A 72089-nucleotide genomic window follows, 5' to 3' on the forward strand; every position below is an offset into this window, starting at 1 on the left:
CTGTTCACGCATCATGAATGACCCAATTTTAACTTGTAATAACATTGAGACAAATGCCACTAGGTAACTGAAACAGCACTAGATGTAATCAGCATGGTCTAGCCCTAGGTTCCGTGCTGAGTAGCTGGGCATTGGACTGTGGTCGCCTGCTGATGTGTCTAGGAAATGCTGGCAGCTACACTTCCCTCCACACACTTCCAATGAATTGTCAAAAGTCGCAACTTATTTGAGAGTCAGTGCACCATTACTGAGGGAAATCTATGAGACTATAGGCCCTCTGAATTGCAAGTGAGGTGGACATTACTGATTTCCAGGCTTTTCCAAACTGGTTAATCATATTCAGAAAATTGTATTGGAAAGAGAGCCACAAAATTACAAAGGCTACCTCAAGTAAATGTGTAGAGGAGATGTCATTAATATGTACTACTAAAGACAAATTGATAGCTTCTTGTTATCCCCTTACAAAGGCAATCAGGAACTGTGTGCAAACTGCACAGTATCATTTTTTTAGTCGATGAATGTATTGCAAAAGTCTTGATTGACATGGCAAAATATGTAAAAAGGGAGAACAATCTTCTTACCAGTTTCATTGCTCTCATTGTATTCTTGGCCTGGACATAACGACACCTCTGTCTTTAGTACCTGGACAAAAAGACAATATAGTTCAGATTCTACCTGGAATTAATGGTCTGATTCAGGCCCTAAACAACGAAATTTTTCAATAGTGTGGAGGATTTTTCGGAAACCTGTTGAACAATACACTCAAGATAGGTATTTGTGTTTTCAGGTTTATCAGTGTAACACTGTTAAAATCCAGCCATTTGTGCAGTGTCAGTTTGCATCAAGTTTTACGAATTTGATCAAGTATACGTAGTACGCATTACAATATGCAGAACAACGGCCATGACCATTTCTTACTCCATTCCAAGTCTGTCTAACTAAAACTATTAAATATTGTTAAGTGCCTGATTGCATTAATGTTTCTTTTATCAGGTGTACCTTGTGTATGAAAAATATTTTGTTTCCATCATACAGTACACAGATTGCAAATTTCAATTTTTGTGAGGTCTACAGAGAATAGACGAGGAATTGTTTCATTGCTAGTAAAATAAACATTATTCAAAAACTGTGATACAGAAGTTGTTATAAAATATTTCAAGTTAACAAATTAAAGCCCCAACTCCTGGAAGTCATCTGTAATGTAAGGTAATACGCTACTTTAATTTTGTTTTCTCTGCCAGACAGATTTGTAACAATTACGTTTCCAACAGGTCAACTGCCAGTATGAACTGCAAGTTACTTAAATAATTAACAATTTGAGCCAGTTTTGATATGGTTTAAATGCTTAAAATTTGCGTGTGCGCACTTTGGGCTTCCCTCTATGCAGCGCTACATTGTTTTGTGATGGCTGTGTCTGCTGGATCACGCTTGAGAAGGTATGCACAAACTGCTGTTACAAGCGGTTCTTCTTGTAGCACAACTGAGTAACTTCATTTTGTTTTAGAATGCTTTGATGCACCTTAGCAGCTAAAATTTTGACAGTACACTTCTTTCGGTGTATTCTTCCTGTGAAAAATATTTCAGGGTGGGTTTCAGCAAGCTGTTAGTTACGTGAGTCATGAACGTTTTGACAACCAGACAGGCATACATAATTTCCGTCCCAAACAGAGAGGCACCTTACACATTTTACTCACTTAAATAAATCATTATTATACCATAGCCTACTTTTTCAAACAGAGAGGAATAAATCTAGTTAGAAGTAATGTGATTATCTCCAGTTTCATAGATGCGTGTTACTGCAGCATATTTAAGTCTGTCAAGAGACCTGCTCTGCATCATTGATTGACAACACAGATAGTTTAAGGGTGATCCTGAGAAGTCAGCACAAGTTCTTAATATTATACTAGAAACACCATCACAGCCAGTTGAATAACAACTGTTTACTGAGTTGGTAAATTTTGTAATTTCCTTTTGGATTGCGTGTTTGAAACTTGGTGGTGCATAAGTAAATTTAATGCATACATGATGGTTGTTTATTAGTGCAATACTCCTCCCACTTTGGGAAAGTGAATCACTGAATTCAGTGACCAGTTATTTGTAAAAGTCACAATTTCTGTCAGAGCTATTTTCTGAGAACTCAGTTTCATTTAGATCACTTTTTTTCTTATTTAATAATGTTAAAAAGTCTGTTCTTTGAGTGTTTTATTTATTAGGCATAGTACATAAACTTTGCTTTTTTGGTAACAGACTCGAGGATTTTACAATACTGCTGGAGTGTCCTCACTGGGTGACTATGGGAGGATGCAGACTGACTCAGACAGAATTCACATTTGGTGTGATGAATGGCAGCTTGTTCTAAATGTAAGTTATCGCAAATGAGCAGGAAAAACAATATTGAAATCTTTGAATATAGTATTAGTTATGTGTTGCTTGACAAAGACACATCAATTAAATCTCTACGCACAGTGCTGCAAATCGATATGAAATGGAATGGGCACATAAGGACAACAGCAGGGAAGGCCAATTGTAGACATCGGTTCATTGAGAGAACTTTAGCAAAGTGTAGCTCATTTGCAAAGGAGACTGTATATGGACCACTAGTCAAACTCATTCCTGAGCACTACTCCAGTGTTTGGAATCCTCACCAAGTCAGGTTAAAGGGAAACATTGAAGCAATTCAGAAGTGTGCTGCTAAATTTGTTACTGGTGAGTTTGATTAACTTGTAAGTATCGTGGAGATGCTTTATGATCTCCTGGGACATTCTGTTCACGAAAAGTTGTTGAGGAAATTTAGGGAACTAGCATTTGCAGCTTTCTGCAGAATAATTCTACTGTCTGGATTTTGTGTAAGAACCACAAAGACAACAAAATGTAGACCTTGTATGGGGGCATATAGATATTCATATTTTTCTCATTCAGTTCATGAGGGGAACAAGAAAGGAAATGACTAGCAGTGGTACAAGGTACCCTTCATCATGCACCATACGGTGGCTTGCAGAGTATGTATGTGTATGAGTATTTAGATGTAATGGAGTTTCAGTTCTTCACTATAATTTATTTTCTGAATTATGTAGCTCTTTTTCTTCTTAGCACCAACTTCAAACCAGAAGGCCATAGGCAATTCTATGGATGCTGCCATGAACCACAAGCTGTGTTTTTAACCTGTCTGTCAGATTAGTGGTCTTTACCATTTCAGCCAGCAGATAAAAAAAAAAAAAAAAAAAACTGAAGGCAGCCTCAGAACTTACAGAACACACGTAATTTATGTGAATGTGAACCACAATTTGTAGTTGGGAGTACCTAGTGCATTAAATAGCTGCCAGCAGAGCCATCTCCACATCACAGAAGAGACTCCACAACAAGTGTACCATGTCCGCAATGACTTCATTCCAGGCCTACCTAGTACTTTCCTGAGGAGCTTAATCAAATGTCTAATATCGGAATTCCATGTAATAAGCAACCCATCCTCTTGCACAGTTTTGCACATTGCAGAAAAGTTGGCTGCAGTCTCAACAGGTAAGGTGTGTCTTACTGGCTCAGTAGCAGTTTTAGCAATGGGAAACATCTCATATCTGTTAGTAAATTACATGGGGCAGCAGTATGACCGTACCCATGTATGCACTCTTAACTAGAGATATTCATCTCTGTGTCCATAATTAATCTTTAGGTGAACAAAACCAGGCATATCAAGCTCATTGGAAGGTGCAATGGTATCAGGCTTCAAGAGCAACATCCTGGGCAGCAGTCTGAAGATCAACAATATACTTTCTAGTTATTTGCAGACTATGGCTAATTCTCCCTGGCTTCATTCTCATCAAGAAAAATACCTGGACATATTTCACCATTGGTTAAGCCTAATTAAGCACATGAAAGGATTTAAAGCAGTGTGAACTTAGTCTTAAAAAAAAAAAAAAAGGCTAAAAGTGGCTGGCTGCCAGAATCATGTGACACTAGCACTCACAAAGTATGTAAACTGCTATTGCTGACTGCTGCTCTATGGATGGAACATTACTGACTTGTAATGATCACAAATTCAGACTGAAACAGGTGACAGTGGTACTTATAGTGGCAGGAAACAACACTATACAGTCAGCTCACATGACACACATCTGCAAAATACATGTACACTGCAACAAAAAATAATAAACACTATTGAATACAGAACAATACACAGTTACTGTTCTCTTTGACACACAAGTGTACATTAAAATGACTAAACTACAAACTGTATACAGATTAAATACTGCTGCTAGACTTCTTTTGATATTTCTATACACTGTTACCACGAGGTATTTGTATGGTATGTTTACATGTTATTCATTGGTAGAACATTTAAAAACTGCATGCACTTCTTTGCACTATGCTTATATTTTGTAAGCACTGGACTGGATATTACTAGAACTTTACCAAGACATGGTTTTGGTTTCCGTGCAGGTAACTTTATTCCCGGTAGAATTTATATTTGAACACAGCATAGTTCTGGTCTTTGTTTGTTTACTTTACCAAGTGCACTGTGGTGTGAATGGGAATTTGGATTGAGGACGGAGGTGTGCTAGGGTAGTACATGCAGTTGTACAAAGTCTCTGTGTCAGGGTGGTGTAGTAGTTAGTGCATCTACCTAGTGAGCAGGAGACCCTGGTTCGAATCCCAGCCTTGGCACAAATTTTCATTTGTTGCTTCAGTCTGCATATATACATCATTGATGTTGGTCTTGAAAAGGTCTCTGGAAATAATATAATTTATGTCACTATTCCATCTTGTAATTTCCATTGTCTGAAGGTATATCTACTGTCATCATGTCACAATGATGCAAAGCTAATGTTGGCATTTGTTCTCTCTTGTTTGCTTTTGATTTTCTTTTATTTTTTAAGCTGCGTGTATTTTCTATGATAGTATTTACCATATTTCTTGATAAAGCAAACTGTAAAGACAGTTAAAGGGTAATTAACTTGGTAAAATGACTGTATACAATCACAGTGCTTGTTACATCATCATGTAAGTAAGAGAGTGATCACAGAAAATGTCTTCATTGACAGGCATGACAGCTTGCTACAAATGCCATTACAGTTATTGGTGACAATGGAAAAGCACGCCATCTGCCCTGAAGAAGGAAAAGATGGACTAGCAACATACTGATTAAAGGTTTTTTATTAGCTCTGCAATAACCTCACCATTTTCATTGTACAGTGTTACACATGAAAATGTGATGTATGTAGGCACCCCCTCCAAGAACCATGCATCTTGGCTTGCATGCCTCGTCTGCACAGATAGTCATACTATAGGTGCACCTATATCAGAGCAGTTCTGGAAAGGCCAGACTAACATATGGTTCCTGAATGAGGGCAGAAGCGTTTTCAATAGTGCCAGAGGCAACTGTCTGGATGATTGACTGATGTAGCCGTGTAACTTCATGTGTGCCCATTCTATGTCAGTACTGCAAAATGCTGAAAGCAAGGGGAAACTATAACCATTTTTACTCAAGGTATGAATTAAAAAATGCCTTCAGTTACAATTTTTTGTGTTTTATTCAGTACATGATGCATTTCAGACCCTGTGGGCCCATCTTCAGGTGTAATTCGTCTTAATACATGATTTATTTGTTCTCTTAAATGAGATGAAATGCGTATTCCACATAATCCAAGAAAAGTGTTTTAATGTTTTAGTAACAGTATAAGTTTTTTCCTTCAGCGTTTTCAAGCATATCACTTCATTCAAGAGGCACATTCGCAAGCACATATTTGTAAATGTGCTTGTGAATGATATGCTTGTAAACAATGGAGGAACAAACTTATACTGTTACTGAAACGTTAAAAACGCTTTTCTTGGATTATGCATTTCATCTCATTCAAGAGAACAAATAAATCATGTAGGATGTTTTGGTTGTTTTCTATAGACTTGGTGACTATGCTGAAAAACAGTGTCCTGTATCTGCATTGTGGAGCATTCTATACAAGTTACTTGGCCTGCTATAAAAATGTGTGACTTGCTTTTTGAAGTCTCCTTATATTTCACAAGGGCATGCAGCTCAACTGTACTGGTTTAATGATGATAACATCCTCTTAGCTAAAATATCCCTGGTGTAAAACAGTCCGTCATTCAGATGTCTGAGGTGGGAGCCTACTCAGGAGGATGTTGTTATCAAGAAAACCAAGAGTGAAATATTACTTTCCCTTAAATGGATGGATATGTTAGAGAAATGGATAGGATGAAATTAGATACCATGCAAATTTGTGAGGTGTGGTGCCATGAAGAACAGTAGTTGTGTTCAGGTGAGCACAGGGGTAAAAATACAAAATCAAATGGGGCAATACAGGAATAGCTCCAACAATGAAAAAGGAAATAGGAATGCAGGTAACCTACTACGAACACCTTATTGTAGCCAAGATAGATACATAACCATAACCAAGTCTGCAGATGAAGAGATTGAAACAATATATGATGAGGTAACAGAAATTACTTATGTAGTTATGGGAGGGTGGCTCATGGATGGGAGTGAAGCAGTGGTTTCATGGGATAGCAATGCAACATGGCACTGGCACTGAGTTTGTGCAGTGCACAATTAGGATGATGTGGAAGAATAGAATGGGAGGAGATCACAGGATAGAGGAAGGGGAGACTGCAGGGATTAAGATGGAGGTGAGTGTAGAACAAGAGTTTACCATGGACTGAGGCCAGGAGGATTACAGAAACAAAGGAAGTGTTGCAAGTGTAGTTCAGAGAATCTGGTGTTGGAGGGGAAGGAGCCAGATTGCACAGGTTGTGAAGCAGTCACTGAAATTGAGCCTGTTGTGCTTGAAAATGCATTCCACCACTGGGTGGTTACCTCTTTCCTCACCCATAGCTTGACAGTGGTCATTCATTCAGGTGTGCATAAGTTTCAGCAGAGCTGGTTTATGACAGAATTTCAATGATAAAATGAACAAATATAAAAGTAAAGCAGACAAAATGAAATACAGACATTTACAAAAAGAGATTGACAGAAACAGCAAAATGGTACAGCAAGGAAAGCTCCACATTCTGGCCGCCAATCAGGACTGACTGATCATCGTGTCAGCCACTGCTCCTCAACTGGGCACATGAAGTTGAGTACACCACATTCCAGTCGTCCACCCAGGAAAATTCCCTTGCAGTGCCAGCAATTGAACCCATGTCCTCTGCGTAGCAGCCTGGCAAGCTGACCACTGAGGTAAATAGTTGGACAAGTGGAAAGGGATAGACAACAAATGCGGTGTTGTAGAAATATACATAATTGGGAGAAAGATAAGATGTTACATTTACCAGGACTTGAAAAATCTTTGGAGAGAAAAGAAAAGCAGCTGTATGAATGTCAAGAACTCAGATGATAAGCCAGTACTAACTAAAGAAGAGAACTCTGAAAGGTGGTAGAAATATATATGGAAAAGCTATAGAAAGGAAACAAACTTGAAGACAGTATTAAAGGGAGGGAAAAGGAAGTAGATGAAGATGAGTTGGTGGATGCTATATTACCAGTGCAATTCAATACAGCACTGAAAGATTTAAGCTGAAACAAAGACACTGGGGTAGAAGGCATCCCCTACGATCCCTGGGAGATGCATCCCCCGGCTTCAAGAAGAATGTAATAATTCTAATTTCAAAGAAGCCAAGTACTGACAGATGTGAATGTTACAGAACTATCAGTTTAAAAAGTAATGGCTGCAAAATACTGACACTAATTACTTACTTAGGAATGAAAAACTTGTTAGAAGCCGACCTTGGGGAAGTCAGTTTGAGTTCTGGAGAAATGCGGGAAAATGTGAGGCAATACTCATCGTATGACTTACCTAAGAAGTGTAGCGGCACAACTGTGGGCAAACCGATGCACTCACAGCGACACAACTTCCACACTGACTCAGATGGTGTGACTGTAACGTACACCTGGTCGAACAATGTGTTCTCCCACTCTCCCTACCCACCACAGCCCAATTCCCGTTACTTTTAGGTCCTCCCCTCACAAGCAGTCTCCTTTATACTCTTTACTAAAATTCTCCCAATGAACTGAAGTTGACCATTTGCCTTCCCTACCACAGTTCTCACATGCTCGTTCCATCTCATATTGCTTTGCAAAGTTATGCCCAGATATTTAAATGACTTGACTGTGTCAAACAGACACTAATAATACTTATCCAAACATTACAGGTTTATTCCTCCTCCTCATCTGCATTAACTTACATTTTTCCACATTTTGGGCTAGCTGCAGTTCATCACACCAACTGGAAATTTTGTCCAAGTTGGTCTTGTATCTTCCTACAGTCATTCAACTTCGACACCTTACCATACAGCACGGCATCACCAGCAAACAACCGCAGATTGCTACCCACCCTGTCCGCCAAATCATGTATGTAGAGAACAACAGCAGTCCTATCACACTTCCCTGGGGCACTCCTGACGATACCCTTGTCTCCTATGAACATTCACTGTTGAGGACAACATACTGTGTTCTATTACTTAAGAAGTCTTTGAGTCACTCACATATCTGTGAACTTACTCCGTAGGCTTGTACCTTCATTAACAGCCTGCAATGGGGCACCTTGTCAGATACTTTCTGGAAATCTAGAAATATGGAATCTGCCTGTAGCCCTTCATCCGTAGTTTGCAGGATATCATGCGAGGAAAGTGCAAGCTGAGTTTCCCGTGAGTGATGCCTTCTAAAACCATGCTGATTTGTGGACCTAAGCTTCTCAGTCTCAAGAAATTTTATATTCAAATTGAAAGTATGTTCAAGGATTCTGCAGCAAACAGAAGTCAGGGATATTGGTCTGTGATTCTGTGGGTCCATTCTTTTACCCTTTTTATATAATGGAGTCACCTCCACTTTTTTCCAGTTGCTTGGGACTTTGTGCTGAGCGAGATATTCGCAGTAAATGCAAGCTAGGTAAGGAGCCAACTGGGAGCAATAAGTAATGGAAATAAAGGAGAAATTTGGTGAGGGAATTAAGGTTCAGGGAGAAGATATTATTAGAGAGAGAGGGGGAGAGAGAGAGAGAGAGGGGGGGGGGGAGGCAGGCTTCGTGATGGTATTATAACTGTGGAAGAGGTGCAAAGTACTTTAAAAATCTGTTGACTGGAATGGATAGTGCCTTGAAAGGAGGTTGAAAGATGGACATTAACAAAAGTAAAACTAGGGTAATAGAATGGAGTTGAATTAAATCAGGTATTGCCTAGGGAATTATGATTAGGAAATGACATACTAAAAGCAGTAAATGAATTTTCATTATTTGAACAGCAAAATGACAGCTGATGATGGAATTTAAGAGGATATAAAATGCAGACTGATAATAGGAAGAGATGAATTTCTAAAAAAAGAGAAGATAGTTTATATCAAATATATATTTAAATGTTACGAAGTCTTTTCCTAAGTGTAGCCTCTATGGATGTGAAACATGGACAAGAAGAAGAGAATAGATATTTCTGAAATACATTAGTAAAGAGGAATGCTTAAGATTAGGAATGCTTAATTAATGGATAATTAATTATGAGGTACTGAAATGATACCAGGACAAAAGTAATTTATGGCATGTGAAGAAAAGAAGGAATCTTTTGCTAGGACACATCCTGTGGCATCAAGGAATTGTCAATTTGGCAATGAGAGAGAGAGAGAGAGAGAGAGAGAGAGAGAGAGAGAGAGAGAGAGAGTGTGTGTGTGTGTGTGTGTGTGTGTGTGGGGGGGGGGGGGGGTTGCGCGCGCGAGAACATATGTTAGCAACAAAAAATATTGTTGTTGAAAGGGTGCAATAAGTTAAAATTTTTCAAAAAAATTAAGTATTGGAATGTAAGTTGCTAGAAGTTTATTTAGGTAAGAAGTGGATTCACATATATCACAGTGTGATTAAATAGTAGCAGACTAGTGTCTAAGGAGTATTGTCAAACATGTACTGCATGATATTGCTTCACTTATCTGAATACCGGGGCATACTGCTGATGTATATTGTTATCAACGGTGACACAAATAACATAGCAATCAGTGATGCGCTGCTGAATTTGTCTAACACACACACACACACACACACACACACACACACACACACACTTGCATGCTCATGTAGAATACAGCTGCTTTGTTAAGGAAATGTGCCATGTATAACATGTAATTGGTATCAACTGCCCAGAATCCTGCCTGTGTAAAACACAGAAAAAAATCATCAAAGAACTTAGAATTTTTTTTTACTTTAGCACATAGATATAAATAAAAAATGTTTTTCTCAGAGTATTCAATAACAAAAAAAATATTTAATCTGGGATTTTGAAATTATATAGAAATATTACAAAATTGTATTCAATGAACCAGGTTTGTGGAAAAACATAAAGCACTGAATTTCCTCCCGGTCAAGTCAAGTTCACAAGTGTTACAAATTGCACTTGAAAAATCAAACATAATTGAGGTGTGCTACTATCAACAAGCAGCTCACACAGAAAACTGCAGCAATAACAGTGTAATTCCTGAGATATAACATTAGGTGACAATGTCAAAGTTCGTCACACAATGTCTTCATGTATCAAATACATGATGGTGATATAAGTAGTAGCAAATACACACAACTTTGTTATTTACAATATTGGCACCTTTACATACAACTTTTCTAGAATTTATACTTCTGTCTCTCTGTCACATACATACTTATTTCATAATATCTTAAGAGACTTTTCACAACCTTGTAGCCATTATATAATGCTCATGAAAGCAATATACTGAAGTTGTCAAAGTGTACTATCTGAAGAAGCTCTCTTACTGAAGACAGAGAAGTCAAATTCTGGCATTTCTAAAGGTGCAAGAACAGGCAACTCACGGGGTGAGGAATTCGCATCACCCTCAAGGTCTCCACAGGGAGAGAACACAAAAGGAGAACTTCCACCTGCAGATCCTGCAGTCACTGTGTGATGGCAGTCTGAGGTACCATTAGTTTCACTGATTATACCTGTTCCAGGCGGAGCATTTTCACGAGCAGCTGCTTCATCTTCCAATCTCTGCACCTGGAGTAAAAAAGTAACAGAATTAAACAGCAATGAAACATGTGTTTCAAACTTTTGCTTTAACACTGGACAGGGCAGGGTGTCCCATGCATCATACTGTGCGACTTTGAATAAGAAACTGATAACAATATCCTTGTGCCCCCCCCCCTTTTTTTACTAATACATAATGTTAATACCATCACGAAATACACATGAGAAATCACAATGGCACCTCCAAAATGTAACATAATACTCCTGGACTACTGACCAGCTGCTCTTTCACATACATATTTGTTGTTGTTGTTGTTGTTGTTGTTGTGGTGGTGGTCTTCAGTCCTGAGACTGGTTTGATGCAGCTCTCCATGCTACCCTATCCTGTGCAAGCTTCTTCATCTCCCAGTACTTACTGCAACCTACATCCTTCTGAACCTGCTTAGTGTATTCATCTCTTGGTCTCCCTCTACGATTTTCACCCTCCACATCTAATTCCCTCGGCATCACCCGACTTAATTCGACTACATTACATTATCCTCATTTTGCTTTTGTTGGTGTTATCCTCATATCCTCCTTTCAAGACACTGTCCATTCCGCTCAACTGCTCTTCCAAGTCTTTTGCTGTCTCTGACAGAATTACAATGTCATCGGCGAACCTCAAAGTTTTTATTTCTACTCCATGTATTTTAATACTTACTCCAAATTTTTCTTCTGTTTCCTTTACTGCTTGCTCAATATACAGATTGAATAACATCAGGGAGAGGCTACAACCCTGTCTCACTCCCTTTCCAACCACTGCTTCCCTTTCATGCCCCTCAACTCTTATAACTGCTGGTTGGTTGGTTGTTTTGGGGAAGGAGACCAGACAGCGTGGTCATAGGTCTCATCGGATTAGGGAAGGATGGGGAGGGAAGAAGGCCGTGCCCTTTCAGGGGAACCATCCCGGCATTTGCCTGGAGTGATTTAGGGAAATGACGGAAAACCTAAATCAGGATGGCCGGACACGGGATTGAACCGTCGTCCTCCCGAATGCGAGTCCAGTGTCTAACCACTGCGCCACCTCGCTCAGTCTTATAACTGCCATCTGGTTTCTGTACAAATTGTAAATAGCCTTTCACTCCCTGTATTTTGCCCTAACCACCTATAGAATTTGAAAGAGAGTATTCCAGTCAACATTGTCAAAAGCTTTCTCTAAGTCTACAAATGCTAGAAACGTAGGTTTGCCTTTCCTTAATCTTTCTTCTAAGATAAGTCGTAAGGTCAGTATTGCCTCACGTGTTCCAATATTTCTACGGAATCCAAACTGATGTTCCCCGAGTTTGGCTTCTACCAGTTTTTCCATTCGTGTTAGTATTTTGCAGCTGTGACTTATTAAACTGATAGTTCGGTAATTTTCACATCTGTCAACACCTGCTTTCTTTGGGATTGGGATTATTATATTCTTCTTGAAGTCTGAGGGTATTTCGCCTGTCTCATACATCTTGCTCACCAGATGGTAGAGTTTTGTCAGAACTGGCTCTCCCAAGGCTGTTAGTAGTTCTAATGGAATGTTGTCTACTCTGGGTCTTGTTTCGACTCAGATCTTTCAGTGCTCTGTCAAACTCAGAACTGGGTTTCCATCTGAGCTCTTGATATTCATACAAGTGGTTCTCTTTTCTCCAAAGGTCTCTTTAATTTTCCTGTAGGCTGTATCTATCTTACCCCTAGTGAGATAAGCCTCTACATCCTTACATTTGTCCTCTAGCCATCCCTGCTTCGCCATTTTGCACTTCCTGTCGATTTCATTTTTGGGATGTTTGTATTCCTTTTTCCTGCTTCATTTACTGCATTTTTATATTTTCTCCTTTCATCAATTAAATTCAATATTTCTTCTGTTACCCAAGAATTTCTACTAGCCTTCGTCTTTTTACCTACTTGATCCTCTGCTGCCTTCACTACTTCATCCCTCAGAGCTACCCATTCTTCTTCTACTGTATTTCTTTCCCCCATTCCTGTCAACTGTTCTCTTACGCTCTCCCTGAAACTCTGTACAACTTCTGGTTTAGTCAGTTTATCCAGGTCCCATCTCCTTAAATTCCCACCTTTTTGCAGTTTCTTCAGTTTTAATCTACAGTTCATAACCAATAGATTGTGGTCAGAGTCCACATTTGCCCCTGGAAATGTCTTACAATTTAAAACGTGGTTCCTAAATCTCTGTCTTACCATTATATAATATATCTGATACCTTCTAGTATCTCCAGGATTCTTCCATGTATACAACCTTCTTTTATGATTCTTGAACCAAGTGTTAGCTATGATTAAGTTATGCTCTGTGCAAAATTCTACCAGGCGGCTTCCTCTTTCATTTTTTACCCCCAATCCATATTCACCTACTATGTTTTCTTCTGTCCCTTTTCCTACTCTCGTATTCCAGTCACCCATGACTATTAAATTTTAGTCTCCCTTCACTACCTGAATAATTTCTTTTATCTCATCATACATTTCATCAATTTCTTCATACATATTACCGTTGTAAAACTTACATTTGCAGATTATGAGAGAAAATTATTTAACAAAGCTCATTTCTCTGCAAAGGAGTTTAGCTGTGGGAAAGTGTAAAATCAGAAGCAAACAGAATATTTTTGTTTTAGAAGCTACAATGTGCAGCATAGCTTACAAAATGCATGAATAATTAAACCCAACTGACACTACTTCATTCGTCAGTTGATCACTGTACCATTATGAACAACTTGTGTAAGATAGTAAATTCCATTATTAGTACTATCACAAGTTTTCTTCATTTATTGCACATTAATAATAAAAATTAAATAACATTTTTAGTGCAGTATCCACTGGAAGTGGCATAAAGATCACATACTGGATCTCTCTGAGGCACTAGTTTCTGTGGAGTGTGTTGTCAACTTGTGGGTGATGCACCATTGAAATGAAAACAACAGCATAAAAATTAACACATTCAATGCATTTTTACTCTCTAATTTTTTGTGAGACATACAAAAAAGTTGTATCACTAAATTTGCTTCACACACTGGCAAAGAAAACACCAAAGAAGTCAATGCCCATAGCTTGGAAATTAATGAAGTTGAAAGAATGTATTGGTGTTTGTTTCATGACCTGCCAGTCATTACTTACCTAAATAACAAGAGATTACAAATATCTTTAATAAGTTAGCAGTAGTTAAGCACTTCACCACATATACTGGTAATTCATTCTTCTGCTACACACACAAAACACTAAACTCAGCAGAGGAACAATATGCTCACCACAGATTGCAGGCGCTCTGTTTCACGCACACTGGCATCTAGTTGAGTGATGAGCTGCATTACAAGGGCCCTCAATTGACTGTTAAGTGTTTGAAGTTCCTCAATCACTGTTTGTTCATCCTTAGGTCGTTTGCTGCCCTCTATGACAGCAGCTACTGGCTGTGCACATGTTTCTTGTGAGTCATCAGCATCACTTCCTCCATCACCATGACGTACAAGCAACTGCAAGAGTGAGTCTGCTTCTTCCATTGTTCTGTAATGATGATAAGGCTTTAATATGCAGTGTTCAATACCCCAATAACTTACATATAAAATAATTAAATCTGTAGTTTTTTCAAATTTCTCAGCATGATTAGCTCCACATATGTACTCTAAAGAAACAGTAGTTTTTGTTTTGATTTCCAAAAAGCAGAGCATTACTGAACAGTTAAAAATTAATCCTGTATCATTTAGAATTATAATCAATTAACATTCACTATATGAAGATGATTCCTAATCTGACTGTAGCAGAGACAATGTAAACTCTCAAATAAGTAACACACACAATTCTTTGCCCGTCCAGTACTGGAAGCAGAGATCTAAACGTATAATGAATTCCACTAGGAAGATAGTTTATGCAAAACAGAACAACTACTCCATGCAGTTGAAATTAGGTCATTACAGTTTTACTTCTGGTTATAGTCAGTTCAATAGTCTGCAAAATGATTCTATTATATAATCACAAACAACAAATCAATAATTTGCATCTACGGTTGTGCTACTGGAAACCAAATAATATAAATGGACTTTTAATGTGGCGGATTCCAGAGTATGAAGATGGTACAAAAATAGATTGTACATCATATTCATTTACAAGCTTATAACACAGGCTTTACTCTTGACAATAAATTAAGCCATTTAAACTGGAGAATAATTTTTGCAGTAGGAATGTAATCTGTCTACTTTTCATTTTAATGGGTGTTTGTTTTTATGACACTATCATTCAAGAATTTTGTAATAACATTTTAGAAAATGTACATAAACCAAAAATCTTAAATACACCAGATTCGCTGATAATAATCGGGACCTTCTGCATATGTTAGTATATAAATATTTTCCAGCTACCTAAAATAATACAATTTTATTAAAACAAAATCTCTTAAGCATGCAAATTTCAACTTGTGCTCCCTTTACTCACTTGTAAATGGCTAACTGAAGATTATTCTTTCCCTCCTCTTGTTGCAGAGAAGATAGATTTTCATCTTTCACAAACTTAAAGGACATCTTCTTCTTATTTTCAAGAGCTCTCTTAAATGTTTCAAACTGATCCTTCTTCAACCTGCATTAAATTGAATTGAGTCAAGCCTTCACAATACCATAAGAGGTTAGGAATAAGAAAGGACTGCATATCATACTTTTAAATTCGGTTTGAGCCAAATCTTGTGTTATTTTAATCTTCCATAAATCAAACCTTACTGCCCTGCATCAAATTCAACATTTTTTTTCATTTTCTTTACTTTGTTAATATTCTGGACCTTACTAAAGCAAAACTGATATAGATTAGTGTTTTACTGTCATAAAGATGACAGTGCCATAAACAATAATATAAAACATGTGATGTGTAGTGCTATTTTTCAAACTATCATATGGAACATTTCTGAATATATAGATATATATATACAGAGAACCAATGCATAATTTTTTTGCATGCCAGCATTTTTATGCTTGGTACTGCTCATTTATGACAGAATTATATGATGTTCAAATGTTTTCCAATATTTGCCAAAAATTATACACTGTAATTATACACGTTTACTTATTTGCAGATGATATTCTGTAGTCATATGTGCACCATATATCGCAGCATCAACAGAATTGCAAGGTGGAATTTAAACATCTATAACAGTACAGATTAGTGCTCACTCAGTAAGGGAGCCCCAGCCATCAAAAGGGCTGGAAGGCAACCACCAAACAACAAAATAAACAGGTACATGATTTGCTGCTCAGCATAATGCAGCTAGAACCTGTCTTTCACCTGACTCTAACCTCACACTCCTTTAAACACCCTGCCTGCCCCCACAGCAGCTTCACACCTCTCTTGGTACTCTCTTACTTTTTGCTAGCTTACTTGTGTTTTACATTACTTCTCTCTTTCTCTCTTCAGTCTACATCTTGGTCTTGCAACTTTGTTTCAGCATCCCTTTTCAAGATATGTTATAAGCCAAGACTTGAACCACAACAATTCATATCTGGTTTGAAACCCATTGTGATTGTTGTGCTTTTTTCAGAAAAAGGCACTACCATTGCCAGGCAGAATTGCCAACTTTCCTCTCATCCTCACTAATACTTACATTTAGTCAGTATTGGTGTAAATGGTACATAACTGAAGGTAGACTCATTTCTTAGTAGGCAACAGACAGCCTAATAACATGCAAATTAATTAGTGAAGGTCTGGTTTACACATTTTTAATGTGTCTAATTCTTTTTTCCACTCTTTTGTGTACCTTCATAGCTCTTCAGGAACATTCTTCTCCCACATTAAAGACTTTGTCCCTTTCTGGCACACAGTTTTAACCTACTGAAAAGTTTCAGATCAGTGCGCACTCCTCTGCAGAGTGAAAATACATTCTGAATTCATTTATGAGCATCAAGGACTGGAGTGGATCAAGCAGTGAACCTACAGGAGATAATGTTTAATATTTCCTCACTCTGAATTTAGCCTTATTTCTGTGGTGTAAATATTAACAATCTTTACTTTCAGTTATTAAGATATGACTCCATTCCTGCATGGAGAATACATTTGACACAATACCACTACAGTTTTCCTAATGCACAGCTGAGTGGTAATGTGGTAGACTATGGATCCAGAAGTCAGTGGTTGGATCCAGAGCCGGTCTTAGAATTTTTGGGTGTCGCTTAACACTTCTTTTACCTCTGGCATGTCTATTAATGTGAAAAATGCCAAGACACACTGCTTCACAGCCTATGCTCCACTGTAGGTTCCCCTATAACTGGCTGGGTAAACAGTGCAAAGGCCACATGTAGACAAAGGCATTGCACCTCCAATAGGCCTTCTGTGAAAGCAGAATGGTATTCAAACCAACCTGTGGTTTCATGACAGCAGTAGAATTTTACCATCCACACAACTGAAGAACCTGACAAGATCACAAAAAATACCACTTTCTAATTTTTCTTGTATAATTGTACAAGAAGTTTCTGAGATCATATGCTGCTTTTTCTGTAGCAGCATCCAACCTGAGCCATCATCAAACAGTTATTCTGAGAATGGTGGTTCAGTATTCTATTGTGCAAAATATTTTCTCAAAAATTTCTGGGAATATGGAAAGGAGGAAGATAGGTGTATAATTAAGATCACTTGCTTAACTCTTCTTTTATAAATGGGTGTTACTACTGATACTTTTGTATAACTCTGCCCCCCAACTTTAACCATTCCTTCTGAAACATCTCATCTACCAGTGCCTAACATTTCCTCATATCTCGAATGGCTTTAGACCACTCACCTGACATTATTTCTCGATTGTCATTAGTTTTATTATCAACTATCTGTTTCTAATTTAGCTTGAATTACAAAAAAAATTAAAGAAATCTTGGAGTATCCTCCATGTTTTAGGTTACTATACCATCTGCCATCTATTCTCTACCCAATACAGTTTGTTTTGTTTTCTTTATTCTTTTTTATTTTAATTTGTTGTTATTATAAAAGTTTCACATTGCCTTGAAGATATTCCTAATAGTTTTGTGCACTGTGGCATATTCTATTATGTTTATCATTTACTTGAAACTCTTACCTTCTCTTTCACAGTTGCTTTATTCCTACTGAGAGTTTCTTTTGCTTTCTACTTTCTTCATAATTACAATATCTCTCATTGTCTGCATAAGTATCATTTTTAAATCATTTCCATTTGTGTTTATATCTACATAAATTAATTTTCTGCGCTGCTGAACTTGGTGCTTACTTTACTTTGGTATATTTCCATACACTTAAATAAATTTTTATAATCAACATTCTGATTTCCTGCCTCATGAGTCTTTATAGCTTTTTTTCTATTTTTATTTCACGTCTTGCATGTATATGATCACTTAAACCTCAAAATGGTTTGGGATGCTCACATCCTATACATCATCTTTATTATTTGATAAAATATAGAAAATTTCATTTTTCAGTGCATTTCATTCTTGCCAATTCCATATTCTATTTTTTCCCCCTTCTTCTGGAAGACTGTGTTAGGAAGAAACACCATTCACTTCCTGGGATTTTTTTTTTTTTTTTACAGGGAATATTTCTGCTGTTTTCTTTCTTTTCTGTTTGATGTGGAAACTGACATCCTGGGGAGCATAGGAAGGATGACCGAAGTGATGCTGAGAATATTGAAGAAGAAAAATGTAGTTTGAGTAGACAAGTTTGTTTGTGGTACCATATATAAGTGATACTTCATGCTATTTTATATATATTTTACTTCTCAGTGTTTCTATATTACAGAAAAAACCTGTGCAGCTTTTTGTATATTTTTCTTACATTCATGACTCTTTTATGCTTATTACTGATACTTTTCTGTTTAAAAAATAATCCTTTAGTACATAATATTTTGTTTCATATTTTTTCTGTTTATGACACATTTTTACACATTTTGCATATTTTATTTAAAAATGTAATATTGTTATAATATGAGCCATGGAAAACTAAAATTATTGCTTCTACAACTGCTATTAAAACCACCACTGTCACTGACATCATTTGAATTACATTTTTGTAGGGAGGACTTGCTATCATTTATCAGTTTCTGCAAATCGTCTTATATTCTGTCTTCCTCATCAACATATGAACTTGTTAGTATACGGATATGAATGACTTTCACACAATATCTTTTATTTATTTGTAAAATATATCTTATTATTCTGTCTGAGAGTCCTTCAATATATAAATTTTCTTGTTTACGATAAAGCTGACACCTGAATTCCATCCCTGTTCTCTCCATGTGTAGTAAGACATACATCCAAATTTTTATTCTATTGTTCTTCATTTCTCCTCCCACTTTAGATAGCCGTTATATACCCCAATTGGTCTTATTTTGCTCCTCTCTCAATTTCAGAACCACAGATCCATAAGTTCTCTTGTTTCTTGTCATTAAATAAAAAGTGTAGATGCACTGGGATTTCTAAGGTTCTTGTTACTGCCTGTTTACTCAAATGTCACGTAGCTGTGTGGAGGGGCACAGGCAGCTGGATATACCCCATGGCTTAAAACCATTACCTGCGTTTCCTCAGTGAATTCCTCTCTATAGTCTTTCACCAATACCAGAGTACTGGTGTCCCAGCAACTCATGAAAGAGGCCATCCAACAATACTACTCAAGGTTCACCAGAATTTCATGACCAGAAGAGGGTGGCAAGGCTAATTCATTCACAAATCATGTTTTTTAACAACAGTGTTAAATACTGGCAGAGCTACTCTCAAAGCAGTCTCAGCCAAAGTCGAAGTGTTTCTAAATCTCAAAGCCTGGGACCAACAAGGCCAGTTTGTGTGCTAATCACATGTCAGTGGGAACTTCAGGTGTCCAGTCAATATTGCCATTAAATAATCAGCCTTCATGTCACTTCTGATATATTTAGTCCAGAGGGTAATTCACTTTGACTATCCACAATGTCAGTAGTATTTCTGACAAATGACCCATCTACTTCTTTTCTGCTGATGTGTCATCAAAATTGTTACCTTATGCATACCAACAGCAGTAGGGCTCAATCATTTGGTTCAGACATTGTGATCTACTCTCATTGGCTCCCTTAATCCTCAGTAAGACCTGAATATGTCCTCCCCCCCCCCCCCCCCCCACCCCATTCTTAGTGCACACACTTTTTACAACTAAAGGTAAAAAAATCTGCTTGTTCTACATCACAGATACAGCCATCATAGTTAAGATAGGGAATTCATATTTTTTAATGTAGGAAAAAAAGAATCAGTACAGGAATTATAAGAAAATAACCATTAATCAGGGGTTTTCACATATTGCTTCTAAATTCTTGGTTTTATGTATATTGTGGGTGAGCAAAAAAAAAAAAAAAAAACAAAAAAAAACTGTGATACAAAAAGTATACCTTATTATTTCTTGCTGTCTCACATGATAATCATGCTGTAAATGTAGTGATTCAAGAGCTCTAGTTACACTAGTAAGCTTCATTGCTTCTTTCAACATTGATGCAGCATTTTGGTGGCACTGCACAGCTTCATCAAACCGTTTGTATCGGAGATGTGTGTCAGCTTTGCGGTGCTGCTGATGAGCCTGGGGGAAAAATGGTATCATAATATATCAAAATATTTGTCATGTGTATAGCCTATGAAGTAAATAACAAACAAATTAACCAATAATTTCAAATACTTTTTTCATAAATGTGGTTTTGAGTCAGTTGAAGATCTGCACAAGATAAGGTAATTGTGTTGTAAAGGCGTGGGTGCTGTATGCCTGTGATTGAGCGAAAATGTTTCCTTCTTTCTTTCTTTTTTTCCAAATATGTCAACTGACAACATGATATTTAGAAAAGTTTATGAAAATATCAGTTTTTTCGAGTCAGGAGTTTTAGATAAATTATATGATGAAGAAAAACATTTTTTTCCCATTGAAGATAAAAAGTGACTGAAATGGTTAAGATTCAGAAGGAAGCTGTATGAATTGTGAAAGACATTCATATCTTGTAGAGTACTTTTCAAGGAACTTAAAATCTTAACACATCCAGCTTTGTACATTTGGGAAAACATCTGCTTCCTAAAGTCGCTTGGGAAATCAAAATACTGAAAACCCACACTCATAATTATGAACTGAAAACAAGAACGATTTTCTTAGGAAGTTGAGCACCACAGGCTTGTATCAGAAAAATGTACAGCGTCAATAATACCTTTTTTGCATGACACGAATTAACAGACTTCGAAAAGGAAAGGTAGTTGGAGCTAGGCACATGGGACATTCCATTTCGGATTGTTAGGGAATTCAATACTCCAAGATCCACAGTGTCAAAAGTGTGCTGAGAATACTAAATTTAAGGCATCACCTATCACCACTGACAACGCAGTGCCTGACACATTCATTTAACGACCGAGAGCAGCAGCGCTTGCGTAGGGTTGTCAGTGCTATCAGGCAAGCAATGCTGTGTGAAATAACCCCAGAAATCAATATGGGATGTATGATGAACATATTTGTTATGACAGTGCAGTGAAATTTGGTGTTAATGGGCTATGGCAACAGACGACCGATGTGATTGCCTTTGCTAACATGACATTGCCTGCAGAGCCTCTCCGGGGCTTGTGACAGTGTTTGTTGGATCCTAGATGACTGGAAAACCATGGCCTGGTCAGATGAGTTCCAATTTCACTTGGTAAGAGCTGATGGTAGGGTTCGTATGTCGTGCAGACCCCATGGTGCTATGGACTCAAATGGTCAAGAAGGTATTGTGGAGGCTGGAGGTGGCTCCACAACGATGTGGGCTATGTGTGATGGAATGGATCAAGGTCCTCTGATCCAACTGAACCAATCATTGACTGGAAATGGTTATGTTCGGCCACTTGGAGACCATTTGCCATCATTTGTGGACTTACATGTTCCCAAACAATGGAATTATTATGGAAAAATACTGCAATGGCAAGAATTTCCCAGTTATGGATGACTATAGACTAAGCCTGGCTCAGTATTTCTGCAGGGGCTTCCATCAGCTTGTTGAGTGCATGCCACATTGAATTGGTCACTACACTTGTCAAAAGGAGGTCCAAAATGATATTAGCATGTATCCCACGACCAATAAAAAGTTTAACTAGTAATGAAGTCCAGTTTAAGAGACTTTACTGGTGGCCAAATTCCTTCTACTCCCAAGAAAAATTTCTTAGTGGAACCAATTGATATTGAATATATGTTATAAATATCAAATAACATGAGTGTTACATAAACTATATCTGCACATCAATGTAGTAATGTAATGAATGTAAATTAATGTTGAAACTGATTCTGGTGATGTATGGCTACAATAGCCTAAGAATTATCAAGTGTCCTTCACTGTACTGAATATTTACTCTCTTTGTGACATGTCCACTACTGCCCCATAAATGAAAATATGATTAACATTTGTTTTAACATTTTCTACATCCATGAGGAGGATTTCACTTGGGATGTGGAGAAGGGACATTAGCAAAGCTCTTTTTTTTTTTTTTAACACTTTTTATTAGGTTGCTTTCTCGTCTGTATGTTCAAACAAATTTTGAAATTAATTTTAAACCAATCATGATGAGCTAAAGACTTGAAATTTTAAACAAGACTCGGAACTGGATGACAAAGTATCTCCTCATCTGCTTGATCCACCTAGCACCTGTAGAGGGGGTATGAAAGGATTGGTGACACCTGGTATCATGGTAGCCGTGCAGTAACAGTGTGTCACACGGCTGGCATCAGAATACATTCCAGCTGGTGTGCGAGCAGATGGGCATCGCTGACTGGGGGTGGGGTGGGGGGTGGAAGCAGGGATGGATAGTGAGAGGAGGGAGGCAAGATGGACATTGGGGGGGGGGGGGGGGGAGATTGGAAGAGAGACGGGGAGGAGGAGGGGGGGGGAGGAGGAGGAGGAGGGGAGAGGGTCAGAGAGAGGGAAAGATGTGTGCAATGTATGTGATATATGTATACACGTGCAAAGGCACGTGTAAAATCTAGTATGTATATAAATAATTATTTAAGTAAAAAAAATTAATACACCACATTTTTAAAATAGATTAAAATGTATAAAATAATTATTCAGTAAGATACATTTTTAAAAATTGGACTAAAAAGTGTAAAACAATTTATTCTAGCCCTATACAGATTTCTAGCTCCATAGAGATAGTCATGAAAATTTGTGATAGTGAATTTTTAATAGCTACGAAAGTATTTGAGAGATTTATAACAAAAAACATGCGACAGATGCAATAAATAATTCATGCATGACTAGTTAGCCTATTACATATTGCATGCACGCCACATTTTTTGTTATAAATCTTACATGCATTTTCATAGCTTTCAAAAATCCATAGTCACAAATTTTCAGGACAATCTTTTTAGCCTGGTTTAAAAATATGTTAAATTTTTATTTTTATTTAAATAAGTTTTTATGTGCATGTTTCTGTTTTATGACATGTTCTACAGTCTTGCTATGGAACAAAAAGTATATCTAATCTAGTATGTCTTTACAAATTTTCCACTCAGAACATACATATTCACACACTTTCACTCAGTTCAACATCACATTACTGATAACACAATGATGAGATCCTGGCTCAATCCTAGCTACCATGAAAATATAATGCAAGCCTTAGACCAGATGCTGAAGTAGTCTCTCCAGCAACAGTTTATGTGATAAGTTACAAGTATGATAAGTACATGATGATAATGTCTCATGGGTTGTACAGTGGCACATAATTACTTACTAAATGCATTGTATTATTCCATAACTTTATGTATATATTAACTCTTTTATACTTTACAAATATTTTAAGGTTTTCTTTTTGTATGAACTCACTGTTGATTTATGACAGTAAAATGTGACAGTTAATTTTCCTTCTTTATTCTGCACATTAAATCTGGCAAAGCCTATCAATTACATGTTTTTATGAATGCAAAATAAATAAATACAAAAGAAACTTGCTGTAACATTGACTCTACCACTCTGCATACAACTTGAACATCAAATCCAAGCAACAGCATTGTAGCTTTGCATTGTGTACTTGAAAGGGGAAAAATATATGGGAGATTGCATAGAGCCTGGTCAAATGTAAATAACAGACTGATGGTCCTAATGAGATCAGGATAAATAAATATCACCACCGCGATATAAAGACATACTCCCATTGTAAGTAAATTTTTATCTACAGCCTCAGTTATTAGCTTACCAAACAACAATGGCATTAACGACATTTCAGTGATGATCTGTGAAAATAAATATTACATCCATCGACTTCGTAACTGCGCCATACAAATTAAGAAACAGCTGTTATCTAGAGACTGATGATAATCGCAACTTATGAGCTCAAACATATGTCGTCACGCAGCACAAAGAAGGCGAACAGCATTGGATACAACTGAAACCTCGGGTATTATATTTACTAAAAAGATATTTCTGTCGATATTAAGTTTCATTCATATACTGACCACGTTTAACGCAGAAGATTCCATTGCGTCTTGTTCTACAATACGAAGAGGGAGCTCATAAAGGGTGTTTTCCCGTAGCTTCAAATAAAAAGTAATAAATCAGCCTTCGGCTATGAGATGTCATTTCTCAAGGCACAATTAAAAAAAAAAAAAATGTATATCAGATGTAAACATAACACCTAGCAGATGTCAGATTTCGTTCTTCACTTGTTTCTCGGTGCAAGGAGCACAGAGCTGCAGTGGAACCAATAGTTCCCTTGTCATCACAAAGAGTAATCAATTTTTGCAGAGTTGCAGACATGACATGCGGAATGCTCTTTACTTGCGTGCGGAAAAAAAAACCTTGCTTAATGTTCCGAACCAACAATGTCTGTAATAAAAGATTGAGGTTTCGAACAGTTTTTATGACTCAGACCTTCGGATTTACTGAATTTACAAATTACCTGTAAGTCACGAGATACTGGGTTAGTGTTCGCCATTTCAGAAAGTGAAGGATTGACGTGACTGCGCGTTTCGCACTTATCTTGATTTCTTAAATTTTGATATCAAGGGGGAAACTGCACTTGTCTTACTGTTAGACGTTTTCTTTCGGAAATCAGCAGTAGGAGAGGAGTTATTCCATAGGCAATGGGTTTGATCCAGCCACATTCGCGGCTTGTAGAGTTTAATATTTTTTTTCTGTGTACTGTAAGATGTAATGTATTATCTACTGAATAGAAAACAGGAAAAGAAATTACATTTCGCCGACACGAATGTTGCCTGAGACTGCACATTCTTCAATGGATAAAGACGTACAAGGCAAGCGTATGTAACCTTGCGGATTTATGAAGCAAAAAGTATATCTTATCTAAACAGTCTTGATACTAGCTCGAAAAGATAAACGAAGCCACCGAAAACTTAAATCTAGATAAAAATTTGACCCAGTTGCCCCATAAATGATCAACGCCTTAACCATTGTGCCTCAAGAGGTGTAGTCAGGTGTTCCTGGTTTCCATTGGAATAGGCTAGTAGCCGTGGATTACTGGTTTCAGAAAGGTTGTGTTTGAAAAACAAATCACATATCTTGGGAAAACAAAAGCTGTAGAGAGAGTAATGTAGGATTAAAGGGAGAAGACGTATCAATTTTGGCAACACATACCGGTTGTAGGAAGCAACGTGTGTGCAGTAGAAAGAATTTTGTAGTAATTTACAATGAGTGGCCCAGGACAGGGGACTAGTGCAGCAGGGGATACAACCCGTCGGCTTTGGACATTGACGTCACAAGTCGCCAATCGCGAAGCGATTCTTCTTAGTGTTGTAGCTCCCTTCAGTGGCTGATAAGTGTTTTTTGGCTTTTTTAAAAAAAAATCTCACGAGATAGAATAAACAGATCCACTTTATTAAGCAATCAGTAAAAAAAACGAAACTGAAACATAACAGCAAAAGCGAAAATGGTAAACTGCTATCTGGCGACTTGTGACGTCATTGTCCAAAGCCGACGGGTTGTATCCCCTGCTGCACTAGACCCCAGGACAGCTTGAGTAGCTGGTGCACAGGTGCAGAAGTGTGTTTGTAGTGCACTCTGTAGGCAAGAGTGCCAGGGATCATCCCATTGCTTTTCAGTATGCTCCAAGCTCAGTATATACCATATTGAGTACATTAGTGTCGGCTAACTAACAGACACAAGGTGAAATGTTTGACATTTGAAACACATTATTTGCAAGCAAATTAGAAAGCTGCCTAAGAATTTTGGTTTTATATACCTCGTGTATATTCACCAAATATATAAGGTTGGTTTGTTAAGTTCTATTAAAAAGAAAAAAAAAGTTTATTTCAAAAATAACTCATCTCACTTCTCAAGACAATCTCATCTGAGGAATACACACTTGGTCCAGTAATCCTCCAACTTTTTCATCCCATTGGAAAAATAGGTTCTATTGAACTCGTCAAAATACTTGTTGACTGCAACTATCACTTCCTTATTTGACAAAAATTTCTTCCCAGCAAGCTTTCAAGTTAGGGAACAAGAGGTAGTCCCTTGTGCTATGTCTGGTAAACAGGGTGGATGAGGAACCAATTCAAAGCCTAGTTCATGCACTTTCACCATAGTTATCGCTGATGCTAGGGATGGTGCATTATCCTTGTGAAAGAGCACTTCTTTTGAATGACAGCCTTGGTCTTTCTTTCAATCAACACAAGTTTCAAACAGTTCAACAACAAAGCAGAATATGGTCCAGTTATGGTTTTGCCTTTTTTTCCCAAATAATCTGTGAGGATTATTCTTGGGAGTCCCAAAAAACTGTGACCATCACCTTACCAGCTGAAAGAATGGTCTTTGCCTTCGTTGGTGCACTTTCACCAGCCTTTGTCCATTGTTTTGACTCTGGTGTGTAATAATGAATTGAAGTTTCATCAGTAGTCACAAATGGGTGCAAAAAGTCTTGCGGATTGTGATTAAACATTGCCAGACAGTGTGTTCAAAAGTTGTACGGGATGCACTTTTGGTTGACTGTGAACAATCATGCCATCCACCTTATACACAGTTTCTTCATAGGCAATTCTCCATGCAGGATATTATGCACTCGCTCAGTTGAGATGTCTACAGTTTTACCACTCTTATGAATTCTTATTCGGTTGTCTTGCCTTACCATATCATACATTTTGTCAGTGGTTACCTTTGTGGTGACCTCAGTTGGACAGCTGGAGTGTGCTTCGTCTTTGGTGCTTGCCAAACCATGTTTAAATTCATTAATTAAAAAGTAAATGACCAGACAAAGTTTAAATTAATTAATTAAAAAGTAAATGACTACAAATAACCAAATAGGTTGGGTAACTACAGTGAAAAAGCTTGTTATAATGTGAAGGACAATCAAACAATTTAAAATCAGAGATGATAAAACAGTTTATATTAAAACTGAGTTATAGTCCAAATCTGCAATAGCTGTGTATTGTGTCTTGAAAGCAAAAGTAAACGGTCTTGAATGATGGTGCAGAGTCTGTGTGAAGTTCAGCCAGTTCTATTTTGATTTGTGCAACAATCCAAACCTTCAAATGAAACTGTTTGGTAACAGCTCAAAGCTCAGTTTTTTCCGTTTTCAATTCCAGCTGACACACTAACCAATTCAGATTGCTGCCAATAATGAACTGTGCACTGTACATATACGATTCTTGGGATAATCAAACTTACCAACTGTGAAGGCACAACAAAAATGTTCCATTCTTTCACGGAAATTTACCAGACTTATCAAACCACCCTTGTCTATACCAGACAAGATACCTCTGAGTGGATAGAAATTTAACAAATAATTTCTGCAGGAAACTATTTGATGAAGATGAGAATTATTTTTCAAAAAGGTCTTAGAGTTGCACAAATAACACATTTGAGAAGTGAGTGTGTTGTGGGAGATGATTTAACCCATTAAGTACCATTTTTTTCTTCAATCTGCATTTATTTTTGTGTTGCCTGATTGACATAGGGATGAGGAAAAGGAATATAAAATTAAAAAAAAAAACAATAACTTTGAAATAAATAATTTATTTTGATTGATCCTCAAATGGTTATCATGGCACATGCCACTCTCTTTTGACATTTTCTTTTATTTTTTGTGCCAGACAACAAAACAATCAGTATGAAGTCCCAGATTGTACACTATGTTTCTTCAAATTTTTCTTGCAAATTGCAATTTTCTTTGCTTCCCCAGTGTTGTGTGTTAAATCCTATGTCTGTTTCCAGAAGTCTTGAGTTCAATTGGAACACATGAAAGGGATGATTTTGGGTATGATGGATGTCCTGCCCTTTTCGGATCAGAAGCAGCTGATGACTGAACAAGATGTGCCCTTGCCACCATCCTCCAGAATTGAAGCAGTGGAATACTTTCCTTCGAAAGGCAGTAGATAACGTGTGTTGACCAACGCTACATATAATGAATGGGTGAACAATGGGAAGTACCATTTCTTACTTTGAATTCTCACATGATATTTCTCCACGTTCCAGACCAGTTTGTTGACACCTCCCATATGATTGTTATATTCTGAAATCATTCTTGGCTGTGGAACTTGCACTTTTTTGTTCTCAGCTTTGCTCCATCTCTTTACTTGGCTTACCGGATACACTATCTCATGGTTTCACAAGAGCTTTACACAGTTGTTATCCTTCCACATTACTATCATAACCTCCATATTCTTGTCAAATCTATAGTCATACGCTCCTCTTCGTTTCTTCTTCATGATGTTCTCATATCCTACTGGACAGTTATTTATTCACTTCATACAGGCAGTCCCAGATACCCATACTCTCATTTCTGAGAGCCATTTTATCAAACGGAAGCTCATACAAAAGTTATCAAAACATATTTTGTGAAGTTCAGGAGTCTGCAGAAAAGAAATCATATTCAACACTACTGATCCATCAAGTCCCGGAACTGAAACATCATTTGTATCCTTCGATTTTCCTTCATAGACTGACATGTGGTAACAGAAACTGCTTTGAGAACAGCACGTGGTCCACTGTTTGAATCCAAATCTCACATTGTTTCCCACAAATAAACTGTTTTAGTTAATGGTGTCCATAATATCATACCATTTGCTCATCAATGCTCAGGCTGTCAGAAAAAACTTGAAATGTCATGAAATTATTATTCAGTAAATCCATCAACGGATGAGTTTTAAAAAGTTTATCCCTTTCACCAGGTGGGATTCTGTTCAGATGTGTGTTATCATTGAAATGAAGGTGGCACTTTATTTCCAGATAGCTGTTGTGTCTCATACACTGTCGTACACACCTTATGTCAGAGTCTTCATCTTCATTCCAGTATAGCTTTTCCTGTGGAAGAGCGTGGTATCCAGTGAAGAGTAGTGTGCCTATGAACTTTTTTTTAGGTATCCATAGGATAACTCATAGCTGTGATTATTATTCTGTGTAACATATCGGAAACTTCCACTGACAATCAAGTTCAGTACCTGTTCATCAAAAAATTCTTCGAAGCACTCAAGAGCAGATTTTCCTTTTAATGCTGCTACCAAATTAGATTCTCGCTGTCCAATTTCTGCAGTATCAGGATAGGTTTTAGAGTGTCACATCTGTTGTCCAGTTAGAAGTGACAATAGCTTTCTCCTTATTCTTTCATTGGCCTCCAAGTTCCTCGTTTTTCTTTTTTCCATTGGCATGAATTTCCAAGGAATGTGGCACATCAGATGGACAGTATTTTCAAATATATTTTCATTGATATCTTCGCAATTAGACATCTCACTTACGCTATCTGGAGGGAGTTCGACAATGCCAATGGTCTCATTCACATCACCATCATCATCAAAAGAAGCCATGAAGTTCAGGTCATTTACAATTTCTTCAGTTTCACCTCACAGAAAGTGCTTCATAGTGACTCATTGTACCTGAGGAGCAAATAAAAGCAAAATAAAGTTTTACGCGGAAAGTGCCATGAGCCCCAAATGGAGATTGAAGGTTAGGCAGGTGTCATGCGGAAATGAAATAGGTCTTTGAAATAAATGATTGATAAACATCTTCTCATATCATTACAGAACATGCCTGTACACAGATATTGGAAGTTATTTACATAATAACATGACTTACATGGTTTTAAAAATGTGCAACTCTTGTAATGCTGAAAAACATAGCTCCTTCACAGAAATAAAAGTGTACAACTCACTCATTTAACAACTGATGAAACTTCAATGCAAGCACTTGACAAAGGTCTGGATAACAATGGGAAATGGTAGCATTATTATAATTGCAAAATTTCTATTACAAAGACATATCCCCAAATGGGGATCATGGCACTTAATGGATTAACTTCCAGTTATGTGTCTCTAAGGCACAGTGTGTGATGTAATGACGTGAAATGCTATAATTTGTTATAAGTGTCAGACTATAAATATATAGTCAGTGTTCACATAAGTCACACCCAATGAAAACCTGTAACACAACCATCTATGTGGCATGCTTGTAATTATGTATTATTTATATTATATTTTAGGACAATTAATCTGAAAAAAATGCACCACATTTAATGAAAGCATGAAAACCATCTGAAGATGAATCATAATGATTCAAAACCGGTAACGGTACCCTTTGAATAAAGGAACTGAAAATAAATTTGTGGCTGGTTGGTGTCTCAACACCATCAACATTTGTCTTCAAATAACAGCCACGGTCTCCGACCATGTCGTCATATTACAAAATTGCATTAATGTTAAAAGCTGTTACCGTTGTAAAAAATATTTATTTCTAAAAAAGAAAAGCACAACCCAGTTCTGGAACATATGTCCCATCTTGAGATGTATATTAAAATGTGAGTCCACAAAGACTGCATAACTGTGATTAAAATATGTTAAAATAATGCATCTGTAGTATATGGCATGCAACAGAAGTTTAACATATTTTATCCTATTTTAAGGACCCTATTTTAAGATGCTCCTGGAGATGCCACATATGTCCTGAAACTAGTTTGTGCTTTCCCTTTTAGAAAAAAATAATTTTTACAACTGTAGCAGATTTTAACTCTGATGATGAATAACAGTTGTGGGATGTCATGTCAAGAGAAGTGTGTGACAAATGTATAGGTATGGGACATATACGTATGGGATTCTTTTCTGTCACTTATCACTTCTTTCACCTCTGGCAATGATTTGTTACAGTGGAAACTGTGAAACTGTATCTGAGTAGCTAAGACAGTACACAGGATAAGGGCATACGACTTATAGTAAAGCACTGCAGTGTTCTCCATCTACAGGGTGATTATAATTGAAGTTAAAGGTTTCAAACTGCTGTACAAATAACACCACTGGTCAGAATGATGTCAAATTGCAACAGAATATTATTGGAGGAGGGGGAAAATGTATGGCAGAAAAAAAATAAATAGTTACAAAATATAGCAATAGATGGCACTGTAAGCATCATAATTTAACAGTGGTCAACTACAAATGACAAATGGATCAATCAACAATGCCTAAGGTGTACGTTTGACATTAAACAAACTGTAATACTCAGTATGCATAGGTATACAGGTAAGATACTGTTAGTTACATAAGCCCATCTACCATGGCAAGGTCATATTACATTGGATGGGAAAAAATCAGTTTTTAATTGTCCTGAGGCCAAAAACCACATAAAAAGCATCAGTCACATCAGTTTTTAATTGTCCTGAGGCCAAAAACTGCATAAAAAGCATCAATCACATCGGTTTTTAATTGTCCTCAGGCCAAAAATTTAATAACAAGCACCAATCAAAATCAAATCGGATATTAATTTTCATGTGACTGGTGCAAAACATGTTCAGTATGCTGTCCACCATTTTCTGCAACAAGTTGAAACTGAGAAACACCATGTTCCACATGCCGCGCGGAGTGGCCGTGCAGTTAGAGGCGTCATATCACTAATCGTGCGGCCCCTCCCGCCGGAGGTTCGAGTCCTGCTTTGGACTCACAGCATTGTCCTTAGCATTAAGTTGGTTTAAGTAGTGTGTAAGTCTAGGGACCGATGACCTCAGCAGTTTGGTCCCTTAGGAATTCACACATTGTTGAACATTTTTTGAAGGTGTTCCACAACTGATCGGATTGTTTCTGGGGTCACATTCAGAGTGTGTTGCACAATGCATGCCTTCAGTGCAGCTAAGTTTGCAATTGGAACACTGAACACAACATGTTTCAGTTAGCCCCACAGCCAGAAGTCATACGGATTAAGATCAGGTGATCGACTTTTGGGAAATGGTGGCTGATAATTCTAGCATTTCTGAAATAGTGCTTCAGCAGTTGCTTAACTGGATTTGCAATGTGCGGAGGTGCACTATCTTGCATAAAAATGATCCATCCACACTGTTGGAGAGCTGGAATGATGTGGTTGTGCAAAAGACACTCATAGCGCTTACCAGGGATGGTACAGGTAACAGGACCAGAAGCACCTGTCTTTTCGAAAAAATATGACCCGATGATAAATGATGCCGTAAACCCACACCACACAGAGATGTTTTCAGGATGAAGTGGTACTGGTTGATTTGTGTGCGGAATTTCTGTTGCCCATATTCGACAGTTCTGTGTATTGACGTATCCTGTCAGATGGAAGTGGGCTTCTTCTGTCCACAAAATTGTCCACGGCCAATCATTGTCCACTTCCATGTGAGCAAGAAATTCTAAAGTGAAGGTCTCTCGTGCTGGCAGGTCAACAGGAAGCAACTCGTGCACATGGGTACTTTTGAATGGATAGCAAAGAAGGATGTTTCATAGGATTTTACACACCGTGCTCACAGGTATGTCCAATGTTCGGGCAATTCTCCATGTGCTACTCGTTTGCACACCACCACTCATCTCCTCCTGCATTGCCTGTGGCCACTGCTTCCATTGATGTTCAATCAATTCATTTCCTCTCTCTATCAGGTTGCACACCAAATAACCTGTCTTTTTTGAATTTCCAGATCATTTTCCAGACCCACGGCAGTTATCAGACCAAAGCTTTTTTCAAACCCTCCACTGTCTGGAATGCCTGCAGAGTGACGTGTGCACAGTCATCATTCTTATAATACAGCTTTACAAGCAGAGCATGATCCTGCATTAAGACAGTCATGGTGAACATCACAGACATGAAAGGGGGAAAAGCTGTGTACCCGGCATGTTTATACCAGCTTCAATGGGTCATGCGCTTGCCAGGTGTTTTCATTTATGTATTCTGACACATACAGCACCATCTATTGATCAGTTTTCACACTATTTTTTTCTTCTGCCATATGTTTTCCCCCTTCTCCCATAATATTGTGTTGCAATTTGATGTCATTCTGACCAGTGGTGTTATTTCCACAGCGTTTTGAAAGTTTAACTTTAATTATAATCACCATGTATATCTACATACATAATCTATAACCCACTGTTAAAAACATGTCAAAGAGTACTTGGCATTGTTAACAAATATTAAGTTTTCTTCCTGCTCCTGTTTTACTGGAATGTGGGAGTGCCTCTGTGCACTCTAGTGTTAATCTAATCTTGTCTTTTCATTCACTACAGGTGTTGTAAATAGGGGGAATCAAGTGTATTTCTAGATTCTTCACTTAATACTGGCTCTAGAAACTTTCTGAGTTTTTTTGCTAGGCAATTGATGTCTGTCTTTGTGTTTGCCACATCAGGTTCCTTAGCATTTTCTTAAAACTCTACAGTGTAACTGTTTATGATGTCCTTGTTCATATACATTGCATATTCCCTGTTAGCCCTATTCTGCACAAGTCTCACACTCTTGAGCAATGTACTGGAATGGGGCACATACGCTCCTGGAAATTGAAATAAGAACACCGTGAATTCATTGTCCCAGGAAGGGGAAACTTTATTGACACATTCCTGGGGTCAGATACATCACATGATCACACTGACAGAACCACAGGCACATAGACACAGGCAACAGAGCATGCACAATGTCGGCACTAGTACAGTGTATATCCACCTTTCGCAGCAATGCAGGCTGCTATTCTCTCATGGAGACGATCGTAGAGATGCTGGATGTAGTCCTGTGGAACGGCTTGCCATGCCATTTCCACCTGGCGCCTCAGTTGGACCAGCGTTCGTGCTGGATGTGAAGACCGCGTGAGACGACGCTTCATCCAGTCCCAAACATGCTCAATGGGGGACAAATCCGGAGATCTTGCTGGCCAGGGTAGTTGACTTACACCTTCTAGAGCACGTTGGGTGGCACGGGATACATGCGGACGTGCATTGTCCTGTTGGAACAGCAAGTTCCCTTGCCGGTCTAGGAATGGTAGAACGATGGGTTCGATGACGGTTTGGATGTACCGTGCACTATTCAGTGTCCCCTCGACGATCACCAGTGGTGTACGGCCAGTGTAGGAGATCGCTCCCCACACCATGATGCCGGGTGTTGGCCCTGTGTGCCTCGGTCGTATGCAGTCCTGATTGTGGCGCTCACCTGCACGGCGCCAAACACGCATACGACCATCATTGGCACCAAGGCAGAAGCGACTCTCATCGCTGAAGACGACACGTCTCCATTCGTCCCTCCATTCACGCCTGTCGCGACACCACTGGAGGCGGGCTGCACGATGCTGGGGCGTGAGCGGAAGACGGCCTAACGGTGTGCGGGACCGTAGCCCAGCTTCATGGAGACGGTTGCGAATGGTCCTCGCCGATACCCCAGGAGCAACAGTGTCCCTAATTTGCTGGGAAGTGGCGGTGCGGTCCCCTACGGCACTGCGTAGGATCCTACGGTCTTGGCGTGCATCCGTGCGTCGCTGCGGTCCGGTCCCAGGTCGACGGGCACGTGCACCTTCCGCCGACCACTGGCGACAACATCGATGTACTGTGGAGACCTCACGCCCCACGTGTTGAGCAATTCGGCGGTACGTCCACCCGGCCTCCCGCATGCCCACTATACGCCCTCGCTCAAAGTCCGTCAACTGCACATACGGTTCACGTCCACGCTGTCGCGGCATGCTACCAGTGTTAAAGACTGCGATGGAGCTCCGTATGCCACGGCAAACTGGCTGACACTGACGACGGCGGTGCACAAATCCTGCGCAGCTAGCGCCATTCGACGGCCAACACTGCGGTTCCTGGTGTGTCCGCTGTGCCGTGCGTGTGATCATTGCTTGTACAGCCCTCTTGCAGTGTCCGGAGCAAGTATGGTGGGTCTGACACACCGGTGTCAATGTGTTCTTTTTTCCATTTCCAGGAGTGTAGGTTTCATTGGAAACTGTCTGCACATTCCCAGTATTATATAAATGAACTGAAGTCTGGCACCTGTTTTACCCATGACAGTGTGTATGTGTTCATTCCACTACACATATGTACATATTGTCACATCAAGGTATTTGTAAGATATGACTGATACATCAAGGTATTTGAAAGACTTGACTGATTCTAACTGTAATTCAGTAATATTGTTTTCATAGGATTCTACTTTCTGCATTTTGTGAAATGCACAGATTAACATTTCTGTACATTTGAAGACAGTTACCAATATGTGATCTTGCAGGTTTTCTTGGTGTGACTGGTTAATAGTGTGCTTCTAGGCATCCTGCAAATTTGTTATTTCCATTTTATGCACAATATTTCAATAACCAACCCAACCATCTTCTTTGGGTGCTGCAAGTTTCACACAGTGTGAGACCAACAATAGTTCATGGCCTGCTTGAGTCCAGGCAGCAAGCAGACAGAGCAGCAAATCTTGCAGCACCTGTAGAAGTCGACTGAGTCGGTCATTGATATGTAAACTGGAAACAGTAACTCAACAGAAAACCCAGAATCTCACTATTAATCAAGTTACAAATCTTTGGATCACTTTGAAACCTTATCAAATCTGAATGAATATTAGTGCAGAGTGTTTCAGATAGTATAAGATTATAGAAAACTGCATTTTCTGTAGAAAGTCTGAAGTTACTGTTAATACTGTCTGCTGGATCATTAATATACAACATGAACAGCAAGAGTCCCTATACATCTCTGAGGGTATGCTTGTAGCTACTTCTTCATCTTTTGATGACTATCCATTCAAGTTAACATACTCTTTCCTCCTTATCAAGGAATCCTCAATCCAGTCACAAAGTCTGTTTGATACCTCATATGATAATATTTCTGTTAATAATGTTCTTTTGATATACAGTCAAACGATTTTTGGAAATCTGTAAGTATTGCATTTTTATGATGGTGTTTTTTGGCTTTCAGGTTGGCATGTGTGAAAATATCGAGTTGGGTCTTGCATGACTGAAGCTTTTGGAATCCATACTGGGTGGCATATAGGAGCTCATTCTCATTGAGATACCTCATTGTGTTTTATTTCAGAATCAAACCAATCTTTGGGTGAAACCAACCTTTCGGTTAATGACAGTTTTACTTTTCTATAACATGTATGTCCCGTAAAATTATGATATTAGCTTTCTTGCTGCAAAACTGCTGTGTATTTGCTTGCTTCAACGTCACATATATACTACATCAATGGATGTCCAAACCAAATGAGCTTCATGGCCCTTTATGATCCACACTTTGATTTACAAGCAATTGTTATTAAGATTTAGTACTGTTTGCAAGATATGTTTGGTAATATATTTTTTTGAAAGATGAGAAAAACCTTTAACAAATTTTGGTGTCACAATGACACGCTAATAGTTCTAGTTACAGTACATTCAGTGTGATTGATTTTCATTTGAAGCAAAGCCATATTAGTGTTGTGTACAGCTTATGTTTTTTTTATCACTCTACCAGTCTACAGTCTGTGGACACACAGTTTCTTCTCCAATCCCATAGAAATATGGGGTTACTTATTGAGGCAAGATATTGAAAATTGTGAAACGGCAATGTAGCAAACTGCGATTTTCAATGGGTATCATCCCTGTTTCCAGTTTTTTAATTATTAAACTTTTAGAGTGCTTGGCTAGTCCTTACCTTCAGCAGACAAAATAGTAAGTACTTTTGATAACCACATATAAAACAACAGAAATTATCCCCTCTTTTGGAACCATGGGAACGGGATCGGTAATCGGGATATAGAAAACTTAATTCCCATATATGTCGTAGCTCGTATATATTTACACTTGACACTGCGTCCATACAGAATGAAGTATATGAACTATCGATGCCGCAGAACTATTAGTTCTCTCAGAAGTGGTTACCATTTTATCTCTTAAAGGCCAGCCATTTAGTCTCCATATAATCCTATGGTTTTCTCAAATGAATTCCCCATTTGATATAATTATGAAGTTGTCAATTTAATGCCATAGATTTGTGACATAGCAAGTTGAAACTATTCCATCTCTTACGACTTCAACTCCTGTTAATACCTATTGTTTTTCTTTTTCCCTTTGCTTATTTCTCAAATCTTGTACATTTTCTAAGCAGCACACATATGGGAGTTATTTCAATATTTCAAAACATTAACTACACTATTTCCCATGTAGATTCATTATTCGGGGTAATAATTTTGATGTGCTGGTTCTACTGCTGCACATATTTTTCCTGCGAAATACTTTAATTAAAAGCTATACTTCATTGAAAATCCTAGCTTATTATGTATTAAAAAAAAAATTGTGAACTAATTAGTATTTCTGGGCGTAGTGACACCACCAGTTATAAACACTGGCTGTTCAACTTTCAAATAATGTACATCAGTTTCTGTGAAACTAATTAATGAGATAATTAATATTCAGTTTCAGAAATAGCTGTAGTTTCCGTTATAGATTATGTGATTGTTAAATTCCGACCTTTGCCATTATATTTTTGTAAACCTTAATTTTATGCACATGATTACATATTTTATTAATTGATTAAGTCATTAATTTTTCAGATGATTATGTAGTTTGTGAAATAACGATTTGTTCATATGCTCATCTGTAACTAGTCAGATGTCATTCAAACTTGGCAGTCTGCGCCAAGTCCCTGTTGAGTTAACAACTTTGTTGAGTTCTGTCTCCAGTGTTTGCTCATTCAATGGGTATGCAGAATTTATTCACAAGAATATTGTAGTGGAACATGACATTTTGTTAGGAAATGCCATGGTGTGCTCTTCACATGAATGTAGAGAGAAAAACTATTCTTTTAATATAACTGAACTAGACTGGAGTGAAACATGGTCACCAGACTTCTGTTTATGCAGAGCCAAGAATATATGCAGGAGGTGCACCTCCCATGGGCATTAGTGATGAACAGAAGTCATCAATTGCTGTGGTGGACCTGTTATTCCATGCAGCTGCTGAGGGAAGGTGTTATGATAGACTGCCAAGGAATAACCAAAGAGCCTGCATTAGCAATGAACATTATGTAAAATGTGATTCACTTACTCTATTTTATACAGACCACACAGCAGGAGGAGCCTGGTGCTCATTGTAAAGTACTTTGTATTAATGGTGAATTTGACAGTATGTAGTTGAAATGATGGAACTCTGGTTATGAATGCTTTACATTATCTGAGGAGAGAAATGAGCTCTTTTTCCTGCTAATTCCCGAAATCTGTGGGGAAGAGGATCTGAGCATGGTGAAGAAGATTATTGGCTGTGACTGAGTAGCAAGACCAGCTGTACAAGATAAAGTTATAGACAACCATAGTATCCAGAAGATATTACGAGGGTTGTTTGGGAAGTTCTTGGAACAGGATAGAAAGAAAGTACTTACATCACTGAAACCTTTTTTATTTTTCAATGTAGTCTCCTTGTAGATTAATGCACTTGGTCTAACGATGTTCCAGTGCCTTGATCCCATCTCGAAAATGAGTTTCCTCCAGGCCTGCAAAATAGTTGTCAACTCTGGCTATGACTCCTTCGTTTGAAGTGAATCTTCGTCCACCAAGAAAAATTTTCAGTTTTGGGAAGAGATGGAAGTCTGACAGAGCCGTATCACGTGAATAAGGTGGGTGTGGCAACAATCCGTACCTTAATTCGTGTAATTTTGCCATGGCGACGGCACGTGTGACAGCACACGTCAAGAGTCGTGGCACCCATCTTGCATATAATTTTTTCATTTCTAATTCTTCAGTTAAAATGTGATATACCCTTTCAGATGACACCTGGCAAGTGTTTGCAATTTCATGCACTTTAAATTGGCGATCCTCCATGACCATTTTGTGCACTTTTGCAATGATTTATGGGGTAGTGACACATCTTGGCCGACCACTCCACGTATCATCATCTAAGCTCTCCTTACCAAATTTAAATTCATTTGTCCACTTGGCAACAGTTGAATATGAAGGAGCAGAGTCCCCCAGTGTGTTCTGGAAATTGGCACGAATGTCCTTTGCTTTCGTATCTTTCTTTACTAAGTACTTAATCACTGACATCTCATTGAACCGGTGTACTGCCGGTGGTCTGCATTTTTCCAACACAATATTTCAACGTTGTATCTCGGCGTCTTCATCACGTGCTTCCTGTGAAGCACGTGATGAAGACAAGGAGGTATGACGTCGAAATATTGTGTTAGAAAAATGCAGACCACCGGGAGTACATGCGATTCAATGAGATGTCACAAAATCACCAGGAAAGTCTAAGAAATTACTTAAACATTGCTCAAATCTCGATTTTATCCATCTTCACAAATCACTACACGGGAACAACAACAGAGCCACGTCACCACCACAGCTCTCTTCCGAGAGCACAGATGTGGCATGTGTTTAAGGGCAACAGCCCAATGAATATCACGTGAATAATTTGTTGCGCTGGTACTGACCTCTCGCAGTTATTCCGAGAACTTTTCAAACCACTCTTGTAGCAGGCAACTTGAATCTACAAAAGTCCTAAGCTATTTCAGGAGGAAATATGTAACTGGTAGGTTTGATGTCTCCCTGTGAGCGCTAGGCACACAACATATGATTACCATTAAAGTCAGAACTGAGTGAAGGCAAGAAAAAGAGACATTAAGATGGATATTTGGAAAAAATAGTGAGAAATATTAAATAAATATGTGTTGCCAGGGGCAACAACAGCAAATGGTTATGGAACAATAAGGCTTATAGGAGAACATGCATTATCAGTGCCACTAAAGAAATTGTTAAAATATGAAAGAAGAAGATATCTGCCAAGGTTTTTGTAAGAAAAGGAAGAAACCTCACAAAAGCAAATGTTCCACCGCTACAATGTTGTGAGTGTGTGAGAAAATATGAGTACAAGACACTTACATAAGTTTTGCATTACAGAGGGGAAACAAAAGCGAACAATACATAGTGTGGTTGACTACAATAACTGGGACCACTGCTACAATATTCTGCATGTGTGAGAAAATACAAATTAGAAGGGTGTGGAAGAATTTTGGCAATTTTGTAGCAGCCAATGCGCATCACATTGCTGATCCACAAGACATTGTTTACAGTGCTGGACAGTCATGTGACATTGTGTAATCATTGGCAGCCCAGCAGCAGCATGGTGCAGTTGTTCAACACAACACAGCCCCAAAGCTGTCACAGTTCATCCCAAGCATGCTGTTTCATCAGCGGGTGAGCTGTTGTTATTACAATTTAAAGCATTATTTCTTTGTGACGTGGTAAAAAGAAACTAGAGTAACTAGCTAGTAAGTAAATTCCAGAAAAGGAGAGAGGCAAACTTTTGTCAAATTACAAGGTCTGTTAATGGCAAGAATAAACAACATAACAGTAGGTCAAGAAATGATAAACCCAAGAAATTTGTTAACAAAGGAATAAACAGAAGTGGTGGGAAACGGAGAACGTTCTGTAGAGGGGGCTGGGATTTGGGGTGTGTCGATGTAAGATCAAGCCCATATGTCGGCAAGCTCATAGCATTTACACATACACAACCTGTGAAGGAATGGTTATTAAAGGAAGAAGAGCAGAATAAGACTAATGAGAATAGTAAACCTATATTAATAGAAGACATAAATAATAATAAAATTCATCTACATCTAAGTGGATACTCTGAAAATCACATTTAAATGCCTGGAACAGGGTCCATTGAACAACCTTCACAATTCTCTATTATTCCACTCTTGTATAGAGTGCAGAAAGAATGAACATCTGTGTCTTTTTGTGCAACCTCTGATTTCCCTTATTTCGTCATGGTGATCATTTCTCCCTGCATAGGTCGGCGTCAACAAAATATTTTTGCATTCAAAGGAGAAAGTTGGTGATTGGAATTTCGTCAGAAGATTCCTCCACAGTGAAAAATGCCTTTCTTTTATGATGTCCATCCAAAATCCTGTATCATTTCAGTGACACTCTCTCCCTTATTTCGCAATAATACAAAAAGTGCTGCCCTTCTTTGAACTTTTTCAATTTACTCCATCAATCCTATCTAGCAAGGATCCCACACTGTGCAGCAGTATTCTAAAAGAGGACGGACAAAATAAAACACCTGACCACACAAAAAAGTAAGTAAAAACGAACGTAGGTGCAAAATGTTGCGAAAAACTAAATTACATTTAGGTTAATGCCTAACAAAATATGTCATCAACATTGTTTGGTTGCAGATGACAAGCAAACTGTAATAAGTAATAGACAAGTGGTCCTGAAAAACCATGCAAACCGAGTGTAAAGTATTAACAGGAAGAAATGAATTATTTGTTTGAACTAAATATCCACATATTTTTGTAATCGAGTAGTAAAAATGTTCACATTACACACTAAATATACCTGAAGCCCACTGATGATGGCGCAGGGGTGCTGAAACATGTTTGTGAACTTAAAAAAACGGTGTTTTGCATATCTGCCAGACCTTACACCCAACTCTTCTAGGTAGTTTGTAATGTTCAAACACAATATATGCTCCAGAATCCTAATGCATATCGACGTTAATGATATGGGACTGTAATTTAAGAGAAGCTTTTATTAAGTGATTTAAGCTGCTTCACTACTCCAAGGTTATCTAGTTCTATGTCACTCATGTTTGTAGCTGTTCTTGATTCGAATTCTGGAATATTTACTTCGTTTTCTTTGGTGAAGGAATTTTGGAAGGCTGTGTTTAGTAACTTTGCTTTGGCAGTACTTTCTTCAATACTGTCTCCATGGCTATCACGCAAAGAAGGCATTGATTGTGTCTTGCCGCTAACATACTTCACATACAACCAGAATCTCTTTAGATTTCCTGCCAGGTTTTGAGACAAAGTTTCATTGTGGAAACTATTATAAGCATCTTGCATTGAAGTCTGCTTTAAATATTAAGCTTCTGTAAAAGATTGCCAATCTTGGAGATTTTGTGATTTTTTAAATTTGGCATGTTTTTTCTGTTGTTTCTGCAACAGTATCCTGACCAGTTTTGTGTACTGTGGGGTGTTAATTTATTTGGTATAAATCTCTCAGTTGCTGCCGATACTATTTCTTTGAATTCAAGCCACATCTGGTCTACATTTACATTGTTAATTTGGGAGGAATGGAGATTGTCTCTCAGGAAGGTGTCAAGTGAATTTTTATCTGCTTTTTAGAATAGGTATATTTGTTGTTTATTTTTGGAGGATTTGGGGGTTACAATATTCAGACTTGCTATGACAACCCTGTGTTCACTAATCCCTGTATCCGTTTTGACGCTCGTTATTAACTCAGAATTATTTGTTGCTAGGAGGTCAAGTGGGTTTTCACAACTGTTTACTATTCACGTGGGCTCATGAAGTAACTGCTCGAAATAATTTTCAGAGAATGTATGTAGAACAATTTTGGATGATGTTTTATGCATAACTCTAGATTTAAACATGTATTTTTGTCAACATATCGAGCATAAATTAAAGTCCCACCAACTATAATTTTATGAGTTGGGTATGTGTTTGAAATGAAACTCAAGTTTTCTTTAAACCTTTCAGCAGTTGTATCATCTGAATTGGGAGGTCAGTAAAAGGATTCAATTATTATTTTATTCCAGTTGCCAAGAATGACCTCTGCTCGTACTAATTCACAGGAACTATCTACTTCAATTTCACGACAAGATAAACTACTTCTAACAGCAACAAACACACCACCATCAACTGTGTTTAGCCTATCCTTTTGGAACACCGTTAGGTTCTTCACAAAAAATTTGACTGAACTTATCTCCAGCATTAGCCAGCTTTAGGTGCCTATAACAATTTGAGCATCAGTGCTTTCTATTAGCACTTGGAGCTCTGGTACTTTCCCTACATAGCTATGACAATTTACAACTGTTATGCCGATGGTTCCTGTATCTACATTATTCCTGAGTTTGGCCTGCACCCTTTGAGGCTGAAGCCCTGTTTGTGTTTTCCTATGACCTGCTAACCTCAAAAGCCACCCAGTCCAAGCCACACAGCCCCTGCTACCTGCGTAGCCACCTCCTGTGTGTCGTGGGCTCCTGACCTTTTCAGCGGAACCTGAAACCCAACCAACCTATGGCGTAAGTCAAGGAATCTGTAACCTACATGGTCGCAGAACTGTCTGAGCCTCTGATTCAGACCCTCCACTTGGCTCTGTACCAGAGGTCCGCGATTGGTCCTGTCAACTATGCTGCTAATGGTCAGCTCTGCTTTCCTCTTGCAAGCAAGACTGGCAGCCTTTACCTCTTCTGTTAGCTGCTTGAAACCAGAGAGAATCCATTCCAATCCAAAGTGACACACATTATTGGTACCAATGTGAGTCACCACCTCCAGTTGGCTGCACTCTGTGCTCTTCATGACATCCGGAAGGACCCATGTCTGGAATGACTCCATCTGGTATGTGCATGGAGTGCACATTGGCTTTCTTCCCCTTCTTGGCGATCATGTACCTAAGTGGCCCCATAACATACCTAACATTGGAGCTCTCAATTATCAATAATCCCACACTTTGTGATTGCCCGGACCTTGCAGGCTGAGAGGTTTCCTCTGAAACAGGACAGGTGACTGCATCTGGTGTGACAGTGCTAGCCACAGTCAGAACCTGGAACCTGTTTGACTAACTGGGGAGGCCTTAAGTGCAGCCCCCTGGGAAGTCTTTCACCACCTTCCATGCCACCTCCCACTCAACCACAGGGAATGGGCCAGTCTCAGTGTGAGCAGTAACTGGGCTGGCCACCGGTGAGGACCGATCGGAGGACTCGGATGTGCTGGACGTCTGTTGGATCCCTACGGCCAGCCCACAACGGTGGTGCCCATCCACTGCAGCTTCAAGCTGTTTAACGAGAGCCATCAGAGCCTGGAACTGAGAGCAAAGTGTCACAAACTCGGCTCACATCCGCACACATCAATCGTAATCCCTATCCGTACTAAGGACCAATGTCTACATAGATTCAGGCAGCGAAATTTCACTTGTGTCGGGATCTTTGCTAGAGATTTCAAAACAAAGAGCGATGTATTCCACACTTCCAGTGACTAGAATGTTGTTGTTGGCATAACTTGAACAAAACTGTACTTTCTGATTCATACCAAACTGTACATACAATTGCTACTTGGCTTCTAGCGGATAGGGTGATACTAGACTTTGCCACAAAAAAGTTAAGATGTAAATATAATAATGATAACTATATAATACCATTTAAGAACCAGAACTTGGTGTGCAGGAAGAATTACGAGATACGTTTAATCGCCACATTGAAAACAATAACTTCAGAGAATCAGGCTAGTTCCCAAGATGTTGTTGTTGTTGTTGTTGTTGTTGTTGTCTTCAGTCCTGAGACTGGTTTGATGCAGCTCTCCATGCTACTCTATCCTGTGCAAGCTTCTTCATCTCCCAGTACTTACTGCAACCTACATCCTTCTGAATCTGCTTCGTGTATTCATCTCTTGGTCTCCCTCTACGATTTTTACCCTCCACGCTGCCCTCCAATGCTAAATTTGTGATCCCTTGATGCCTCAGAACATGTCCTACCAACCGGTCCCTTCTTCTTGTCAAGTTGTGCCACAAACTCCTCTTCTCCCCAATTCTATTCAATACCTCTTCATTAGTTATGTGATCTACCCATCTAATCTTCAGCATTCTTCTGTAGCACCACATTTCAAAAGCTTCTATTCTCTTCTTGTCCAAACTATTTATCGTTCATGTTTCACTTCCATACATGGCTACACTCCATACAAATACTTTCAGAAACAACTGCCTGAAACTTAAATCTATACTCGATGTTAACAAATTTCTCTTCTTCAGAAACGCTTTCCTTGCCATTTCCATTCTACATTTTATATCCTCTCTACTTCAGCCATCATCAGTTATTATGCTCCCCAAATAGTAAAACTCCTTTACTACTTTAAGTGTCTCATTTCCTAATATAATTATCTCAGCATCACCCAACTTAATTCGACTACATTCTATTATCCTCGTTTTGCTTTTGTTGATGTTCATCTTATATCTTCCTTTCAAGACACTATCCATTCCGTTCAACTGCTCTTCCAAGTCCTTTGCTGTCTCTGACAGAATTACAATGTCATCGGCGAACCTCAACGTTTTTATTTCTTCTCCATGGACTTTAATACCTACTCCGAATTTTTCTTTTGTTTCCTTTACTGCTTGCTCAATATACTGATTGAATAACGTTGGGGACAGGCTACAACCCTGTCTCACTCCCTTCCCAACCGCTGCTTCCCTTTCATGCCCCTCGACTCTTATAACTGCCATCTGGTTTCTGTACAAATTGTGAATAGCCTTTTGCTCCCTGTATTTTACCCCTGCCACCTTTAGAATTTGAAAGAGAGTATTCCAGTCAACATTGTCAAAAGCTTTCTCTAAGTCTACAAATGCTAGAAATGTAGGTTTGCCTTTCCTTAATCTATTTTCTAAGATAAGTCGTAGGGTCAGTATTGCCTCACGTGTTCCCGTGTTTCTGTGGAATCCAAACTGATCTTCACCGAGGTCAGCTTCTACCAGTTTTTCCATTCGTCTGTAAAGAATTTGCATTAGTATTTTGCAGCTGTGACTTATTAAACTGATAGTTCGGTAATTTTCACATATGTCAACACCTGCTTACTTTGGGATTGGAATTATTATATTCTTCTTGAAGTCTGATGGTATTTCGCCTGTCTCCTACATCTTGCTCACCAGATGGTAGAGTTTTGTCAGGACTGGCTCTCCCAAAGCTGTCAGTAGTTCCAATGGAATGTTATCTACTCCTGGTGCCTTGTTTCGACACAGGTCTTTCAGTGCTCTGTCAAACTCTTCACGCAGTATCGTATCTCCCATTTCATCTTCATCTACATCCTCTTCCATTTCCATAATATTTTCCTCAAGTACATCGCCCTTGTATAGACCCTCTATATACTCCTTCCACGTTTCTGCTTTCCCTTCTTTGCTTAGAACTGGGTTTCCATCTGAGCTCTTGATATTCATACAAGTGGCTCTCTTTTCTCCAAAGGCCTCTTTAATTTTCCTGTAGGCTCTCAAGCTGTATTGCAGACATATTCAAATGGAAGCTTATGAATAGAGTTGTTAACTAATTCTCAGAAAGAAGAGTTGTTTAAGATACTGATACAATATGAAAAAGTATTTTCAGATAAACCAGGAATACTGAGAGAGTACACAGTAGTTATAAAGGACAAGGCATCCTTCTTTTGCAAAACATATCCAGCACCCTTGAGTACATGACCAGCAGTACAAGAATAGAGAGATAAAATGATTGAAAATAATATTATGAAATATAGCCTTAGTGTTTAAAATAATCTATTGGTGGTGGTACGTAAAGCTACAGGAGGAGTTCACTCAGTGCCTGATACCCGAACACTAAAGAAACATATGAAACAGAAAGAGACTGAATGGTTAGTACTGACAAAATTTTAACAAAATCCAAACAATAGAGATATTTTAGTTCAGTGGACCTGACTGTGGTGTATGGCAGGTAAAATTTGATGAAGCTTCTATGAAGTTTATAGCCCTTTTGTATGAAGGTAAGTCCTACCAGTTTAAGGTTTTGCCGTTTGGTTTGGACATTCCAGTAACAGTATTCATTAGAACTTTAGACGTGGTGTTAAGAGAGGAACTCTTACAAGCTCTAAACATTTATGTGAAATAAATACTGTTGATATCCAGAACTTGGGAGGAGCATTGCACTCTATTTACAACAATTTTGGACAGATTTTACACAAAAGGCATTACAATTAAGTCATATAAATCACATTTCAGCAGAGGAGAGTTAAATTTTTACAACATTTGGTAGGGGTAAATGGAATACAAGCTGATCCAGAGTGGAGTCATGCAATCTAAGATTGTCCAGAACCCCAGAATGTAATACAATTAAAATCATTCATTGTATTAGTAGGGTTTTTCCCACCATTATATTCATGACCCACGTTTGTTAAGGATTCTTAAGTAAAGATAAAAATGGGTTTGAAGAGATGCAGAATCAGAAGCTTTTAGCAACATTAAATTAGCATTAGTGGATGCAACTGTTTTGAAACATCCATGTACCAATTAACCATTTAAATTTAGTACTGATCCTTTGGAATATGGAGAGGTTTGTGAACTGTTTCAAGGAGAATGGGATCGCACTACAGGAGACAGTAGCATTTGGCATTAGAGCTTTGACCAAACATGAGTTGAATTTATACAGCAACAGAGAAAGTTATTAGCCATCACCTGAAGCACACAAAAGTTTCAGACTTTGATATGGGATACCAAAATAGTGGTGTATACTGATTATAAAGCTCTAGCATTTCTCATGATATGGTGGGTGTTATTCTTACAAGAGTACCAGGTCGAAATCAATTACATAAATGGTTCACAAAATGTGGTTCCTGATGCCCTATCACATCTTCCATTGGGAATGAATGATATGGTAAGGATGGAAGGTCCTGGAGTAACTTACAGTACAGTTTTTTAAATTATGTTACACTAAATTGAAGTATGGAATTTAGCGATATGCATAAAGAAGAATGTAGCTGACACTCCATATTTTAATGATAAGTGGTCCGCAGCTAAACAAGATTTAACCTCAGACGGTATAATGTCAGAGTTGATGTTTCATAAAGATGTGTGATTTTGGAAAATGAAGAGAGTAAACTTCAAATGAAACTATGTATGCCTGTCAAACTAGAATTAGACTTCATTATATTTATTCACAAAGCATATGGACACTTTGGAGAATGGAAGTGCATAAAGCATATGGTCAAATTGTATTGTTTTAAGAACTTAAGTAGAAAAGTATTATCAGTAATAAGAACCTGTGAAGTATGCCTAAAGGTGAAGTAAGACAATATCCTACAATGCCTAAGGAACTTCATGACTTTCTGCAGTGGATTTTTTCGGTCAACTTCCAGCAGACATGGATGGAGTAACATATATATTTGGCTAGTAGAGTGCTGGTCCAAATACCTTAAGCTCTATTGTATCAAATGTGCATGTGCTGAATCAGTAATTCGCTGTGTGAAGGAGTATTTCATAGATGTGGGAAAACCATGCAGATTGTTGAATGACAATAGTCCACAATTTATCAGTCAGGCATTTAAAGAATTTTTAGCCTGGCAACAAATAAAACATATAGCTATTTCCAAATGTCACCTGCAAGTAATCTCTGTGAATGAACAATGAAGGAGCTTTCGCATCTTTGTGGGCATATTGTTCTAGAAAACATACATCTTGGGCACAATTAATTTCTGAATTTCATGTACTGATAAATGAAATACTACACATGACAAGGATTATCACATGCGAAGGTAATGAATAAACCTTTCATAGGAGAACCATTGTTAAACTTATTTAATTGGCCCGAAAGGGAAGAATTAACTGTAGATGAACCATAGAGACAAGTAGAAGATAACCTACAATATAATATGCAGCAACACATATGGCAACAGAACAATACTGCCCAGGTACCAGATTTCAAAATTGGTGATTTGTTTTTAATATGTGATCATCATTTAAGTTCTAATGTGTAAAGAGAGACAAGTAAATTTCTTTCCTAAATACATGGAACCATATTGAGTACATGGTATACAACATCCTACAGCATCATTCTAAAGCATCTTTCTTAGTAGAGCCAGAAATTGGTAAAGAAAAGGAATTATATAATGTAGAGATGGTGAAATGATTTCAGCCCAGAGTGTAACTAGCTGATCTGCATTAATATGACATCATTATAACTAATGTTAAATGTTACCTGTTTAGAATAAGTACATATAAATCAATCAAAATAAAAATAATCACCAAGAACTTTTCTTTGTGGCAAAAAAAAGACAACATATGACATGGCATAAAGGACCCAAAGATTAATGATCATACACACACACACACACACACACACACACACACACACACACACACACACATACATACATTGGTAACCAGGAGGATCAAAGGACATCAGGAAATATATTAGCCTGATATGTTTTTTGGAAGGCGGACTGCAGTACCATAATATTCTTTTCTTATAAAACAATAGATGACTAGCTAACACTGAAGAAGTACAGTGATTACAGGTAAAAAGGGGATGTGATAGAAATGGATAGAAGTATACATAAAATACAAGGAGGTGGCCTGAACAAAGTAGACTCAAAAGCGATCAGAGAGTCAGAAATGTCTGGTGGACAATATATTTGAAGGAAGCTTGAACAGTACTGAATCTTGAAGGGAAACAGTGCTTGAGGTACTCCTTATTAGGGTAATGGAGGGATGTGGTGTACCTTGTTATGTTAGGGTATGCAGTTGTGTTGGGTGGGTTACTCCTCATAGAGGGGATCTTATACCAGGTTCGGGTGGACCCGTAGCAGGGATGGCCCCAACCATGTTTTTGTTGATGAGTGGAGGAAGTAGAGGGGTACATCACACCATATTTTGACTAAATAGGGGAAACGGGTTCCTGGGAAGATGGAGAAAAGAATAAATTTAGAGGAAATGAAAGGGCAAATGCCTAAAATATGGTGAAATTTCTTCCAGACTAAAGGAACGAGAAAGAAAAATAATAATTTATGTGACTTTCCTGTTCTCAGCTTCATTAGTGGGGTGGTATCATGTTCTGATGTTTTATCCTTATATTAAGTTACTATAAGCTAGTCTTTAAAGAAGTACTAAGGCACAAGCACATTCTTGAGTTCTAGAGATACACAGCATGGTCCATTGATCATGACCGGCCCAAATATCTCACGAAATAAGCATCAAACGAAAAAACTGCAGAGAACAAAACTTGTCTAGCTTGAAGGGGGAAACCAGATGGCGGTATGGTTGGCCCGCTAGATAGCGCTGCCGTAGGTCAAACGGATATCAACTGCGTTTTTTAAAATAGGAACCCCGATTTTTTATTACATATTCGTGTAGTACGTAAAGAAATATGAATGTTTTAGTTTGACCCTTTTTTTCACTTTGTGATAGATGGTGCTGTAATAGTCACAAACATATGGCTCACAATTTTAGACAAAAAGTAGGTAACAGGTAGGTTTTTTAAATTAAAATACAGAACATAGGTAGATTTGAACATTTTATTTCGGTTGTTCCAATGTGATACATGTACCTTTGTGAACTTATCATTTCTGAGAACGCATGCTGTTACAGCGTGATTACCTGTAAATACCACATTAATGCAATAAATGCTCAAAATGATGTCCGTCAACCTTAATGCATTTGGCAGTACATGTAACGAAATTCCTCTCAACAGCGAGTAGCTCGCCTTCCGTAATGTTCACACATACATTGACAATGCGCTGACGCATGTTGTCAGGCATTGTCGGTGGATCATGACAGCAAATATCCTTCAACTTTCCCCACAGAAAGAAATTCTGGGACGTCAGATCCGGTGAACGTGCGGGCCATGGTATCGTGCTTCGACAACCAATCCACCTGTCATGAAATATGCTATTCAGTACCACTTCAACCGCATGCAAGTTATGTGCCGGAAATCCATCATGTTGGAAGTACACGCCATTCTGCCATGCAGTGAAACATCTTGTAGTAACATCAGTAGAACATTATGTAAGAAATCAGCATATATTGCATCATTTAGATTGCCATCGATAAAATGGGGGCCAATTATCCTTCCTCCCACAATGCCACACCATATATTAACCCGCCAAGGTCACTGATGTTCCACTTGTTGCAGCCATCATGGATTTTCCAGTTTACGTTACCACTGTTGGTGAATGACGCTTCGTCGCTAAATAGAATGTGTGCAAAAAATCTGTCATCGTCCCGTAATTTCTCTTGTGCCCAGTAGCAGAACTGTACACGATGTTCAAAGTCATCACCATGCAATTCCTGGTGCATTGAAATATGGTACGGGTGCAATCAATGTTGATGTAGCAAACACCAACGTTTCTGAGATTCCGATTCTCGTACAATTTTTCTGCTACTGATGTGCGGATTAGTTGTGACAGGAGCTAAAACAACTACTTGGGCATCATCATTTGCTGCAGGATATGGTTGATGTTTCACATGTGGCTGAACACTTCCTGTTTCCTTAAATAACGTAACTATCCAGTGAACGGTCCGGACCCTTGGATGATGTCATCCAGGATACAGAGCAGCATACATGGGACACGCCCATTGGGCATTTTGATCGCAATAGCCATACATCAACACGATATCAACCTTTTCTGCAATTGGTAAACGGTCCATTTTAACACGGGTAATGTATCACAAAGCAAATACCGTCCGCACTGGCGGAATGTTACGTGATACCACATATTTATATGTTTGTGGCTATTCCAGCGATATCTATCACAAAGCAAAAAAAGTGATCCAACTAAAACATTCAAATTTCCTTATGTACTACATGAATATGTAATAAAAAATGGGGGTTCCTGTTTTAAAAAAAACGCAGTTGATATCCGTTTGACCTATGGCAATGCCATCTAGCGGGCCAACCATAGTGCCATCTGGTTTCCCCCTTCAAGCTAGAGGAGTTTTGTTCTTTGTAGTTTTTTTGTTTGATGCTTATTTCATGAGATATTTGGCGCGGTCACTATCAATGGACCACCCTGTATAATAAGGTGAAAACACTATGTATTTGTTAGAAATCTAGAGGTAAGAAATGATCAGAAACAATTAAATTTTATAATGAAGAACCTGGGAAAAAGACTGGATTCTCGAGTAATAAAATAAATTTTAAATGGTAGAAGTATTTTTTTGGAGTTTTTTGTCTAAAGCATTTGACTGTGTAGATCACAAAATTCTGCTTACAAAGGCTGAGCACTATGGCTTATATGGTAAAGTTGGGATGTGGCTCTGACCATATCTAGATAGTAGAAGGCATGGGGTAGCATTGAATAATTGTGCAACGGCACCTACCTGCTCTGACCGGGGCACAGTGAAGTTTGGAGTACCACAGGATTCGGTGCTTAGTCCCTCATTTTTCCTAATCTTTGTCAATGATCTGCCCTGGTGTATGGCACAAAAACCACACTTCACCTATTTGCAGATGACACAAGCATTATGATAGAGAAATTATCAAACTGCAGTGTAGAGAATTCTTCAACCACTATATTTAAAGAAGCTCTAGATTGGTTCACTTCCAATGGTCTGCCCGTCAATAATAACAAGACTCAATTTATTCAGTTTCAAACAGGAAAAAGAAACCGGAAAATATTGAAATAAAATGTGGTGACAAAGACGTACTGAGAGTTGTGTCTTTCAGATTCCTGGGATTACACATTAACAACAGTTGGTCAGTTTACCACATCAACCTAAGTAAAAGACGATTAAGAAGCATTTGCCATTCACTCAATTTTGTCTGTTTGTGACTTGGAAACAATCAAAGCTGCATACTTAAGCTATTCCCATTCTTTTATGATATATGGCATCATGTTCTGGGGAAACCAGTCACAAGCAAATAAAGCCTTTATTGCACAGAAGAGAATAATCAGAATTATGGATAGATTGCACCCTAGATGCTCTTGCAGAAACTTATTCAAACAGCTGGGGCTCTTCATCATGCCATGCCAATACATTGTTTCACTAATGTGCTTTCAGAACGATAATCATACAATGTACAGGGCCAACAGTGAATATCTCAATCATAATGCAAGAAAAAAGTCAATATTCACAAAGATATTAAAAAAATTTCAGCATGGTACAGAAAGGAGTACATTATGCAAGCACAAAAATATACAACTTCCTGTTTGTGTTAAATCAGTCATTGGAGATAAGACTACATTCAAAAAATAGCTAAAACTTTATCTTTTGAATAGTTTCCTCTGTTCTTCACAGGAATTTTTTGACACTGTGTAATAATCAGTGAAATGTGTGTAATTTTAAGAATTCCTATAATAAATGACTATGTAGCACTGTACATCAATTGTTGACAATGGTTTTTATATGTATTATATAGAAATCCTTATAATACATTTGTGAAACCATCATTACTACTACAATATATTTTGTTATTTGAACACTTGAATATTGTGTATCTGTGTACTTATGATTTCAGTTATAAGTCTCATGACCATTTCCTTAATAGTCTGACAAGTTCTACATTCTAGTGATACACTCATGTCAAGGATTCATGGAACTTGAAAGTAAATAAATAAAAGAAACATAAAATACTGAACAGGGAATAATGGCAAAAATATAGAGTCCACATTACTATAATGGAAGGATAGACTTGAACTAATAAAAAAATGAAGTATATTTTAGATAACAGGAAATTTCTTAACAATAAATGTAGAAATCATGTAAGGTATTGTATAGGATATCTTTTATTCGAATCAAGGAATACGTACTGTAACCTACATTTCATTAGGAAATGCCATGGTTCACTCTTAGACTCTTTGAGAAATTGAAGATATTCACATGAATTTAGAAAGAAAAACTATTATTTTAAGTTAATTGAACTAGAGTGGAGGAAAGCACAGTTGCTAGTCTACTGTTTATGCAGAGCCAAGAATATATGCGGGGGTGTGTGTGTCTTCCATTGGCATTAGTGGTGAATGGAGGTCTCCACTTGCTATGGTGGACATGTTATTCTGTGTAGCTGCTGTTGGAAGGTGTTATGGTGGACCACCAAGGAATAACCAAAGAACCTGTGTTAGCAATGGATGTTATGTAAAATGTAATGTAATTCATCTACTCTACTGTATACAGTGTAGACAGTAGAAGGAGCCTGGTGCTCATTGTAAAGTACATTGTATTAATGGTTAATTTGACAATATATGGTTGAAATGATGGAACTGCGGTTACGCTTTATGTAGTTTGAGGAGAGAAATGAGCTCATTTTCCAGCTAATTCACGAAATCTTTGGGGAAGAGGATCTGAGCATGATGAAGAAGATTGTTGGCTGGGACAGAATAACAAGACCAGCTGTACAAGATAAAGTTATAGGTGACTGTAATGTCCAGAGGATATTAGCAAACAAATTGACTCTACAAAAGTTGTATCCTATTCCAGAAGGTCATACATAACTGGTAGTTTTGATGTCTCCTTGTGAGCACCAGACATGCAACAGTATGTGTATCAACATCCACAAAACGTCAGTAATGTTGATGTAAAAAAACTTCCAAGTGATTTCTGTGACTTATGAGGTGAAAATTTTGACTGAATTCTATTTTGGTTCATACAAAGCTTGGACTACCATTGTCATTAGAATAAGCAATTGTTGACAGTGGTGACTTTCGTTAAGGACTGAACTAAGTGAAGTATTGCAGTGTAATTAATTTACTTTAGTGACTTGTTAGAGCTTCCACTGATTCTTGTACAGTTTTTTTTGTCAACTTGTGCTTCAATGACAGTATAAACAAATGTAATAATTGTCAGTATCCCACAATGCTGTGATCTTGTAAGATGGTCATGTGTTAATACGGAAATAAAAAGTGCCAACAATCAGTTTGCAAAATGTGAAATGTGTTGATATAAGCAATATTGGACATAGATTCCACACACAAGACAGACTTCACCTGAATGGCGTGGGGAAAGAAAATCTGGCAAACCTGATAACCAAGGAAATTAAAAAACCACCAAAATAAATTCAAAACCAAAATGGTAACTGCATCACCCTCGCCAGACTCCATAACAAAAGCACTTCAAAAAGAGGTAAAAGCATTAGAACCATCATCAGCACCAGCAAAGCACGTAAAAAAAGATAAAGTATTAACAGAAAGAACAGTGGGCAGTGATTTGAATGATAGGAGAACTACAGTTCCTCATTATCCAAATATTATTTTAGATGAAAACAAGAAAAATGAGAAGACTCCAAGTTCGCAAGAAAGCACAGCAGTAGTGGCAGAACCAACATTTGAAGTGTCAGAAATAGCATCACCATCAACAACAACAGCAACAACAACAAAAATGGCAGTATTAAGTACGTTAGCAGCAGTACCAATTGCAGCAACAAGAAACTCAACACAGCCCAATGTACAGGTATGTCCCGAGAGGTGCAGGAAACCTGACCTTCTCAAGGATTTTTGGTATCTCACTAGGACACGGGAATGAATATGACAGTACAAAATGTAAATAAAACTGTAACCAGTTCTCACAATAGCCACCTGTAGATTTTAAGTCTAAATATTCAGTGCCTTCGAAATGAATCACTAGAACTTGAGGTAGCAATGAATGATGCAAACGTTGATGGTGTGTGCATCATGGAGCATTGGTGCAGAACTTTTGTACTAAGTATCATTAATATTCATCCATATATGTTGGCAAGTCAGTATTGTAGAAAAAATGCCAAAAGCAGAGGTGTATGTATCTTTACTAAATCAAGTATCAGGTACAAAAGAAGGTGTGAAGCTGATTGAGTGTGGAAAATCATTTTGAAGCAGCAGCTATACAATTGTATGAAATACAGGGAAAAGTCATAGTCATAGCAATATAGAAACCACCTACTGGGGACACAGACATATTCATTAATCAATTAGAAACACTGCTTAACATTCTTTTTACTGATAGAGCCACTATAGTTGTCTATGGAGATTTCAACATAAATCTTGTGAATGAAAGTTGGCTAAAAAATCAATTTCTAAATCTATTATGTAGTTTCAATCTGTTTCTACACATACATGAACCCACAAGAATGAAATATAATACAAACAGTCTTATAGATAATATATTTTCAAATGTACAATCCACAGAAGTAGAAGTAGAAAATACTGATTGGGGATTATCAGACCATAATGCTCTTGTCCTCAAAATTCCATCAGTGCCATTGCAAGGAAAAAAGGTGTACTTCATGTGTAAAAGAAAATTTTCCACTGAAAACTGTGTAGAATTTACAAATATCCTAACTAGCGAGTTCTGGGCAGAAGTGCTGTCCCTAACAAATACGAATGATGCATATAACACTTTTTCTTCAATTTTCATGGGATATTTCGAAATGTACTTTCCAAAGAAGCTGTCAAAAATCACATCACATCACAATACAAAGCCAAGTTCTTCAATCACAGTTGCCATCAAAATTTCCTGTGGAACTCTAAAGAGGCTAAATTCAAAATTAAAGACATCTGCAGATCCACAGTTCATAGAAGGGGGTATATCGAAAAGTAAGTGCCAAGGTAAAATTCATGAGTAATGACAACTTAATAAGACAGTCTGATAATAAGTCAAAAGCCATATGGGGTATTGTGAAGACTGAAACAAGAAAGAGATGTGAAGACCAGGATATCATTCTCAAAAACACAGAAAATTTCAATATTAAAAAACAAGATTTGGCAAATTACATCGACAATTATTTCATAAATGCAACAACTTCATTAAGCTCGAAATTTACAAACCAAGAAAAACCTGACTTTCCAAAAGCTGCTTGTAGCATGGGGGTAGATCCAACAGATGAACATGAAGTGTTCAAAGTAATAAAAGCTTGAAACCTAAAATGTCAGCAGGAGTAGATGATGTGCCTGTTTGTATCATAACGATGTCAGCTGCACAAATCCCAAGACCCTTGGCACACATAGCCAACTTATCATTTAGTGAAGGAGTGTTTCCAGAAAGGATGAAAACGTCAAAAGTGAAGCCATTATTCAAAAACAGCGACAACCGTAAGGTAGAAAACTATCGGCCAATATCACTCCTTCCAACATTTTCCAAAATAATAGAAAAATTAATGAAGCACAGAGTCAACAAATATCTAAATGACCATAAGTTACTAAATAGAAATCAGCATGGCTTCCAGGCTGGTAAAAATACAGAAACAGCACTAATGTGCTACACTGAACAAACAAAAATCTAGAAAAACACAACAGTCGTAGGAATCTACATCTACATCATCTACATTTATACTCCACAAGCCACCCAATGGTGTGTGGCGGAGGGCACTTTACGTGCCACTGTCATTACCTCCCTTTCCTGTTCCAGTCGCGTATGGTTTGCGGGAAGAACGACTGTCTGAAAGCCTCCGTGCGCGCTCTAATCTCTCTAATTTTACATTCGTGATCTCCTTGGGAGGTATAAGTAGGGGGAAGCAATATATTCGATACCTCATCCAGAAATGCACCCTCTCGAAACCTGGACAGCAAGCTACACCGCGATGCAGAGCACCTCTCTTGCAGAGTCTGCCACTTGAGTAAACATCTCCGTAACGCTATCACGGTTACCAAATAACCCTGTGATGAAACGCGCCGCTCTTCTTTGGATCTTCTCTATCTCCTCCATCAACCCGATCTGGTATGGATCCCACGCTGATGAGCAATACTCAAGTATAGGTCGAACGAGTGTTTTGTAAGCCACCTCCTTTGTTGATGGACTACATTTTCTAAGGACTCTCCCAATGAATCTCAACCTGGTACCCGCCTTACCAACAATTAATTTTATATGATCATTCCACTTCAAATCCTTCCGCACGCATACTCCCAGATATTTTACAGAAGTAACTGCTACGTGTTTGTTCCGCTATCATATAATCATACAATAAAGGATCCTTCTTTCTACGTATTCGCAATACATTACATTTGTACAATAAATTTGTACAATAAATTTATATCTCCAAAGCATCTGACAGCGTCAATCATTGCATTCTTTTAGAAAAACTGGAAACATTAGGTATTCATGGGACAGGGAAAAACTGGTTTGAATCATACCTACAAAACAGAACACAGATTTTAGAACTGATATCAGATTACTCTAACCACAAAATAAATTTAGTATCAGATGCAAAAAAAGTGGAAATAGGAGTGCCGCAAGGCAGTATTCCCTTACTGTTCCTTGCCTACGCAAATGACTTTCACACCTCAGATGGAGCAGCAAATGCTATACCATTCACAGATGACGCTAGTGTCATAATAGGTGCACCAAAGCAAATGTTACTAACAACTACTGATCAAGTAATAAAGAATGTCCACACCTGGTTCAATGCAAACCAGTTGACATTAAATGCAAATAAAACAAATTATAAGCAGTTTGGGAAAATATGTCAAAATATAAATCTTGATTTGTTGTTGGGTGACAAGGCCATAGACAGAGTGGCATCAACAAAATTGCTGGGGATTCCCGTAGATGAAAATCTTAATTTTAATGATTATGTAATGAAACTTGTGCAGAAACTTAACTCAGCCTGTTTTGCTCCTAGAATTATTGCGAATGTCTGTACTGGAGAGTGTGCCAGGATGACATATTTTGGCTATTTTGAGTCTCTTGCAACATACGGAATAATATATTGGGGTTCCACCACTTGCTGTCTAAAACAAATCTTTCTGTTACAGAAGAGGGCTACCTGAATAATAACACATAGTCATCCACAGGCAAATGCCAACTTCCATAACTACAATACTTGAAATAGCACAGCACTCCACACTCAGCGATAAAAAGAACACACACACAAAGGCATGTGAGCCATATTGGTGCAAAACTCTACAATATAGTGCCAGCCAACATCAGAAAGTTAGAAGATGAAAACAGATTTAAAGTAGAATTTAAAGAATTTCTACTTGAGCAATGTTTTTACTTGGTAAATGTTTACTTAGGCCAATAAATTATTCTGATAATGTTTATATTAAGGCAAAACTGAAAACACTGTCTTTCATCCTCTAAAGTTTCTGTTAATTTTTTAAATCTGATGGACAGCTGTTGAGTGTGGTAAAATCTGTACTGAATTATTGTAGTGAATATAAGGGCTTTCTGTTTAAGGAAGACAAAGTAAAGCCTTAGGGCAAACAGACTATGCAGTTACAATACTGTTAGTATACATCTATAAAATGTTGTATTACTGTGTCTTGTATGACCAAATATTATTCTTTGTACATTTTTGGTACAATTTTGAATGTATTATTCTTTGTACTATTTAATGTAAAATATTGTATGTTCCTTTTGCACAAATTGTTTCCCATAAATTTACATGTTCTTTTGGACAACATCCATACAATAATTATTGTCTATGGATGGATAAATAAATGAATAAAATAAATAAATTTATTCACAGAATTGTGCCACTGGCCTCTTGGTTGCTTGTGAGTACCAAACAAATTTTATTGAAAAGCTGGCCATATAATAGAACTCTGTGGTTAATAAATGTGTGGAAAAGTGAAATAAAAATTGTGGTGTTGTGTTGTGTTGTGTACATTGTTGAGCAAGCACCATCTAGTATTCCAAGACAACAGACTGACATACTGCTGAAGAGGCGACAGAGGAGGGTCTATGAAAATCACGGTCAACTTACAGTTTTGTGCACATGCAAGGAACTGAGTACAGTCAACACTATATGCTTTGAACTGGGGATTGCAGTGACAGTAAACAGCAAAACTATTTCATGTGACAAAAACTGTGCACAAACTGTGCACTGTGGTTTTAGGTTAATGTTGATAACAAAATTAATCACAACATTGCACACCCAAAAGTAGACAATGCTGTATGGAGAGGATTTCAGCCAGTCCACAATGAGTAGTTCAGTGCCATTTTGGACCTAACAGCAGCATATGAGAAGATCTAGCTTATCTAACAGTAAAAATTACAAACCACCATGGAAGTACAAATGAGCTGGTGCAGAACATATGAGCAGAAACCTAAGCAGATAACAAATTTTGATGACAGCAGGAACTGGAGATAGGACAGTTTAAAAGAAGAGTGTTTGTTATTATGTGCACAACCAACATTGACAAAAAGGGTGAACAAAAGTAAAGTGGACAGAAAAAGTATGGGTCAATGACATCAACTCAGTATTAAAGTTTTTTGCATATGAGATAATAGTATAAATGGATGAAAAATATAGTGATCTTAAAAACTTGGAAGCAACTTTCAGAATATAAGTAATAAACTAAGATACAATGCAGTGTTGCATTTAAGAGGAAATAGATGAGTTTGCAGAAAATGTGGGATCAACATCAGACACTAGTGTAACAACTTGTGGGATAGTGGAGATGAGTTAGAAAATTATGTAATGAGGTAGTGGAAGTTGAAGTTGTTAATTTTTGTCAGTCATTTAACTTGAATAGTGTAAAGCTGTTTTGAAATGATTTTTGATGCAAAGTAAATTGATACTATTGATATCGAGAAGGTTGGTTTAGCTTAAGTGGATATTGATGTTAATATTGACGTGTTTGATGATATTGAAACAAAATGTGTGCAGATAGTAAAAAGAAGGTTTTACAAAATGAGAAGGTTGACTGATTAGTAATTAACAGTAATAGTAATGTGATGCAGAATTAAGTTGCAAATACACATTGAAGATTGTTCACCATAATGTTCAGTCATTAACAAACAAAGTTGATGAGATAAATATACTCCTCAATAGTGAATGGAAAGATGTTTCACTGTTATGTTTTTCTGAGCATTGGTTACAAAATGAGTATTTTCAATACTTAAAAATATTGCATTTTAACCTTGCAAACTGCTTTTGTAGAATGGAATCAAAACATGGGGGAACTTGTATGTATGTAAAAGAAAATGTAGGTTATAAGAGTATAGCATCTGTTTGCAAACTTGTTTGTGGAAGAGACTTTGAAATCTCAGCTGTTGAGTTAATGTCTGAAAAAAAACCTATTATTTTATTTATGTATAGATCTCCTGTTAACAACACAATTGTTTTTTTTCCAAAAATTGGAACTTGCTTTAGGAAAACTTAAGACAACTGGGAAAACAAGGGTACTAATGTGGTGATTTTAATATTGACTTTCTGAGCCATAGCCATCATGGGGAAAAGTTTTTAAATATTATAAAAGCCTACAATCTATGTCTGACTGTTAGCTCTCCATCACATCTAACAAAAACTAGCGTCACTCTCCTTGATCAGGTATGTGTAAACATGGACTAGTGAGCATCACAAACTTTGATACCGGCTATAGTGACCACCTTTTGCAATTACTAACCATACCTGTAAATCACATGTCGACCTGTATACAAAATATTATCCATACAAGGATTTATAGTAGGAAAAATATTGAATACTTCCAGTATCTAATCAGCGAACAATATCGGAGAGAAGTAAATGGTACGTCTATTACCAACGAAAATATGGAAAATTTTTTGAACATTTTCAAACATGACTTTGACATAGCTTTTCCACAAAGAAAAGTGATTTCAAAAAGCACAGATAGATTAAAAAACTGGATTACATCAGGCATTAGAGTATCTTGTAAAAGGAAGTGGGAACTTTTTCTGCAGTCAAAAACTCCCAGCAATCCATAATTTATTAGTTATTTCAAAAAATACAAGCTAGTTTTGAAATGTGTCATAAAAGAGGCAAAAATTAAGGAAAATGACAAATATATTATGAAGTCATCCAATAAAAGTCCATGTGGAAAGCTGTGCAGGATTTTACAGGGAAGAAGACAAATCACAAAAATATTGTGATATCACATGATGGCAAGAATGTCACTGACCCCAAGGCAGTTGCAAACAGTTTAAATTCTTATTATGCAACTGTTGCTGGAAAATTAGTGAAAGAAAAATTTGGAAATCCACTTAATACAACATGGAAAGAACTTTCGTCTATTGAAATAAATAATATATCCATGTTCCTCAGTCCAATAAGCCCAACAGTGCTCCTAAATACCATTAATTCACTGAAGAGTAATTGTTCAACTTGTGTTGATGATATTCCAGATTATATTATAAAAATAACAGTAAGACAAATACTTTCGCCTTTATTGGACATATGCAATTTATCCTTATCATGTGGTGTTTTCCTCCAGCAACTGCAAATGGCAAAAGTAATACCCCTATAAAAAAAAGGTGATCATCAGTGTATGGGTAACTATAGGCCTGTGTCTCTATTTATAGGGTTTTCAAAAATTATTGGAAAAGTGTTCCTTTCAAAACTAACAACATTCTCCAGCAACAATAGTATTATTTCTGGATGTCAACATGGCTTCAGATCACAGCGATCAATTGAAACAGCCACTTTCAGTCTGATAAACCAAGTTTTAAATGCAGTGGACAACCACAGAAATATCTCAGGTTTATTCTTGGACCTAACAAAAGCTTTTGATGTGATTGATCATTCTGTACTCCTGAGGAAGCTTGAATGGTATGGTGTAAGAGGTGTGCCAAATCAGTGGATTAAATCATATTTGGAACATTGCTCCTAGGTAACTGAAATTAAGTACTTTGAAGGAAATGAACTCCAGGTACACCTTTCAGAACCATGTGGATTAAGTCATGGTGTTCCACAGGGCTCCATTTTAGGTCCCTTTCTTTTTTTGGTGTACATTAATGATTTCCCATTACACATTAGGGACTCTGAACCAGTACAGTTTGCAAATGACACCATCTATTGATTGAAGGGAATAAAGAAGAAAATCTTACTGTATATGCAAAAGATATTACAAAAGGAGTGTCTGAATGGTTTACCAGAAACACACTAATAGTTAATCCCCAAAAAACGGTACTCATGAATTTCTACACTGATTGAAATAAAAATGCGGCACAACCCATAATACTTATAGATAACCAAAAAATTAGTGCTGTCAATGAAACTAAATTTATTGGGATTCATATCCAGGAAAATCTTAAATGGAGTGCTCATATCTCATTCCTAAATTCAAAACTAGCAAAAATGAGCTGTGTAGTAAGAATTCTTTGCAACAATACTAGTGCAGAAACAGTTAGGGCTGTATACTTTGCCCATGTACATTCAATACTGAAGTACGGTATCATTTTCTGGGGAAATGTACACCAGGCCATTACAGTTTTCAGGAAACAAAACGCAGTTACAAGAATTATGAAACAAGTGAGCAGCAGAAAACCAAGCAAACCTTTCTCTAAAGATCTAAAGATCCTACCCCTTCGCTGCATTTATATACTGGAATTAGTCATGCATGTCAAAAAAAGCATACTGAGAAAAGAAAACCTTTTTCCTCAAAACAAAAGTGTCCATGATTACAGTACCAGGTCAGACAGTGACATACACTTTAATCATTGTAACAGCACATTATGCCAAAAAGATGTATATCATGCAGGAACAAAACTGTATAACAGATTACCAAGACATATAAAATCTCTTCCTGAACTGCAAAGCTTTAAAAAGTCTGTGACAACCTACCTTCTGAAAAACTGCTACTATTCAGTCTCACAGTATCTTATGCAATGTTGTTGTTGTGGTCTTCAGTCCTGAGACTGGTTTGATGCAGCTCTCCATGCTACTCTATCCTGTGCAAGCTTTTTCATCTCCCAGTACCTACTGCAACCTACATCCTTCTGAATCTGCTTAGTGTATTCATCTCTTGGTCTCCCTCTACGATTTTTACCCTCCACGCTGCCCTCCAATACTAAATTGGTGATCCCTTGATGCCTCAGAACATGTCCTACCAACCGATCCCTTCTTCTGGTCAAGTTGTGCCACAAACTTCTCTTCTCCCGAATCCTATTCAATACTTCCTCATTAGTTATGTGATCTACCCATCTAATCTTCAGCATTCTTCTGTAGCACCACATTTCGAAAGCTTCTATTCTCTTCTTGTCCAAACTATTTATCGTCCATGTTTCACTTCCATACATGGCTACACTCCATACGAATACTTTCAGAAATGACTTCCTGACACTTAAATCAATACTGGATGTTAACAAATTTCTCTTCTTCACAAACGCTTTCCTTGCCATTGCCAGCCTACATTTTATATCCTCTCTACTTCGACCATTATCAGTTATTTTGCTCCCCAAATAGCAAAACTCCTTTACTACTTTAAGTGCCTCATTTCCTAATCTAATTCCATCAGCATCACCCGACTTAATTAGGCTACATTCCATTATCCTTGTTTTGCTTTTGTTGATGTTCATCTTATATCCTCCTTTCAAGACACTGTCCATTCCATTCAACTGCTCTTCCAAGTCCTTTGCTGTCTCGGACAGAATTACAATGTCATCGGCGAACCTCAAAGTTTTTATTTCTTCTCCATGAATTTTAATACCTACTCCGAGTTTTTCTTTTGTTTCCTTTACTGCTTGCTCAATATACAGATTGAACAACATCGGGGAGAGGCTACAACCCTGTCTTACTCCCTTCCCAACCACTGCTTCCCTTTCATGTCCCTCGACTCTTATAACTGCCATCTGGTTTCTGTACAAATTGTAAATAGCCTTTCGCTCCCTGTATTTTACCCCTGCCACCTTTAGAATTTGAAAGAGAGTATTCCAGTCAACATTGTCAAAAGCTTTCTCTAAGTCTACAAATGCTAGAAACGTAGGTTTGCCTTTCCTTAATCTTTCTTCTAAGATAAGTCGTAAGGTCAGTATTGCCTCACGTGTTCCAGTGTTTCTACGGAATCCAAACTGATCTTCCCCGAGGTTGGCTTCTACTAGTTTTTCCATTCGTCTGTAAAGAATTCGTGTTAGTATTTTGCAGCTGTGACTTATTAAGCTGATAGTTCGGTAATTTTCACATCTGTCAACACCTGCTTTCTTTGGGATTGGAATTATTATATTCTTCTTGAAGTCTGAGGGTATTTCGCCTGTCTCATACATCTTCCTCACCAGATGGTAGAGTTTCGTCAGGACTGGCTCTCCCAGGGCCGTCAGTAGTTCCAATGGAATATTGTCTACTCCGGGGGCCTTGTTTCGACTCAGGTCTTTCAGTGCTCTGTCAAACTCTTCACGCAGTATCATATCTCCCATTTCATCTTCATCTACATCCTCTTCCATTTCCATAATATTGTCCGCAAGTACATCGCCCTTGTATAGACCCCCTATATACTCCTTCCACCTTTCTGCTTTCCCTTCTTTGCTTAGAACTGGGTTTCCATCTGAGCTCTTGATATTCATACAAGTCGTTCTCTTATCTCCAAAGGTCTCTTTAATTTTCCTGTAGGCGGTATCTATCTTACCCCTAGTGAGATAGGCCTCTACATCCTTACATTTGTCCTCTAGCCATCCCTGCTTAGCCATTTTGCACTTCCTGTCGATCTCATTTTTGAGACGTTTGTATTCCTTTTTGCCTGTTTCACTTACTGCATTTTTATATTTTCTCCTTTCATCAATTAAATTCAATATTTCTTCTGTTACCCAAGGATTTCTACTAGCCCTCGTCTTTTTACCTACTTGATCCTCTGCTGCCTTCACAACTTCATCCCTTAAAGCTACCCATTCTTCTTCTACTGTATTTATTTCCCCCATTCCTGTCAATTGCTCCCTTATGCTCTCCCTGAATCTCTGTACAACCTCTGGTTCTTTCAGTTTATCCAGGTCCCATCTCCTTAAATTCCCACCTTTTTGCAGTTTCTTCAGTTTTAATCTACAGGTCATAACCAATAGATTGTGGTCAGAGTCCACATCTGCCCCTGGAAATGTCTTACAATTTAAAACCTGGTTCCTAAATCTCTGTCTTACCATTATATAATCTATCTGATACCTTTTAGTATCTCCAGGGTTCTTCCATGTATACAACCTTCTTTCATGATTCTTAAACCAAGTGTTAGTTATGATTATGTTGTGCTCTGTGCAAAATTCTACCAGGCGGCTTCCTCTTTCATTTCTGTCCCCCAATCCATATTCACCTACTATGTTTCCTTCTCTCCCTTTTCCTACACTCGAATTCCAGTCACCCATGACTATTAAATTTTCGTCTCCCTTCACAATCTGAATAATTTCTTTTATTTCATCATACATTTCTTCAATGTCTTCGTCATTTGCAGAGCTAGTTGGCATATAAACTTGTACTACTGTAGTAGGTGTGGGCTTCGTATCTATCTTGGCCACAATAATGCGTTCACTATGCTGTTTGTAGTAGCTTACCCGCATTCCTATTTTCCTATTCATTATTAAACCTACTCCTGCATTACCCCTATTTGATTTTGTGTTTATAACCCTGTAGTCACCTGACCAGAAGTCTTGTTCCTCCTGCCACCGAACTTCACTAATTCCCACAATATCTAACTTCAACCTATCCATTTCCCTTTTTAAATTTTCTAACCTACCTGCCCGATTAAGGGATCTGACATTCCACGCTCCGATCCGTAGAATGCCAGTTTTCTTTCTCCTGATAACGACATCCTCTTGAGTAGTCCCCGCCCGGAGATCCGAATGGGGGACTATTTTACCTCCGGAATATTTTACCCAAGAGGACGCCATCATCATTTAACCATACAGTAAAGCTGCATGCCCTCGGGAAAAATTACGGCTGTAGTTTCCCCTTGCTTTCAGCCGTTCGCAGTACCGGCACGGCAAGGCCGTTTCGGTTATTGTTACAAGGCCAGATCAGTCAATCATCCAGACTGTTGCCCTTGCAACTACTGAAAAGGCTGCTGCCCCTCTTCAGGAACCACACGTTTGTCTGGCCTCTCAACAGACACCCCTCCGTTGTGGTTGCACCTACGGTACGGCTATCTGTATCGCTGAGGCACGCAAGCCTCCCCACCAACGGCAAGGTCCATGGTTCATGGGGGGAAGGCAATAAAAAATGTAATTTGTATCTTTAATTGTAGAAATAAGTCATAAATATACAGTATTTTTAAAAAAAATCTAATTATTAACTGAATAGATCCAATTTGTTATAAAAATTTAAATAATGTATGTTTGACGTTTGAAAAACAATAGCTAAAAAGATTTCCTGTCCAATATACTGTGTACAATATATTTACTGAAAAAGAGATTAATATGGACAAATAAATAAATAAATGATGAGATGCAGTTACTTAAGATTAATGTAAATAATGTTGCGGTGAAATGTGCATGTTTGGTGGGGCAAAGGTTGCCAAAGTAGATATGCCTGTTGTGAATATAACAGCAGCTGCTATGTACAAACTGTCAGTAGTTTATAATGAGGTAAACAACGGGTTGAATGTTGAAAGAAGAAACAATTTTCAGAAAATGATTTTCAGTGTAAATATAAAAAAAGCAGTGTTCACTGCAGATTTACAGACAGTACAGACAGTAGTTTTTAATGCACTGGGAATGTTAAAGGCAACCTGAGTTATCAGATGTGGAAGATTTTTTTGTTCTTTGGTTTCTTGTTTTACAGTGAAATGGCAAATGTTATGAGAAGTAAATGTGGACTTTCACTCAGTATTGCAAAGCTAGATGGAAAGGCAGGGGTCAATGTAAACATGAATCCATCCGCTCGATGTGGGTTTTACTACTCTTTAGTGAATAGATTATGTGGCGAGTAATGCTTTCCCTAGCTTGGTGTAACTATTCTTCTCGTTCTGGTACACTTGTATTGACACCTTTCCTGTCCCACTTAGCCATCCATTCTTCTACATTCAGGATTCTGTTTCAACTCTACCATTTTTGATCTCCTGTATCTTCATCATTTTATTAATTTAGTACATTTATATTATTATATGAGTCTCATACTTGATTATTTGGTGAATAATCTGTTACTGCCTTAGGCTATAATACAGTTTTTCCAGTGTGATATATGGGTATCATCATGATAGTATAATGACATGAGTAATAGAGTTGAAGGAGCACAGGAGGCAGAGGTTAATTTTTTGAATGTCATAGTTTTGTGTACATGGGAAAACACGTTCATATAATGAAGCAGTAAGAGAGTCTTGATGTATAGTTTTCTTGTATATAGTTGTTTTAAGCAAAATGTAGAACAGAACATCTTACCATGTGGTTGTATTTGAGATATGTTATTATATGTTGATGAAGATTTATAGTATGTAAGGGGATGGAAGCAAAAGCAGTTACTATTTGACAATGTAATCAACCAATAAGGAACCAACAGGAGGAACAGACTGATCATCACTTGCTCAGTAGTAGACATACAATCAGTGTGTGATCATAATGCGCCAGTGTTCGTAACGATATGCCAATATCCTGCCCTTTAGGCTGAAGTAAATAAGTCTGAGATAAAACTAAAACTGTTGCCCAGAGTACTGACCATGAAAATAGAGTGACAGTCTTTTTGTTGTGCCTCTCTGTGACTCAGCAGCTCCACTATATGGGGAGTAACAACATTCATTTTCATAATATTGTTACATTCCATCATGAAAACAGTGTGTTTATCATGAAGAAACTCTACAGGCAGATTACGAATAGAATAAGTATTTTTGAAGTAAAATAATATCTTCACATAATGAACTAAAAGGAAATGGAAGGAACTGATGATGTAAGTGGCATGGGGACTATGCAGAATCAGCAGTAATGAGTGAAAATGTGCACTGGAAAGGGATTCCAACCGAGCTATCCAGCCAGACACAGTGCTTATTGCAGTTGTGTAGATTATCTCACCAAGCTTCCTGGCTGACCCATACTCCCATCTAGTGCCACCTACCCTTTGTCCCTGTCCTCCATGCTTGGCACTTTGAGATTGGCACTGGAGGTGGAATGTAATTGTGCATCTGCACTGAAAGTGATGCATTCATTGCGCATCGAGCGGATCAGTTGTATGGAAACATGATGTCTGTTCTTTCGGACATGTCCAAAAGAACCAACACCACACCTAATCTGCAGCTGTGATACATATTATGTAAACCGAAGGTGGAGGGGTGAGAAAGGAAAAGAAAAGGATGGAATATTGATGTTAGGTGTATTGGAACTTCATGTGGCATCAACAGTCAAAATGTGTGCCGGACTGATATTCAGACCCATGATTTCCTGCTTACTAGGCAGTTGTGTTAACCATTGCACCACACACACACACACTCACACACACACACACACACACACACACACACACACACACACACACACACACACAGTGTTTGTTGCAGTTGCCTGGACTATCTCAGCATGCCTTCCGGCCAACCCAAACTCCCACCTAGCACCACCTATTTGCAGTCACCGTCCATGTCCTCCATGCTCACAGCATTGAGATTTATTACATCAGCCTACAATTATAAATAATACATCAAATGAAATGGCGACTCATATATATTATTTACAGTTTCCCAATGTGAGCAACATTCATCACATGGCGCACACCGAATCAATAGGTGAGTCCTTGCCGAACCTTGATTAGTGCATCTGTAGTAACTGTTGCAACAGCTGCTTCCGTTTTTTTTCTTAAGGTGAGTAGATCAGCTGGTAGTGATGCTACTTATGTACAATCCTTATGAAACCACCAAAGGTAAAAATTCGCATGGTGTCAGATAGGGTAAATGTGGAGGCCTTTCAAAATGAGCTCTTCATCTAGCCCCTTGCAGCCAATCAAGCGGGAAGGTTCAATACTGTTTAACCAATTGTGTACTGAGTTGTGCCAGTGCGGCAGCAGACCATCTTGCTGCCAAATTTCTTCCAGTTTAGGAAAGTACCATAGTTCTAGTGCGTCAAATTAAGAAGTATGTAGTTGGAGGCACTGTTCTGGCAACCCTCAAATCTTGTCTGGAAAACAGCAGGCAGATTGTGTCAGTGCAGGGAGCACTATCATGTGAATGGAAGTTGGAGTATGACAGACCACAGGGTTGGTAATGGACCTCCTCCTCTTCCTAGTTTTTGTAAATGACTTAAGTTCTTATGGACAATTCTTGCAATATCAGATGACACAACTTTGTACTCAAAAGGCATCAATACCAGTAAGGCCCAAGCAGAAGCAGTCATTTTGTTTAATGTGACAAAGAATGGTTTGTTGTAAACAAAAATGAAAATCAATGAAGAAAAAAGGCAAAAATTGATATTTAGCTTAAATGACAAAGGATACCTAAACTGTATAGGGATTATGAACGTTTTTGGGTTCATGGGAGACAGAAAGTTCATTTAGGAAGACCATACTGCATGTGTGTGTACCAAACTGTCACATGTCATATTCCTCCTGAGAAAACTGAAGCATGTGATAACTGATCAGTGCCTCCTAATAATAAATTATTGTTTCACAGCCATGCTGGCTATGGCCTATTACTGTGAAGTCACTCTACAGGTTGCAAGAAAGTATTACTGCTATGAAAAACAGCAATAATGATTATAGCTTTGAGTAGGAGACAGGAGAACAGTCTGCCATTATTCAGAAAATTGGATGTAATGATTGTTTATGGTCATTACATATTTTTGTGCCTCTTTCAAATTAAGGGAAATCTAGAGTCCTACAGGATGAGGCAAGACCTACATGACCACAACACCGGCAACAAACAGAGTATACATGTACCAACTTGTCGACTGACCAAAACAAGACATAGATTTCTAAACATTACCCTGAGAATGTTCAGACCACTACCCAAGAAAGTGCACGTCCTGCTACTGGAGATTTTCAAGAAAGAAAATTCAAGAGATTTAAAACTATGTGTGCTTTACTCCATCCAGCAATATTTTATTGTGAAGAAAGTGAATGGATTTACTGAACTTCCTCAAAAACTAGCGAATCTATCAGAGAACTCTAATGTCAATGGCAGATTAAATGTGTTGTAATTCCAGTCCTAACAATGATATGGTGGAGGATGGAAATCACCAATTACTGATTCATTATCAAAAACTTTAATGAAACATGGAAGCACAATGCAATTGAACAATTCATAATGGCATGCAGACACAAAGACAAAGAGAGCAGAGTCAAAAATCATAGCATAAAAGATTAACAATAGTATTCTAGTTGTCGATGGTTGCCACAGAGCCACCCACTCTTCCCCCAATGAAGCATGGAGCATGGGAGAGGTGCGGAGCAGGTGATGCCATGGAAAACAAAATCTCATGCCCTCTCAAGTGGATGAAGTGGACATCCCATGCGGGTCAGGGGAGGTAGTTGGCCGAAGGAAGTCCATAGTAGATGGTTGAACAGGGAGAATGATGGAGAGTCACCCATCAGAGGAAATTTTTGCCAAAATAAGATCCTGGTTGGCATTGGGAGGGAGCTCAAAGGAAATCAGGAGCTGTATGTCCATGGTGGAGGTGTCTTCTCGAGGCAGTGATGATGAGATGACTTGGGTGAAGGCTGTGCTGCTCCTGACCTCAATTGAGAGAGGTCGGAGATGTTGACATCTGTGATGTTCACAGTGAATACAGAAGGAGTCGGGTGTGCAGAGGTGGAGGTGGGGGTAACACAAAGTTCTTCACAGTTGTTGCACACATCACATAAGTACTGGGGGTTGAGATGGGACCCTTGAGTGGCAGTCACTTGCTGTCAGCACATATATCATTTGTCAGATCACTGAAAGACAAAGCTCCAGAAGGCAGGGAGATGTTGTTCAACAGATCCAGAAGGATGATAGGTGTGGCCTGAATAAGGTTGTTGGAGAGTGACTGGTGGGCTTCAGTCAATTAACTGAGACTGTCTGACGTTTGACATTAGGTATGATGTTGAAAGTGTTCTGTCCATGAGCGAGGACTTTGTGAGCTCCGGAGTAAAAACACTAGAGTGATGCACAAACAGAGTCATCACAGAGCATTATATAATCATAAATAACCAGTTCTTTATGAACAGAAAAACGGGATAGAGAATGTGGATCGACCAGTGTCAGAAGCTGATCGTCCTTTGGGGGAGTAAGAGGGGCAACGAATACAGTAGGCTGGACAAGTGGCTCACTGTATAAGATCTGTGCAAGTGATGCTTGGAGATCCTCATTGTAGGCAGAATGCAGATGTGCCCAGTACGTGATCATATTTCCACTTAGGTGAAATGTCGATGCATCACTGAAGATGACACTGTCCAGAAAAATGAAATTATCATGTGGTAATATTTTGTTTGTGTAGGCTTTAGAGCTTGTAACAACTGCAAATTGTAAGGTTGTGTCTACTTAAAAGTCTCCACACACATCTCACTGAAACTGCTAATTCATGAGTAGCCTTCCGAACTGATTCCTTGGGTCTGCATATGAAAGTCTCTTTCGCCCATTCAAAATGTTCTTCAGTCAATCTTGCTCATCCACATGCCTCTCTTTGCAAAGACAGCTGGTGTCTTCAAATTGATGATACCATCTATGGATGTTATTATCACATGGAGGAATAAATGGAGCTTCGTAAGGCATCCACATCCCACTGTAACAACAGATTCAGTCCTTGCAAAATGTAAAATACAAAAGCTTTCTGTTCACTAGTTACCAATTTTGCTACTAGCTCTTTCTAGTGGATGACACAGGAAATGGTACATATGTACAGCTATACAAACAAAACTGTTTGAGTTGCTCTTTCATTTGATGTATTAGTTATAATTGTAAGTTGAATGTAATAAATGGTAAAAAGCCTTTTTTTTTTTTTTTTTTTTTTTTTGTTCTAATGATAAGCCACTGAAGTTTTTGTAGATGTTGTTTTT

The 72089-nt window shown here is 38.0% G+C and overlaps 1 protein-coding gene and 1 long non-coding RNA gene across 4 annotated transcripts; one reads left to right on the forward strand and one right to left on the reverse strand.

The window, feature by feature from the left end:
- Window positions 1-10197: 10197 nt before the first annotated feature.
- LOC124794861 (nuclear receptor-binding factor 2-like) lies at window positions 10198-24559 on the reverse strand. Of its 2 annotated transcripts, none has more exons than XM_047258546.1 (5): window positions 24117-24262; window positions 20315-20499; window positions 15400-15540; window positions 14223-14475; window positions 10198-10989 (listed from the first exon to the last, which is right to left on the reverse strand). In XM_047258546.1, the coding sequence occupies exons 2-5, from the start codon at window positions 20410-20412 to the stop codon at window positions 10717-10719; spliced, it is 765 nt and encodes a 254-aa protein (XP_047114502.1). In that variant the 5' UTR covers window positions 20413-20499; window positions 24117-24262; the 3' UTR covers window positions 10198-10716. The 2 variants fall into 2 exon arrangements, with proteins under 2 accessions (XP_047114502.1, XP_047114493.1); XM_047258537.1 differs by lacking the exon at window positions 24117-24262 and adding an exon at window positions 24376-24559 and having other exon boundaries at window positions 10199-10989.
- Window positions 24560-24677: 118 nt separating this feature from the next.
- LOC124794873 lies at window positions 24678-37022 on the forward strand. Of its 2 annotated transcripts, none has more exons than XR_007016623.1 (3): window positions 24678-24820; window positions 28088-28253; window positions 36028-37022. It is a non-coding gene; the product is annotated as an uncharacterized LOC124794873 (long non-coding RNA). The 2 variants fall into 2 exon arrangements; XR_007016624.1 differs by lacking the exon at window positions 24678-24820 and adding an exon at window positions 25400-25515.
- Window positions 37023-72089: the final 35067 nt, after the last annotated feature.

Source organism: Schistocerca piceifrons, chromosome 1 (assembly GCF_021461385.2).
Source record: "Schistocerca piceifrons isolate TAMUIC-IGC-003096 chromosome 1, iqSchPice1.1, whole genome shotgun sequence".
Classification (NCBI taxonomy): domain Eukaryota; kingdom Metazoa; phylum Arthropoda; class Insecta; order Orthoptera; family Acrididae; genus Schistocerca; species Schistocerca piceifrons.

Excerpts from the sequence above, each read along its gene's own strand:
- LOC124794861 (XM_047258537.1), bottom strand. The coding sequence starts at position 24,399 with ATGGAATCTTCTGCGTTAAACGTG. Across the intron at positions 20,500-24,375 it reads AATCTTCTGCGTTAAACGTG|GCTCATCAGCAGCACCGCAA; the intron begins GTCAGTATATGA and ends TTTTTCCCCCAG. Across the intron at positions 15,541-20,314 it reads AGACAGCAAGAAATAATAAG|GTTGAAGAAGGATCAGTTTG; the intron begins GTATACTTTTTG and ends AATTTAATGCAG.